Genomic DNA, 71,763 nt, shown 5'->3' with positions numbered 1-71,763 from the left:
CGATGTAATGTTGTGCTTGTCTCTGTAGCTATTAGATGTGTGAGTGGATGTAATCCTGTCGCTTGTGATCAGAATTATCTGTCCTCATTTATATGAGTGAACCGGGAGGTAAGATCCGATACAACCGTTTCTGTTCATTGGCCGTTTTTCTATTTATGACATCTTCAACATTGTCAAGTAGTGGAGTTGGCAAAATTGTGGTCATGTCTGTGGCCGTAGTATTTATGTTTATGGCCGTAGTAGTTTTGTCTATGGTCGTAATATTAATGTATGTGGCCATGGCGGCTGCCTTTCTAGAAAGGTGCAAAACATTTTGGGAGCCGTTATAGCCACACACCCTTTTAGTATTGACACCCCCTCCCCGTCTGTATTGAGTAAAAGCGTCATTTAGAATCCTCTTTCGCCCTTTTGGTCTTTAATACATCACCCCTAAATTACATTAGGGAATCGCTAAAGCCACACACCCTTTATCTACATGATAGTAGTGTAATGGGTGTGACTGCCCCTGGGGACATCAAAAACCGTGTTTTCGTTTGGCGATGTTAAGTGTACTGCTCCTAACTGGTGAGAAGCCAAGGGCGCCCGCACTTGGTTGGCGAGTCATAAAAAAGCGAAAGAAAGAGCAGCAAATCAAGCACCAGGGAGAAGCTTTCTCTTGTAGGGAGGAGAGTTATTAGAGGAGGACTGTAATTTCTTTGTTGAAAAAGCATCTTGCTATCCAACAAAGAAATTACGCAAACAGTTCGAAGTCTTTTTGCAGGCCTTTCGACTAATGAAGCTGAGAAGGCCTGCATAAAGCTTTCGCAATATATATTCTAATTATCAACAAGTTGCTACCATTACGCTACTCTTATGAATACAGAGGTAGATAATTAAGGAGTGTGGTTCCACAAATGAAAGTTAGGGAGGTATACCAAAATTCAAAAGGGGACCTTAAGTCGACTCTAAAGAAATTTTGTTAATTTTGCGATATTGGCGGAATAATGAAAATGTTTTAAGCTGTCCTTTTTAATCTGTGGTTTTACGAAGAGGTGGCAATACCAAAAGGGGTGTGTACGTATCTTAACCAAAAGGGGTGTGTAGCTATACCAGTTTCTTATTTGACATCGAAAATTGTCTTTTAAGTGCGGCTATCCGGATGCATAGCGTGCGACACACGCTTGTATAGCTTACGTATTAACAAAAACCGACGTGGCTCGGATCCCCCCGCCACCTCCATATGCGTCCAACTAGAATTTATTGAAAATTTAAAAAGCGAAATTCGCAGTCTTCAGTATTTGCTTTACATGTTAAACAGCATCTATGTCAGTAAATTTTGTTAAGAGCAACAGTAGATACCATTTTTTATTTTTCGTTTGCACGCTTCCTACGTGCTCTTTAATAGTTTTCGTTCAATTCCTAAAAGGCAACTATCCTTATGGAAAAAACCTTAATTATTGCTGTGGATGGGGCTAAGACATAGGGTGGAATACCGCATTTTCAAGGGCCGACGAAGTCCAACGGTCTTACGGCAGACGTTCCATACACTTTACTCCAGGAATTCAAATTGGAAATCACAAAAAGCTAAATCATCAATAAGCTAAATTTAAAGCACGTGAAAAGCTAGCGTAATGCGTAAATAAAATTTCTTGTCGAAACCAATTTTCGGTTTGCTTAAAACATGAAGCCTCCTTTTTCTATACTTCATTTTTTTGTCTGTTGAGCGATGTGCTCGTAACGATGGTTTTTGTGCAAAATGCTCGCCTTTTTATAAGAATCCGCGTATGTATCATCGATCGTACATGTACAAGTCGACAGTACCACTGTGTACAATCAACAATTTCATCGGTCATATGTATTAAAAGCTCCCCACCTCGAGCGCATGGTTCTATTGTTGACTTGCCAAATTTACAGCCACCACACGAATCTGTGTCGCCTGGTGGACTCGCATATCACTTTTGAAAACGCCTCGTCTTGCGACCATGGCGGACTACAACGCTCTCAAGTCTCCTGTAGCCCATGAAAGCAAGCAGTCTCCTGTTTTTCAGGACAAGCTATCCCCAACCGTCCACGTTGTCCGATTTTTCATTGTTTTCGGCATCGCCGGCTTCATCTTTGGGAACATCGCTACGTGGGCGCCGCTCTATGAGCTTAACCTGGTGAACACCATGATGGAGTGGTGGAACGGGTACCCGAATACCCCTGTCTCAAATGATCACGGCCACACGAGCCACGTCGTGGACACGGGTATTGGTCGCAACATCACCGAAAGCGGCCACACTGAAATGATCCGTCCCACATTTCTTTTCATCTTCTGCATCGTTCCTTTTATCCTCAGCGTGCTCTTGATCGAGTACTTGCGCCACATCAATACAGCGCGGAGATTGACTTCCACGCTTATCTGGCAGTTTGCAATGCTCATGCGGCGTAAACCCAAGTTTCCAATTCTAGGGGTCTCTCGGTTTACAGTCGGGGAGTGGATTGTTGGTGTCGTCTACGTGCTGGGTGGTAATGCCTTGTGTTGGTATTTCCAATGGGATCGTCGCATTGACTCTGCCAATGCTGCTGGAACGCTCACTACATCCAAGTATTGGAATATTATTGGCATTAGCTCGTCATACCTATGCATTTACAATATGGCGTTTCTCTTGTTGCCTGTCACGAGAAACTCGCCGTGGATGGAATTTCTTAACGTCTCGTACGCTAATGGGGTCAAGTTTCATCGCTGGATTGGATTCATGACCGTGATTACGGGCGTCGTGCACATGCTCGGCTACTGGGTCTACTGGGTCCGACTAGGCCAGTGGCAGGTCAATCAGCTCCCATGCACCAATTGCGACTTCACGCTTGATTATTCTGGAGGGGGTTACTACGCCTGGTTTAACGTATTTGGATTCATTTCGACACTTGCACTTGTGCTCATGATTCCAACTTCATTTCCAATTATCCGTCGCAAAGCTTACGAGTGGTTTTACATCACGCACTGGGTGTTGTTTGCCATCGCCGTGTTGTTTGCAATCTTGCATTGGGCTCAAATTATCTGGTGGATTCTCCCGTCTGGCTGTGTGTGGTTCGTTAGCCGCGCGGCTTACAGCTGGAACGCAATGACTCCCGTCGAGGTCAAAGAAGTCACGATTATTGGCGACGGTCAGGAGGAGTTAATTAAAATTGTCGTCAAGCGTGCTGCCCCCGGAACGTCCCCTTCATCGTCATCTCATGACTACAAGGTCGGCAACTATCTTTACTTAAACGTTCCACAGATCTCGAAACTTCAGTGGCATGCGCTGACGATTGCTTCGTCCCCGTTGGCGAGTCCAACGGATCTCACGCTTCTAGTTAAGCCTCTAGGGGGCTGGTCGAAAGACCTTGTGATGTATGCTAAGGAATGTCACCACGGTAATGTTGCCCCACTCATCTATATGGATGGATTCTACGGTGCTTCATTAAATTTGTATCAGGATTACTCCACTCTGTGCTTAGTCGGCGGTGGAATCGGTGTGACGCCCGTACTTGCTGTCTTGGACGACCTTGTTGCCAGATTGTCTACCCATCGTGCACAATGGAGTCAGCGGGTGAACTTTGTCTTCGTATTTCGTGAGCTCAGTCTATTGCAGGCTGTAGCATCCGTGATCGCCAAGCTGCGCGAAATGGATCCAAACGAACATCTTTTTCAGATTCACTTATTTGCCACTGGCTCCTATCCAGAAGAAGAGCTCGCGAAGCAACTGGAAAGCTCACCGACAAAAGAGTTGATGGATTCGGCAATGCAAAAGTCAAGCAGCCGAGCTGCTCGTGCATTCTATGAGCCTTTACGCTCAAGCGATACCTTGCGCTTTTTCATGTACTTAATGCTGTTTGTGGTAGCAATTGGTGTTGTCTTTGGTGTACGTTGGGGAAATGGCGTCATTCAAGGAGACAATCATTGGGAGCTGTGGCCGCTCGATCGCGCGTTTCAGCTCCTGATGTTCTGTTTGACCATTCTTGTTGTATATGCCTTCGTGTGGTTCGAATACATCATGTTCCGCCGCAATTACGCCACGAAAGAGTTGACGCCAGCAGTTATTGAATCTCCGCAAACAAATTACGCTTTGTTTGGAGGTGATGTCCACTCAGTTGGAGATCTTCTTAATTACTTTAATGTCGTAGTTGGTGAGCGCCCAAATATGCAATCGCTCTTGCAACGGACGCTAGAGCTTCACAAAAGTAACGACAGCAAGGCCAGCTTGCTGCCAGGAGTTGGTGTCATAGTTTCGGGACCCCCAGCTCTTAAGATGGCCACAAATGAGGCCGTGTACGCTTTGGGCGGTGGCAACTTTGACGTTCACGAAGAAGAGTTTGAGCTTTAAGGAACCGGGCGCTAAGCAGGAACAATGCTTCTCATGGCTAAATAGACATTAACATGATACTTCATATTGACAAAAATGCTTCAATAACACGCAATATTGACTAGTTACCGCGGGCGATTAATGTGGTACAATTCACATTATGGGTTAAAAACTCCTTTTCTATTTAAAATAGGAAATATCATTCAAATCGGTAACTGAACGACTGCCACTTCACCGGTATCCGTCATTAGTGTGTATCACACTATTCACGAAGCACTAAAAAATCATGGGCATCATGAATAGTGTGCAGCTCATTATTGAGGAATACACACTATTCATAAAATAATATTAATAGTGTGTTACACATTATTGAAATCCACACTTGATTAATGTGTATTAGGCTCAGTGCCGGATACTTCATTTATAATGCGCAAACGCTGAAGAGTTGGAGTCGTTCTGATGGGATACGCTCAATGCGAAGGGGAAACATCTTCTCCATCAAAATGATTTCGATTCTTGTTCACAATCGCCTGCATTTTACAGGTGATAGCTGTGCAATATGCCACTGCCCGATCACATCCAGGGATTGACCACATCTGATCATGGCCTTGCGCGCGTAAGGCAGGCCAGTGGCATCCGTCATTGCGTTTACTCGACGAGCCGTTCTGCTGCCATCTTGAGGAAGAACGTCTTGCCAGGATTTTTGATAGCCTCCGACACATCAGCAAACAACCCTTCTTTGATCGCCTTGAATTGTACTCCTCCCAAAGGGTCGTCCACTCGTCCTTAATCTTGGATATCACAAAGCTGTCGCACGGCTGCACCTTGTCTGTGGCGCATGCTACAAGCTTGCGTATGCTGGCACCAATGCGGTTCAGGCAATTCTGCACCTCGAGGCCGTCATTGTAACCTTCATAGTTGTCTACATAAATATCGCGCTTGTGCTCGGGCGTGATGATGGCGGGGAAATTACGTCGCTGAGCGCGAGGCTCATCAGCCACTCAACCAAACCTTTTTCGTCATGAAGCATTTCTTAGCTGATCTATAGGAGACGCCAGGAACATCATCTGGCACACCACGGCTGGGATAGGAGCAGTCCTTGTTCTAAAAGATTATGAATGGGGAGCAAATTGTAGCGCCTGGGCCACCGGTAAGCCGTACGACCATCGTCATGCCTGTGCCACCTGAGACAACGTCAGCGTACTTGAAATCATTATCACCACGGAACCCCAGCGTTTTCCCAATATCGATATTAATAACAAAATGTGTTTCATTAGCATTTTCCACCAAATTTGCGTCCAAAGAACCTGACTGAAATTCGCCTACACAGAGACAATCAGCTTAAATATGAACAATAATATCACAAATAACTAAGTGCCACAACTCCTAAGTGGTAAGCAATTTCTTTCTCGATATGTTTCATTCGCTGCTCGCTGATCATGAGCTGGCCAATTTGTGCGCGGCCAACGATGTTTTTGGCTTCCATAAATCGTTGAATCCAGCGATAGTCAATTCGAACCATCAACAATTTTCCATTGCTGATGTATTGGGGACAAAACACTAGATGAGACGACTCACGGATAATGTCTTTTGCCAACTGTAGAAGCAGCTTCGGAGAGAACTTCACGCCCGCTTTCCGATAGCGATTGAAATCGTCCACTAATTCAGCATAAAGCCACTCGACCAAGTCAGCTCGCCTGCATCCACGCCCTGGAGCTGCTTTTGACATCAGCTTCTTACGTATCCCCGGTTGCCTATGATTAACAGAGACCATATTTGGAAACTGCACAGATTTTGTTGTGATTGTTCCACCACCGACTCGCCTTCGTACAGTTGGCATTGACGCTACCGCGGAAGTCAGATGGAAACTCGTGCACGGCCCTTGCAAATAGGCCATTCTTGCCGTATGCTACTTCGTCTTCAATCATCCACTTGACCACCCTAATCCTTTTCTGTTGTGTAGTTACTTGTTGGAGCTTGCGCATTCACGTCTGACCATTTAGTTCCCTACTGCATTCCTTGTCTTCTTCGTCTTTCACCTCAATTTCCTTCTCATCGCCTTCCCCAATGTTTCGAGCCTGCCCGCGAGCAAACGCCGCCACGATCAGAGACGCGAAGAAAAGAGACAACGCCGTTTTCTTCGGCAAGGCGAGTAGTTGATCACGTCATCGACATATTAACCGGCATTCAGGCCAAACTGAGAGGTAATGCATGATGGCATCCATGGCAGCCGCAATATTGCCCTTCTTCTTTTCAATCGTGCTCAGATCATTGTTGTCCAAACCCCATTCCCAAAGCTTCGCCTTCAATTCAAATCAGACAATTCTCTTGATCTCGCTTACTCATTGCGCTTCCCACCACCATAATAAAAATCGCAGCTGCATTCCTCGCTATCCGTAGTCCGTACGCTCTGCCCTATAAATAGTGTGTACTACACTATTTAAGAAAACACACTATTCAGGTTTACACACTAATGATGGATAATGGTGTAGATAGAGATCTGGTGGCCGAAATCTATTTTAAATACAATCAGAATAACGTTTATAGTTTAAATTGCATGAGGTGGGGATATTGCTCTTTCGAGCTTTGCGCGGAGCGTCTTGCAATTATGCTCGACGTTGTTCCCCTGTAGGGAATCAGCGATATGCTGAGGCGGTTAAAGCGCATGAAGGTAATTCACTCACTGTTCGTTTAGCCACTGGGAGTCGTGCCACCGTACCAAAAGCTCTATTGAACATATAAATTAAAGTTTTGGGCTTTGATAGTGGATGGAAAGACCAAGGGCGCGGAAATGGAGACCGACGTCGTGTGTGGCGTATGCGCGACGTCCAAGAAAAGCTCGCAAGTCATTCAAGGCAAGCGAGGAAGACGAGGGACTTAGTGAGAGTCGTGCTTTTACGATATCGTGTGCTCCAACGTGCTGAGACCAATCCCTAAAGCTCCAAAGTCCGGCTTTAAGTATAATTGTGTGCTTCATCATGATGGAGAAGCGGTACATGACGGTTGACCCGTTGCGAAAGAAGAGTGAAGTCGTGATCGCTTCACAAGATTTTATCGGGAGATCAAGATAGCGTCTGGTACTAAGACCAAGGTTATTCGAAGTGACAAATGTTATGTCAATTATAATTGACAATTGCTTATTAAAGCAAGCCGCATTTGTCGTGGTGGGTACCGAAATGTGGCAATGGCAGCTTCTACAAGAATAAGTTTATCGAGCATGAGTTCACGGTCCATTCAATCCTGAACAGAACGGCATAGCAAGCGCATGATTCTTCGAGCTCTGGTGGAGATGACGCGCTGCATGCTTAAGGGCAGCGGCCTCGACAAGTTTTGCTGGTGCGAAGCATTAATGACAGCAGCGGACATTCGGAATGTGGTTCCAGGCTCGTTGAACAAGAAGTCAAGTCCGTACAAGATCTTCTTCAAGCGACAGCCCCGCATCAATCATATGCGAGCGTTTGGCTCGCAACGTTACGTGTACGTAACGAAGGAGAAGCAAACGAAGGTTGACGATTCAAGCATGAAGTGTTACTTTCCTGGCTACGCAAGGATCACAAGGCGTGCCCATTACTTACCGCGGATGATGGTTCGATCATGATTTCAAGAAGCGTGGCATTTTCTGAGCACCCTATCTCGAAGGAATAAAAAGAAAGACAAGCGAATAATTGACATTTTTAGAGGCGAAGAGAATTTGGAGACGTCGAGACTTGCGATAATGGTGTGAAGACTCCAGCAAATTATGAAAGGTTCCGAACGCCACCACTAGGAGCTTGTCGGGGACCATTTTGTGGTAGCCAAAACGAGTCCAGTGTTCAAATTCGAGCTTCAAGCACGCCCAAGAGAGACGGCGAAGAAGAGTAAATGGTGCGACCTGCTCGAAAGAAGCGAGGTTTGGTGCAATACGAACAAGACATTTCTCACCTGCACCGCGGTTACTTCAATTTGGACGACTTCGAGGTAAAGGAGACTCGTTCTAGTATTTTGTTGAAGATGACGATGGAGAAAAAGCGTCAACCTGTAAAAAAGTGATAATGAGTAAGGACAAGAATCAGTCGCTGGAAGAGATGATGAGCGAGATGCAGTAACTTAACGAACACAGCATGTGGGCGCTAGTGGACTTTTCACCGGACAAGAAGGCTGTTGAGTGCAATTGGGTATTTCAGAGCAAGCGCGATCCAAGTGGCATAGTTGTAAAGTTTAAGGCGCGATTAGTTGCAAAAGTATGTACGCAGCGACCTGGGATCGACTTCGGCGCGACTTTTGCACCAGTGGCACGCAAATAGTCAATTAATGCGGTGTGGGCAGTCGCAGCAGCTGAAGAAGACTTGGAGGCAGAAAATGTCGACGTTATTATCGCATTCCGTTACGACGAAGTTGATGAAGAGATCTGCATGGACCTACCCGAAGGCTATGAAGATGAATAAAGTCCGACGAAGAAGTGTTTGCTGCAGAAAGTGCTGCACGGGACCAAGAAAGCGGCGCGTCAGTGGAAGAGCAAGCTAAATCAGCACCTGAAGTACTAAAAATTCAAGAGCACTGCAGTAGATCCGTGAGTGACATTCGATGTCAAGCGGCGAATGCAGCATCAGAGTAATTCACGCGGAGACCTAATGCTGTTCGGCAAGACTAAGGAGTACATCCGGGACATTAAGAGTGCGCTAAAGTAAGAGTTTAGCATCAAGAAACTTGGTGATAAAAAGAACTGCCCGGGGATCGAGATTCGTCGCAAGCGTGACGAACTTGTGATCAAGATGAAACAGCAGGCATACATGAAGCGACTCAAAAGAAAGTTCGGAAGTATGAATTACAAGGACGTGCACCCACCAGCAGACAGCAACTCGAAACCAGTGAAGGTGCCGGAACAGGAAGCATTTGTACCGAAGTTCCCGTATCACGAACTGCTGGGCGCATTGATGTACATAGCAACTTGTATACTACCATACATCGCGCATGCGGTTGGGAGGCTGCCAAATTCTGTAAGCGCTACGGGAAGTCACACTAAACGGCGACCAAGCGGACTTTTAAGTACTTGAAGACAACTAAAGATACCAGCATTGCATTTAGCGGCGTCAACAAGTAGAGCTCATTCGATTTGTAGATGCAAACTGGGCAGGCGGCCTAGACACGCGGCGTTTAACGACATAATACGTGTTCTTCCTGTACGGCGGCACGATCCCATGAAACTCCAAGCGCCAGCCGACCGTAGCGACATCAAGCTTAGAAGCAGAGTACATGAGTTTGTACAGCGCAACGCAAGAGGCAGTCTGGCTTTGAAATTTGATTAAGGAGTTTGAGTACAAGATTGGTACGGCGACGACGTTTTTTCAAGACAATTAAGGATGTGTTGCGCTGGCCAAGCATCCTGTCTACCATACGCGCATGAAGCACATCTACATCAAGTTTCATTTCTTGCGTCAGAAAGTGGCAAGTGAGTAATTGGCTGGAGAACAAGCCGACGAAGAAATGATCGCGGACGGGTTGACCAAGAATCTTCCAAAAGACAAGCACACCAAGCTCATCATGGGACTAGGAATGGCTACGTAAGGGCATACACTTCAGGTGCACATCAAGGGAGAGTGTTATAGAATGATGTGTTTATCGAAAGTGTTGCGCTTTATGCATATGAATGCATAGGGAAAGATATATGCTCGTATGGTAGGCAATAATAGGTCGATATTGTGTGCTAAAAATCATATACTGTAGCTCAGTCGGGAAGGCATGGCAGTGCCATCCCACATGACGTGGGAGAAAACTCTAGCCACGACAAAAAGTTAAACCTTCGGGTCTGGTCTTTCGGATTTACCAGCACTAGTCCTGCCATACAGTGACCTTTATCGATTACATGGTTGTCCACATCAAAGAGAAGGGAGCGCGTCGCTCTAGCCAATGATTGGTTAGCTGTATTTTGACTTTATCTCCTACCTACCGTTTTTGCTTTTATTGCTCAGTAAGCAATATAAGCACATTATGTAATAATAGAACTTTTTAATCAAATATTAAATAAAGATAATTCCTTGCACTTCTTTGCTTGTTCCTTTCATAAAACATGGCATTAATTGTTTCTCTTTCTTAGGAAACTGTACTTATGTAACGCTCCGTTACACAAGTTGTACTTAATAAGCTCGTGTAACCTTGGGACAACTTCGTCCCGTTACATCATGCATGTTGCGCTTAGTGATATAATTTACGCCAAATCAAATTAGATAGAATATTTTAAGCCGAAACTCTAAGTGGGTAAGCGCCTATGCTTGCAAATGAAAAACTTGCCAACGAGTTAAACCCTCGGCTTATGCAACAGCACCGCTTGCAAGTCTGCCCGTATTCACTGGGTGTTGAATGTTCATCAGTATGGATTTTGTGGTTGACCTACGGAAAGACTCGCCCGGCAACACGCGTAGAGGTCCAATTCTGTCGTAAATGATGAATGCCATCTGTAGAGAAGTGCAACTACAGCGTATCTGCAGCACGGTTCGACGTGATAATGCACCGGCTAGCATTCTGTGCTTGCACTTGAGATTAAGCCTGTTAATTGAAGTATGATTTGTCGTGTAAAAATTATATGTTGCGAAGCTTAGAATCATCTCGTTAGTCATTGCAAGATTCATGGCGACTGCGTCGTTGTTCTTAAATCGCGGACTTTGCATGGGACATAAACTTGCGCTACTAAACTCTGCTTTTACAAGAGCGTTCTTTATCGCAAGTACCGCATCTCGTGCAATGGATCACTTTTTCCGGCAGCTTAACGTTTCCCTGACTCGAACGCAATACATGCTAAATTTGTCGCTATATTAAGATGCACAGTAATTAAAACATACTATATTGCGTTGATTATTAAAAGCAAATCATGTACTGTCTGTTATTTCTATTATTTTTCTTATGTGTCCTACGACTACGACTCTTATGGAGGTGGTGGCACGAAGCATCGGTTCACTGTCTCGTGAAGCTCGTACGAATCCAAGAGTGGCTAGATGATATTGATATTTGCTGCGCGACGGGCACTGCAAATTTGAATTGGAAGAGCATCATGTCAACGATTTTAAAAAATAATCGATTCTACTTCGATACGACGATGACGGTGTTCTCAAGCCAGCTGGTGGGAGTTCTAAATGTTGAAAATTTACATCGTCGTAAGTGCGAGAAGCTCGGAAACTGATGCCTTTCGTGTGCGTGTAGACGGAAGGATGGACAAGAAAGATGACGATTGTAATGAAGCACACATCGGTTGGAGAACCGTTGTCGTGGTACATTTACTTTATGGGTAAAATACCCTTTCTCTAATTTTAAAAGGTTAGTCGCTTGAATCCCATTTATTATGGGTAACAAATGTGGTCGCCGCCAGATAAAAATCTGGTGGCCAAAATCTATTTTTAATTAGCTAGGGTAATGTTTTAAATTTAAATAATTAAATAAAGTACAGTTCCCTTCCTAAGGCTTGCGTATTGATCTGTAAGAGATACAAGCCTTTCTAAGGTATATCCTCTTGGGCACTAGTTGCCACTTGGTTTTACGAGCCCCTGAATCCCTTGATCTAGGATTCCTTACGCTTTAATAGCTTGTACGACTCGCTGAGTTGTTAAACCCATTAGTTCAATTCAATTAAGTGACTCTATGAGTCTGAAAATCTTCCTCTGACTTTAAGAGCGAGGTAGCTCCGCTACACCTGGTAGCACTCGTAGTCAATCTACGCCTCAGTCTTTAAAAGACTAATTTCTCACGAAAATGAAAGAGGTTTCAGAATAGTCAGAAGCACAACGCGCCGCTTATGACAAGCTCAAAACCTTATTCGGGCTTGAGCACGTGGAATTTATTATCTCTCAGGGACCAGAGGTCCTGCATGCAAGGCTTAAAGCCTTCATGCGGTACGAAGCCTCCCTGATCGGTCAGGTACAGGACCATTTAGCGGCATATATGCCAACCCAATACATCTCTGTTCCTGACTCAGAGACGAGGGATCGCCCTCTAACTGTAAATGTGAAAACATGTGAGGGAAAAGAGGGAGAAAATCTCCTTTTTTGGATTAAGCAGGTGGAAATGTCCATTTATTCCGCCTTGTTCTTAAAAGAACGGCAAAAGGTGGCTATGGCCATTTCCAAACTTGGAGGTAGAGCCATGGAGTGGGCACTATCGTGCAGCACGTCCATAAAGACGCTTTTCCCTCATAGGATTCGCTGAAACAGCAAATGACCAGCATGTTTGCACCGCCTGATCACGCTTTTCGCATGCGAGCACGGCTCCTAGCGACTCGACAGGGTGAAGGAACCCTAGGGGACTTTGTCCAGGAGTTGAGAACTCTCATTGCATCTATGCATCAAAACCCGGTGCAAGAAGCAATTGTAGTGACCATCTTTATGGGGGGTCTCAATGAGGGCGTTGCCCGGACAGAATTGTCCCGATCTCATCCGGCCACGTTCGAAGAGGCAATTGCTATAGCGCTACGCGCTGAGTTTGACTTTAAGTCTGCTCGCGTTAGCACGCCTGTCTGCCGAACAAGCGCTTAGAGCACATGGTTCCATCTAACAGAGCGGAAATTATGGATTAAAGCCTCGTTGAGGAAGGAGAAGAGGCTCTTCAAGCTGTGGAACAGCATAAGACCATCTATAGATGTTATACGTGCGGAAGCACGAAACATTTACGCCCTGTCTGCCCTCTTCGAAATTCGCGTAAAGCTCGAAAGAGCTCCAACTCCGACCTATACCAGAGATCTGGTACGGTGCGGGAAAACGTCGATACCCAGTAGGTGCGGGGGACCTAGGCTCTGTTGAACCTCAAGGAGGTGAGAATAAACAGAATCGAGCCCCAATTAGCTCGGTGCTCAATGGCACAGGGTGAGAGTACAAGCCTGGCTTGCTAGTCGCTCAAGCGACTGTAAAGGGCTTTGATAAGCCATGGTCAATTTTAATTAACTCAGGAGCATCTTGCAATTATGCTCGACGCCTTTCCCTTGAAGGAAGTCAACAATACGTTGAGGCACTTAGAGCGCATGAAGGTGATACAATCACTATTCGCTTAGCGACTGGGACTCGTGTCACTGTTCCCAAAGTTCCATTGAACTTAGGCATAAAGTTTCTGGACTTTGACAGTATGGAACGCTGTCTCGTCCTTGATTTGGATTCGAGATATCATCTCATCCTTGGTATGGCCTGGTTAGAACACCATGAGCCATGGATCGATTGGAGGTCTAAGACCTTAGGCGCCACGCGCAATGTTCCTAGCAAAGTTTTGAAGAGTCATGAACCCACCTTTGCTAGGCAACAAAAGCGCTATTGGCGCGGATCATTGAATGAGTCTGTCAGTGTTATAGACATTGACATGTCTGAGTTAATAAACTCTAATGTTAAAAACATTAGTTCTGAGCCCGGCCTAGCAGAAATAAGTGGAACGGCACGTACACCGTCGAGTGACACTCGTTGTAATAACAATTCACCAAATGCTGAAAGCATTGTTGGCCTAAGGCCGAATCATCAAGGGTGCAATATCCCTGAGATACGCGGAGTGGCAAGTCTAAGTCCACCGAGTATGGTCGGCCGAGGTTGCATCATACTGAGTGTCAGTAGTGACACTGTTGGCGGTTCGACAGGACCTCAAGGGTGCAATATCCCTGAGATACGTGGAGTGGCACGTCTAAGTCCACCGAGTGTGGTCGGCCGAAGTGACACCATAATGAGTGTCAATAGTGACACTATTGGCGGTTCGCCAGGGCATTTTGGGTCAAACCCTCCTAATGCACGTAAAGCGACACGTAAAGGTTCGCTGGATAAGGAAGTTGAGTTACCTAACTCCTGTTGAAGATTGATGTATTCATCGAAAGTGTTGCACTTTATGCATATGCGTGTATACGGGATCGAATGACAAGAATATTACGGAGAAGTTGAGTGTGGAAAATATCGTGTGTTGTGGCTCAGTCGGGTAAGGCATGGCGGTGCGACCCACTGGTCACCGGTTCGATACCCGGTAACGACAAAAGGTAAAACCTTCGGGAACTGGGGTTTGGGGTTCACCAGCACTGTACCGCCAGACAGTGACATCCCCCATTTTATGTTAGTCCACATATCTGGGAAAGGGGGCGCAGCGAACGATAGGAAATAATTAACGGTAGGATAAAGTTAAACTCAAAACATAACCTACTTTCCGGTTTGCAATCTCAACCGTAAGCCCATCTTCAAGCTCATAGCGTTAACGTAAATCAAAAAGTTATGAGCCCAAGCAACGACTCCGGTTTCAAGATTGAGCCTTTTGACGGCTCAAACTACGTGCTATGGAGCTACAAGATGAAGATGTACCTCATGTCCAAGGGGTTGTGGTGAGCTGTCTCCGGTGTAGACGCTCCGAATGCTGTAAAGGAGCAGCAAGCGCACGCTGCAATTGCGCTGAATCTGAGTGACGCGCAGTTGATGCACATTTTCGACGCAACGACGGCGAGAGAGGCGTGGGGAAGGCTGGCGAAGTTTCATCGCACACAAGACATGGCGAATCGACTTTGGCTTAAGGAGAAGTTTGCGTCGTTTAAGTATACAGCTTCAAGCATCAGTGGTCACGTGACAGAGCTTGAAGACCTAGTCATGAAGATGAATAGCGCCAACTGCGGGCCAAGTGAAGAGGACGTATGTGCGGTGATGCTGAGGAGTCTGCCTGCAAGCTACGAGAGCTTAGTGCAGGCGTTTCGCATGTCGGTGTCAAGTTTTAATTTCAGCGACCTCGTGAGCAAGTTGATTGCTGAGGAAGTGCGGCACAAGGACACGGCACGTGTAGAAAAAGCAACGGCTCTTTACACAAGTAAGAGAAACGGCAAGCAGCACCTCAAGAAGCAGCACGAACGGCGTGCTAAGAAACCTCCAGGAGCATGTTTTAACTGTGGCAAGGTTGGCCACTATGCTAGGGATTGCCGTTCAAGTCGTGGACCAAGGGAAACACGAGAAGGAGGACACGAACACTCCAACGTCGCATTTAATGCAAGCGAAGGGTCCGTCAGCCACTGCTGGGTTATGGACAGTGGCGCATCTGCACAAATGTGCAAGGAACGGGAAGCTTTTGTGGAGTATGAGGAAGTGTGTCAGGCGCGCAGTATATCAAGCGCGAAGAGTAATGTGAAGCTCAAGGTCATCGGTCACGGAACGGTGAAACTGCGCGTTTGGACCGGACACGATTGGATCGACGCTCGCCTCGAAAACACTCTCCATGTCGAAGATCTGTCAAAGAATTTATTCTCGCTCACGGCTGCATCAGCGCGAGGAATGACAGTAGAGATCACGCGCAACGAGTGCGTCGTGAGGCGGGACGGGACACCAGTTGCCACTCGAAGGAAGCAGGGCTTCCTGATGTACCTCAACGTTGAGGCTGGTGCGGAGTGTCACGTAGCCGCGTACGAGAGCGAGCTATGGCACAGAAGACTGGGTCACGCATCGTACGGGACAATTAATGATATGATCAAGGACGGAAAGATCAAAGGCGCGGAAATGAAGACCGACGTCGTGTGTGACGTATGCGCAACGTCCAAGCAAGTACGCAAGTCATTCAAGTCAAGCAAAGATGACAAGGGACTCAGGGAGAGTGCGCGTTTTGACAACATCGTGTGCTCCGACGTACTTGGACCAATCACTCCAGCTTCAAGATCCGGCTTTAAGTACATTGTGAGCTTCATCATGATGACGAGCCGATACGTGACGGTTTATCCGTTGCGAAAGAAGAGTGAAGTCATAAGCGCGTTCACAAGATTTTACCGAGAGATCAAGATAGCGTCTGGGACTAAGATCAAGGTCATTCGAAGTGACAACGGTGGTGAGTACCGGAACACGGCAATGAACAACTTCTGCAAGGAGAAGTTCATCAAGCAAGTGTACACAGTTCCATACAATCCTGAACAGAACGGCATGGCAGAGCGCATAAATCGAACTCTGGTAGAGATGACGCGCTGCATGCTTAAGGACAGCGGTCTCGACAAGTCTTACTGGTGCGAAGCTTTAATGACAGCAGCAGACATTCGGAACGTGGTTCCAAACTCGTCGAACAAGAAGTCAAGTCCGTACGAGATGTTGTTCAAGCGAAAGCCACGCATCGATCACATGCGCGTGTTTGGTTCGGAATGCTACGCGCATGTTACAACGGAGAAACGAAAGAAGCTGGACGATTCGGGCGTGCAGTGTTGTTTTCTTGGTTACGCAAAGGATCACAATGCGTACCGACTACTTAACGCGGCTGATGGCTCGATCATGATTTCAAGAAGCGTGACATTTGCTGAACATCCCATTTCGAAGGGAATGAAAAGGGAAGACGATCGAATTATCGACATCATTAATGATGATGAAAATTTGGAGACGTCGACACTTAACGACAATGGTGTGGAGGTTCCAGCAAATGATGAAAGACTTCGGACTCCTCCACTTCGAGCTTGCCGTGATCCGATTCGTGGTAGTCAAAACGATTCCAGTGTTCAAGGTCAGGTTCCCACTCGAGCATCAAGTACGCCCGGAAGAGAAGGCGAAGAAGAGTGGATAATGAGACCAATTCGAAAGAAGCGCGGTGTGGTGCGCTACGAACAGGAGTTTCCCATCTTACGTCGCGGTCACTTTAACTTGGACGATTTTGAAGGAGAAGACTCGTTTTATTGCTTTGTTGCAGATTGTGATGGAGAACAAGCTTCAAGCTACGAAGAAGTACTGAAGAGTACGAACAAGAAGCAGTGGCAGGAAGCGATGAAGAGTGAGATGCAGTCACTCAACGAACACAGCACATGGACGTTAGTGGACATGCCACCGAACAAGAAGGCTGTTGGCTGCAAGTGGGTATTTCGGATCAAGCGCGATCCAAGTGGAAATATTGACAAGTTCAAGGCACGATTAGTTGCAAAAGGATTTACGCAGCGGCCTGGAATCGACTTCGTCGAGACTTTTGCACTAGTGGCACGCAAAGAGTCAATCAATACGGTGTTGGCAATTGCAGCTGCTGAAGACTTGGAGGCAGAAAATGTTGACGTTGTACCGCATTCTTGTATGGAGAGGTTGATGAGGAGATCTACATGGACCAACCCGACGGTTTTGAAGATCAACAAAATCCGATGAAGAAGTGTTTGCTACAGAAAGCGCTGTATGGAACCAAGCAAGCGACGCGGCAGTGGAACAGCAAACTAAATCAGCATCTGGAAACCCAAGGGTTCAAAAGCACTTCAGCAGATCCGTGTGTGTTTATTCGAGTGTCAAGCGGCGAATAGAGCATCATTGTAATCTACGTGGACGACCTAATGCTGTTCGGCATTAAGTGTGCGCTTAAGCAAGAGTTCAGCATCAAAGAGCTTGGGGATCTCAAGTACTGCTTAGGAATCGAGATTCACCGCAAGCGCGATGAACACTTACCAGTTGTACCTAGTTCATCAACTTCACAGATTTCATTAGCAAATCTTACATAGCTAAGTCAGGTTTAAGGCAGTAGTTTGCTAAACTATCAGTTAATCTTGCAATACAGTTATATTTTTATTAACCGATGGACCAGAAGGCATACATCAGGCGACTCTCGGAAAAGTATGGAATCGAGAATTGCAAGGACGTGCACACACCAGCGGACAACAACTCGAAACTGGTGAAGATGCCTGAAGAGGAAGCGTTTGTACCGAGATTTCCGTATCGCGAACTGGTGGGTGCATTAATGTACATAGCGACTTGTACACGACCAGACATCGCGCATGCGGTTGGCGAAGTTGCCAAGTTCTGTGAGCGCTACGGGAAGTCACACTGGGTNCAGAACGGCATGGCAGAGCGCATGAATCGAACTCTGGTAGAGATGACGCGCTGCATGCTTAAGGACAGCGGTCTCGACAAGTCTTACTGGTGCGAAGCTTTAATGACAGCAGCAGACATTCGGAACGTGGTTCCAAACTCGTCGAACAAGAAGTCAAGTCCGTACGAGATGTTGTTCAAGCGAAAGCCACGCATCGATCACATGCGCGTGTTTGGTTCGGAATGCTACGCGCATGTTACAACGGAGAAACGAAAGAAGCTGGACGATTCGGGCGTGCAGTGTTGTTTTCTTGGTTACGCAAAGGATCACAATGCGTACCGACTACTTAACGCGGCTGATGGCTCGATCATGATTTCAAGAAGCGTGACATTTGCTGAACATCCCATTTCGAAGGGAATGAAAAGGGAAGACGATCGAATTATCGACATCATTAATGATGATGAAAATTTGGAGACGTCGACACTTAACGACAATGGTGTGGAGGTTCCAGCAAATGATGAAAGACTTCGGACTCCTCCACTTCGAGCTTGCCGTGATCCGATTCGTGGTAGTCAAAACGATTCCAGTGTTCAAGGTCAGGTTCCCACTCGAGCATCAAGTACGCCCGGAAGAGAAGGCGAAGAAGAGTGGATAATGAGACCAATTCGAAAGAAGCGCGGTGTGGTGCGCTACGAACAGGAGTTTCCCATCTTACGTCGCGGTCACTTTAACTTGGACGATTTTGAAGGAGAAGACTCGTTTTATTGCTTTGTTGCAGATTGTGATGGAGAACAAGCTTCAAGCTACGAAGAAGTACTGAAGAGTACGAACAAGAAGCAGTGGCAGGAAGCGATGAAGAGTGAGATGCAGTCACTCAACGAACACAGCACATGGACGTTAGTGGACATGCCACCGAACAAGAAGGCTGTTGGCTGCAAGTGGGTATTTCGGATCAAGCGCGATCCAAGTGGAAATATTGACAAGTTCAAGGCACGATTAGTTGCAAAAGGATTTACGCAGCGGCCTGGAATCGACTTCGTCGAGACTTTTGCACTAGTGGCACGCAAAGAGTCAATCAATACGGTGTTGGCAATTGCAGCTGCTGAAGACTTGGAGGCAGAAAATGTTGACGTTGTACCGCATTCTTGTATGGAGAGGTTGATGAGGAGATCTACATGGACCAACCCGACGGTTTTGAAGATCAACAAAATCCGATGAAGAAGTGTTTGCTACAGAAAGCGCTGTATGGAACCAAGCAAGCGACGCGGCAGTGGAACAGCAAACTAAATCAGCATCTGGAAACCCAAGGGTTCAAAAGCACTTCAGCAGATCCGTGTGTGTTTATTCGAGTGTCAAGCGGCGAATAGAGCATCATTGTAATCTACGTGGACGACCTAATGCTGTTCGGCATTAAGTGTGCGCTTAAGCAAGAGTTCAGCATCAAAGAGCTTGGGGATCTCAAGTACTGCTTAGGAATCGAGATTCACCGCAAGCGCGATGAACACTTACCAGTTGTACCTAGTTCATCAACTTCACAGATTTCATTAGCAAATCTTACATAGCTAAGTCAGGTTTAAGGCAGTAGTTTGCTAAACTATCAGTTAATCTTGCAATACAGTTATATTTTTATTAACCGATGGACCAGAAGGCATACATCAGGCGACTCTCGGAAAAGTATGGAATCGAGAATTGCAAGGACGTGCACACACCAGCGGACAACAACTCGAAACTGGTGAAGATGCCTGAAGAGGAAGCGTTTGTACCGAGATTTTCGTATCGCGAACTGGTGGGTGCATTAATGTACATAGCGACTTGTACACGACCAGACATCGCGCATGCGGTTGGCGAAGTTGCCAAGTTCTGTGAGCGCTACGGGAAGTCACACTGGGTAGCAGCCAAGCGAAGTCTTAAGTACTTGAAGACGACTAAAGATATTGGCATTGTATTAAGCGGCGTTAACAAGGGAGAGCTTATTGGATTTGCAGACGCAAACTGGGCAGGCGACTTAGACACGCGGCGTTCAACGACAGGATACGTGTTCTTCCTGAACGGCGGCACGATCTCATGGAATTCCAAGCGACAGCCAACCGTTGCGACATCAAGCACGGAAGCAGAGTACATGAGTCTGTATAGCGCAACTCAAGAGGCAGTCTGGCTTCGAAATTTATTAAAGGACTTGGAGTACAAGACGGATACGGCGACGATGATTTTTCAAGACAATCAAGGATGTATTGCGCTTGCAAAAAATCCTGTCTACCATTCGCGCACGAAGCACATCGACATTAAGTTTCATTTCTTGCGAGAGAAGGTGGCAAGTGAGGTGATTGCGCTGGAGTACAAGCCGACGGAAGAAATGATCGCGGACGGATTGAATAAGGCGCTTCCAAGAGACAAGCATACCAAGTTTATCACGGAACTTGGCATGGCAGCATAAGGGCATCACTTCGAGCGCACATCAAGGGAGAGTGTTGAAGATTGATGTATTCATCGAAAGTGTTGCACTTTATGCATATGCGTGTATACGGGATCGAATGACAAGAATAATACGGAGAAGTTGAGTGTGGAAAATATTGTGTGTTGTGGCTCAGTCGGGTAAGGCATGGCGGTGCGACCCACTGGTCACCGGTTCGATACCCGGTAACGACAAAAGGTAAAACCTTCGGGAACTGGTGTTTGGGGTTCACCAGCACTGTACCGCCAGACAGTGACGTCCCCCATTTTGTGGCAGTCCACATATCTGGGAAAGGGGGCGCAGCGAACGATAGGAAATAATTAACGGTAGGATAAAGTTAGTGGTAGGATAAAGTTAAACTCAAAAAATAAACTTCCGGTTTCCAATCTCGACCGTAAGCCCATCTTCAAGCTCATAGCGTTAACGTAAATCACAACTCCTTGTCGGATGTCAAATTAGACACCATGTCTTGTATAGAACCAATACAGGCTGGAAAATCCGGGGACGTGAATGTCCCGGCCTCTAAGAGGCGGTATTGTCTCCACTCCAAGACAGGGTGGACACGAAGCGTGTATACTTTCACAAAGTGATACGAGTGAGCAAGTACATACGCTTGTAAATGGCGTAACCGGTAATATTGAGGGGGAAGTTAGCCTTGCGGGAATCCCTCGTTACATGCTCTTTAGAGCTAGACAAAATGTCTATTGGTGAGTGCGGTCGAGCCTTAAAAGCTGGTGACTTATCTGAAATGGTGGTCATTCGACCTATTGTTGAGTTAAACTCATCGTCCCTTCTCGACGAAGCTGTCCTGGATGACACAAAAGCTACACTTAGTGCACAAAATGGGTCATCGATCCTTAAAGATCCTACGGATCCCTTTTATTCTTTAATTAAGGAATTCCAAGATGTGGTATGTAATAACCCACCATCTGTTTTACCTCCGGATAGAGGTGTTCGTCATGAAATTGACTAGGTGCGGGAACCAAATGCTGTGTCACAAGATAATGGCCTTTACCAAGGAAGCAGTGTGACGTCATTGACGATTTCTTCCGTGCTAAGCACGAGGCTGGAATGGTACGAGAAAGCAAATCTCCTCATTCGGCACCGACATTTTGTGTCAAAAAGCCAAATGGTAAATGGCGCATTGTACATGCTTATAATAAGCTTAATGCTGCCACTATACCAGCACAAACCTTCATTCCTAGAAAGGATGTTCTTCAGAACAATATGGTGGGATGTACAATGTACAGTGCATTTGACTTAGTCGACGGTTACTATCAATTGCTCATGCAAGCTAGCGATATCCCGCTTACAGCGGTTACCACCCCAAGCGGCATGTTATGGGAGTGGCTGGTTATGCTGCAAGGGCTTTCCAACGCCCCAGTAACATTTAATCGTCTAGTGACGCAACTGTTTCGCCCTCATCGAGGTTATGCACAGACTTATTTCGATGACATTTTTGTCCATAGTCGTGCGGAGCAGGGTCGGTCGGATATGGAAAACCATTTAGACCATTTGCGAGCAGTGCTCGAGTGCATGTGCACAATCAAATTGTATGCCAATGCATCTAAATGCATTTTTGGCGCAGACGAAATTCCTTTTTTAGGATGCTTCTTTGGAAAGCGAGGCCTTAGAGCGGATCCCGCCAATGTAAAAGCCATGGTAGATTGGCCGGTTCCTAAAAACCAAAAGGATTTGCGTAAGTGCTTGGGCTCGCCAATTATTTACACAAATTTTGCGAAGGTTTCGCTGATATGGCTAGGCCATTATCTTATCTCCTTAAAAAGGATACAGAATGGTGCTGGACTAGCATCGAAAATAATGTTTTTCGAGCAGATAAGGATAGTCTTATCAATTCTTATCGATTCTCGCACTGCCAAACCCAAATTGGCCTTTCAGTGTCGTCTGTGACGCATCAGATTTTGCCATTGGCAGTGCTCTGTTACAAACAGATATTGAGGGGCATGAACGTGTTATGCGTTCGAGTCTAGACAGCTTAAAGCTGCGGAAAAGAACTACCCAGTTCAGGACAAAGAGTTACTTGGTATGAAGTATGCTCTCGTCAAATTCAGAGTTTATCTGCTCGGCCACAAGCCGTTTGTGATATACAGATCACGCGTCATTACGCACGGCGACTAAGTCGCCCCACCTCTCACAGAGAATGGCCCGATGGCTATCCTATTTTGCGGAATACAACTTCGAGGTGAAGTATAAACCCGGCAAGCAAAACGCTTTGGTCGATGCGTATCACGCAGGCCGGATTACGAGCTTTCTCATTAAACGACTATCTCGTCACCTATTCCTGAATTAATCCGTTCGGCTTACGTCAAGGATGAACAGGGGTGTAGCTCTGCTACGAGCCTTAAAAAACTTGGATTCGGGAATTAAATTACCGACACGTTTGCGTGCAAGGTTACATCGATTTTCTATCGAAAATAACCTGTTGCTTTATTGCACAGACATTGCGGACCCTCCGCGTGTCGTTGTTCCTCATGATGAGGATTTGAAGTAGCAGATCCTCTATTCTGTCCTTGGTGGTCATCTCGGTAGAGAAAAGACCTACGGCTCTATCAGCCAGAGTTATTGGTAGCCCAAACTTTATAAATGGGTCAGCACATATGTTCGCACATGCGAAACATGCCAACGGGTTAAACCCTCGGCACATGCTGCTGCGCCACTGGCGAGTCTTCCCGTCCCCATAGGATGCTGGGAGTCCATTAGTATGAATTTTGGTTTTGGGCTACCAAAAGATTCAGCCGGTAACTCCGGTATAGTGGTCTTTGCTGACCGTTTGAGCAAAATGGCTCACTTAGCGGCCGTGCCGGATTTCATTGATGGAGAGGGTACAGCTAAGCTGTTTATCGATCGCGTGTTTCGACAACATGGTTTATCTGAATTAAAAATAACAGAATTTATAGTTATAACTATAAATTCTGCAGTGGCAATTGTCTCTGATCGGGATCCCCGTTTCACGGGTAAATTCTGAAATCAATTTTTCGACTGCTTGGCACCAGATTGGATATGTCCACTGCGGACCATCCGCAGACCGATGGTCAAACCGAACGTGTCATTCGCGCCATTGAAGACGTTTTACGCAGCGTGTGTGCTCAGACACCAAAGCGCTGGAGCTCAATGCTCCCAGTAGCGGAATTTGCGTTAAATAACGCTGTTCATGCCTCTACCGGCTATACTCCGTTTTATATAAACGGTCTTACCCACCCGCGCGTTCCGTTAACGATACCAATGCGTGGTTCAGGGCTTAATGGGGGGGAATTGGCGGATAGGCTTGCTGATATCAGCCCTGTTACCGTTCGCAAACAAGGAAGCGAGTTTCTCGCGACGCGATTTAGTGTCTTAAGACATGTAAGGGATACGATGGCTGATAGCCAAGACAAACAAAAAGAACAAGCGGATGCCAAAGGCAGAAGCTGTATTCATTCTTTTATGGTCGGAGACCGAGTTTAACTAAATGATAAAAATCTACCTGCATACTAGGGTTCCGCGGTCTTCAAGACCAAATTGTGCCCGCGCTTTATTGGACCATTTACGGTCGTGACCAAGAAGGGCCCAGCTTATACGCTAAACCTATCCAGCAAGCTGCGTACACACCCAGTGTTTAACGTTGGATTGCTTAAGCCATATCGGGACCCTTTCCACGTGGACTTGAAGGCGCTTGCGCCGAGACAGGCGGTCGTGCCGCACATTGCTGCATCCTCACCAGGATGTCCAGCTGGCCCTTAAACGAGGCTGCTGACGCTCCAGCGTCGAAAGACGGTCCCGAACCGCCGCAAAAGAGCCCTCAACCCGAGCAAGGACCTCACGAAAAAGTTGCACCTCGTGCCGTAGAGCATCAAATGCTTCCGCCGAAATTTCGGCCCCCTCCCGCGCTGCTTGATGCGCGGGGGAACCTTCAGTTTCATGTGGAGAAACCTTTCAAGCGACGTCGTCGTGAAGGTCAATACCAGTATCTGGTGAAGTAGCTAGGGTACCCCTCTTCTGAAAACTCTTTGGAGTTCCTAGGTACCTCTTCGGCAAAATTGCCCGTACGCCGTTGACGTTTTTGAGCGCCAAGCTCAGGGTCAACTCGCGTCAAACGACGCTTCCCACCACTTAACGTGAGATAAAGTGGATTTAAAGCCTCAGTGCGGCTTCGATCCTTGGTTGTACGAGCAATCGAAGCACTGAAATATTCATTGGCTAGGCCTTTTTTCGTTTTGGGGCATAAATGCCGAACGTAACTCGCCTTTGGCCTTAAGCTTAGCAAAGTCGAAGCGAAGCTTTCGTTCCAAACAAATATCACCTCTATCCGCAGACTCTCTGATATTCCATAAAATTACGGAGTTTGCGGGCCCGGTGAACCCATTTCGCAAATGAGACTTCGTTTTCAGTCCTTGTTATGTTTGGAAACAAAACGATCGGAATTTCCCTCATGGAGGTCACCGAAGCCCCACGGGCTTGATCACGTAAACGCGTCAGATACTGGCTTCGCGTCATTACCTTCGGCGTAAGGTATTGCTCATGAAGAGCATCGCGGGCAGCGATCTCCTCCGGCGTCTTCGCCGGGTCACCAGAGATCCAGATGGCCAAGCTATGACCCACTATCTCTTTGAGACGCTCGTCTGCACTAACCGGAGTGAATCTATATTCACTATGAGCCTTAGCTTTCGCTATTTCGGCAGCTCGACGACGAGCTCTTTCCTTTTTGAGGATTATCTGCTCTTGCTCTTCATCGACCGGATTCTAAACGATGTTGGACTCAGGGTCCTGTGTCCTGCTCAATGCAGTTAAGACATCAGCGGCACCACGTTCTGGAACGGATTCGGTGCTCGCCGACGTTCGTCCGGAGGAGAAGGCGTGAGCGAACGCCGCTCTTATTTTTTCTCCTCCTCTGATTGAGAGTGACCCTCAAAGTCCTTCATTCCCTCATCGTCGAGGAAGGTGCTCAGAGTCTGTGACTCACGCTTGATTGTCATTAGACAAAGGAATGTAAACAAACCAAACGGTTAGCTGTTTAGGTTCCAACCTCAAAGAGGAAATGAAGCGAATGTTGTCACTCGGTGTCAACAGTCTGATGGGGGGTATTATGGGGCACACATTGGTTAGAGAACTTTCGTTGTGGTACATTGACTTTATGGGTAAAATACCCTTTTATCCTATTTAAAATAGGTGACGACTATAATCCCATTTATTATGAGTTACAAATGTGGTCGCCGCCCGATATAAATCCGGCGGCCAAAATCTGTTTTAAATTAGCTAGGATAAGGTTTTTAGATCAGTATAATTAAATAAAGTGCAGTTCCTCTTTTGATCTTAAAGCGTTAAGTGCCTTTCTAAGACTTGCGCATTGATCTGTAAGAGATAGAAGCCTTTCTAAGGTTTATCCTCTTGGGCACTAGCTGTCACTTGGTTCTACGAACCCCTGAATCCCTTGAACTAGGATTTCTTAAGCTTTAATAGCTTGTACGACTCGCTGAGTTGTTAAACATATTAGTTCAATTCAATTAAGTGACTCTCTGAGTCTGAAAGTCTTTCTCTGACTTTAGGAGCGTGATAGCTCCGCTACACCTGGTAGCACTCGTAGTCAACCTACGCCTGAGTCTTTACAAGACTTATTTTTTACGACAGTGAAAGAGGTTCCAGAATTGTCAGAAGCGCAACGCGCCGCTTATGACAAGCTCAAAATCTTATTCGGGCTTGAGCACGTGGAATTTATTATTTCCCAGGGACCAGAGGTCCTGCATGCAAGGCTTGAAGCTTTCATGCGGTACAAAGCCTCCCTGATCGGTCAGGTACAGGACCCTTTAGCGGCATCTATGCCTACCCGGTACATCTCCGTACCTGACTCAGAGCCGAGGGCTCGCCCTCTAACTGTAAATGTAAAAAAAAATGAGGGAAAAGAGGGAGAAAATCTCCCTTTTTGAATTGAGCAAATGGAAATGTCCATTGATTACGTCTTGTTCTTACCAGAAAGGCAAATGTGGCTATGGCCATGTCCAAACTTGGAGGTAGAGCCATAGAGTGGGCATTAATGTGCAGCACATCCATAAACGACGCTTTCCCCTCATGGGATTCGCTGAAACAGCAAGTGACCAGCATGTTTGCACCGCCTGATCAGGCTTTTTGCATGCGAGCACGACTCCTAGCGACTCGGCAGGGTAAAAGAACCCTGGGGGTCTTTGTCCAGGAGTTGAGAACTCTCATTGCATCTATGCATCAAGACCCGGTGCAAGAGGCAATTGTAGTGACCTTTTTTATGGGGGGTCTCAATGAAGGCATTGCCCGGACGGAATTGTTCCGATCTCATCCGGCTACGTTCGAAGAGGCAGTTGCCATAGCGCTACGCGCCGACTTTGACTTTAAGTCTGCCCGCGTTAGCACGCCTGTTTACCGAACAAGCTCTTCGAGCACATGGGTTCCGTCTAATAGAGCGGAACCTATGTTTATAAGCCTCGTTGAGGAAGGAGAAGAGGCTCTTCAAGCTGTGGAACAGCATAAGACCATCCGTAGATGTTATGTGCGCGAATGCACGAAACATTTACGCCCTGCCTGCCCACTTCGAAATTTGCGTAAAGCCCGAAAGAGCTCCAACTCCGACCTATACCAGAGATCTGGTACGGTGCGGGGAAACGTCGATACCCAGTAGATGCGGGGCGCCCTTCTGGGGAAGACCTAGGCTCGGTTAAACCTCAAGGAGGTGAGAATAAATAGAACCTTGCCCCAATTAGCTTGGTGCTCATTTCGATTGTAAAGGGCTTTGGTAAGCCGTGGTCAATTTTAATTGACTCAGGAGTGTCTTGCAATTATGCTCGACGCCTTTCTATTGAGGGAAATCAACAATACGTGGAGGTACTTAGAGCGCATGGAGATAATACAATAACACTGTTTGCTTAGGGACAGGGACTCGGGTCACTGTTCCCAAAGTTCCATTGAACTTAGGTATAAAGTTTCTGGACTTTGACAGTATGGAACGCTGTCTCGTCCTTGATTTGGATTCGAGATATGATCTCATTTGTTGCCTAGCAAAGGTGGGTCCATGACTCTCCAAAACTTTGCTAGGAATATTGCGCGTGGCGCCTAAGGTCTTAGACTTCCAATTGATCCACGGTCAGGGGAGTGAAGACAGTAAAATGTCTCATCTCGCCCCTGAAAAGAAGCCGTGGCTTTTGCCAGAAAGGCTTATCAATAGCTTGTCTGGAGAAGCTACTCCTCACAATAAATATTACTAATTCGGTTCATGATGTTCTAGCCAGGCCATACCAAGAATGAGTCTGTCACTGTTTTAGACATTGGCATGTCTGAGTTAATAAACTCTAATGTTAAAAACATTAATTTTGAGCCCGACTGAGCAGAAATAAGTAAAACGGCACGTACTTCGTCGAGTAACACTCGCTATACTAACGATTCACTAAATGCTGAAAGCAGCGTGCAATATCCCTGAGATACGTGGAGTGGCACGTCTAAGTCCACCGAGTATGGTCGGCCGAGGTGGCACCATCCTAAGTGTCAATAGTGACACTATTGGCGGTTCGCCAGGGCATTTTGGGTCAAATCCTCCTAATGCACGTGAGGCGACACGTAAACGTTCGCTGGATAAGGAAGTTGAGTTTTTTAACTCTTTATCGGATGTCAAATTAGACACCATGTCTTGTATAGAACCAATACAGGCTGAAAACCCTGGGGACGTGAATGTCCCGGCCTCTAAAAGGCGTATTGTCTTCATCTTCACTCCAAGACAGGATGGACACGAAGCGTGTATACCCTCACAAAGTGATACGAGTGAGCAAGTACATACGCTTGTAAATGGCGTAACCGGTAACATTGAGGGGGAAGTAAGCCTTGCGGCAATCCTCTCGTTACATGCTCTTTTAGAGCTAGACGAAATGTCTATTGATGAGTGCGGTCGAGTCTTAAAAACTGGTGACTTATCTGAAATGATGGTCATTCGACCTATGGTTGAGTTAAACTCATCGTCACTTCTAGACGAAGCTGTCCTGGATGACACAAAAGGTGCACTTTGTGCGCGAAATGGGTCACCGATCCTGGAAGATCCTACGGATCCTTTTTATTCCTTAATTAAGGAATTCCAAGATAAGGTATGTAATAACCCACCATCTGTTTTAGCTCCGGATAGAAGTGTTCATCATGAAATTGACTTAGTAATGGGAACCAAATACTGTGTCACAAGAACAATGGCTTTTACCAAAGGAGCAGTGTGACGTCATTGACGATTTCTTCCGTGCTAAGCACGAGGCTGGAATGGTACGAGAGAGCAAATCTCCTCATTCGACACCGACATTTTGTGTCAAAAAGCCAAATGGTAAATGGCGCATTGTACATGCTTATAATAAGCTTAATGCTGCCACTATACCAGCACAAACCTTCATTCCTAGAAAGGATGTTCTTCAGAACAATATGGTGGGATGTACAATGTACAGTGCATTTGACTTAGTCGACGGTTACTATCAATTGCTCATGCAAGCTAGCGATATCCCGCTTACAGCGGTTACCACCCCAAGCGGCATGTTATGGGAGTGGCTGGTTATGCTGCAAGGGCTTTCCAACGCCCCAGTAACATTTAATCGTCTAGTGACGCAACTGTTTCGCCCTCATCGAGGTTATGCACAGACTTATTTCGATGACATTTTTGTCCATAGTCGTGCGGAGCAGGGTCGGTCGGGTATGGAAAACCATTTAGACCATTTGCGAGCAGTGCTCGAGTGCATGTGCACAATCAAATTGTATGCCAATGCATCTAAATGCATTTTTGGCGCAGACGAAATTCCTTTTTTAGGATGCTTCTTTGGAAAGCGAGGCCTTAGAGCGGATCCCGCCAATGTAAAAGCCATGGTAGATTGGCCGGTTCCTAAAAACCAAAAGGATTTGCGTAAGTGCTTGGGCTCGCCAATTATTTACACAAATTTTGCGAAGGTTTCGCTGATATGGCTAGGCCATTATCTTATCTCCTTAAAAAGGATACAGAATGGTGCTGGACTAGCATCGAAAATAATGTTTTTCGAGCAGATAAGGATAGTCTTATCAATTCTTATCGATTCTCGCACTGCCAAACCCAAATTGGCCTTTCAGTGTCGTCTGTGACGCATCAGATTTTGCCATTGGCAGTGCTCTGTTACAAACAGATATTGAGGGGCATGAACGTGTTATGCGTTCGAGTCTAGACAGCTTAAAGCTGCGGAAAAGAACTACCCAGTTCAGGACAAAGAGTTACTTGGTATGAAGTATGCTCTCGTCAAATTCAGAGTTTATCTGCTCGGCCACAAGCCGTTTGTGATATACAGATCACGCGTCATTACGCACGGCGACTAAGTCGCCCCACCTCTCACAGAGAATGGCCCGATGGCTATCCTATTTTGCGGAATACAACTTCGAGGTGAAGTATAAACCCGGCAAGCAAAACGCTTTGGTCGATGCGTATCACGCAGGCCGGATTACGAGCTTTCTCATTAAACGACTATCTCGTCACCTATTCCTGAATTAATCCGTTCGGCTTACGTCAAGGATGAACAGGGGTGTAGCTCTGCTACGAGCCTTAAAAAACTTGGATTCGGGAATTAAATTACCGACACGTTTGCGTGCAAGGTTACATCGATTTTCTATCGAAAATAACCTGTTGCTTTATTGCACAGACATTGCGGACCCTCCGCGTGTCGTTGTTCCTCATGATGAGGATTTGAAGTAGCAGATCCTCTATTCTGTCCTTGGTGGTCATCTCGGTAGAGAAAAGACCTACGGCTCTATCAGCCAGAGTTATTGGTAGCCCAAACTTTATAAATGGGTCAGCACATATGTTCGCACATGCGAAACATGCCAACGGGTTAAACCCTCGGCACATGCTGCTGCGCCACTGGCGAGTCTTCCCGTCCCCATAGGATGCTGGGAGTCCATTAGTATGAATTTTGGTTTTGGGCTACCAAAAGATTCAGCCGGTAACTCCGGTATAGTGGTCTTTGCTGACCGTTTGAGCAAAATGGCTCACTTAGCGGCCGTGCCGGATTTCATTGATGGAGAGGGTACAGCTAAGCTGTTTATCGATCGCGTGTTTCGACAACATGGTTTATCTGAATTAAAAATAACAGAATTTATAGTTATAACTATAAATTCTGCAGTGGCAATTGTCTCTGATCGGGATCCCCGTTTCACGGGTAAATTCTGAAATCAATTTTTCGACTGCTTGGCACCAGATTGGATATGTCCACTGCGGACCATCCGCAGACCGATGGTCAAACCGAACGTGTCATTCGCGCCATTGAAGACGTTTTACGCAGCGTGTGTGCTCAGACACCAAAGCGCTGGAGCTCAATGCTCCCAGTAGCGGAATTTGCGTTAAATAACGCTGTTCATGCCTCTACCGGCTATACTCCGTTTTATATAAACGGTCTTACCCACCCGCGCGTTCCGTTAACGATACCAATGCGTGGTTCAGGGCTTAATGGGGGGGAATTGGCGGATAGGCTTGCTGATATCAGCCCTGTTACCGTTCGCAAACAAGGAAGCGAGTTTCTCGCGACGCGATTTAGTGTCTTAAGACATGTAAGGGATACGATGGCTGATAGCCAAGACAAACAAAAAGAACAAGCGGATGCCAAAGGCAGAAGCTGTATTCATTCTTTTATGGTCGGAGACCGAGTTTAACTAAATGATAAAAATCTACCTGCATACTAGGGTTCCGCGGTCTTCAAGACCAAATTGTGCCCGCGCTTTATTGGACCATTTACGGTCGTGACCAAGAAGGGCCCAGCTTATACGCTAAACCTATCCAGCAAGCTGCGTACACACCCAGTGTTTAACGTTGGATTGCTTAAGCCATATCGGGACCCTTTCCACGTGGACTTGAAGGCGCTTGCGCCGAGACAGGCGGTCGTGCCGCACATTGCTGCATCCTCACCAGGATGTCCAGCTGGCCCTTAAACGAGGCTGCTGACGCTCCAGCGTCGAAAGACGGTCCCGAACCGCCGCAAAAGAGCCCTCAACCCGAGCAAGGACCTCACGAAAAAGTTGCACCTCGTGCCGTAGAGCATCAAATGCTTCCGCCGAAATTTCGGCCCCCTCCCGCGCTGCTTGATGCGCGGGGGAACCTTCAGTTTCATGTGGAGAAACCTTTCAAGCGACGTCGTCGTGAAGGTCAATACCAGTATCTGGTGAAGTAGCTAGGGTACCCCTCTTCTGAAAACTCTTTGGAGTTCCTAGGTACCTCTTCGGCAAAATTGCCCGTACGCCGTTGACGTTTTTGAGCGCCAAGCTCAGGGTCAACTCGCGTCAAACGACGCTTCCCACCACTTAACGTGAGATAAAGTGGATTTAAAGCCTCAGTGCGGCTTCGATCCTTGGTTGTACGAGCAATCGAAGCACTGAAATATTCATTGGCTAGGCCTTTTTTCGTTTTGGGGCATAAATGCCGAACGTAACTCGCCTTTGGCCTTAAGCTTAGCAAAGTCGAAGCGAAGCTTTCGTTCCAAACAAATATCACCTCTATCCGCAGACTCTCTGATATTCCATAAAATTACGGAGTTTGCGGGCCCGGTGAACCCATTTCGCAAATGAGACTTCGTTTTCAGTCCTTGTTATGTTTGGAAACAAAACGATCGGAATTTCCCTCATGGAGGTCACCGAAGCCCCACGGGCTTGATCACGTAAACGCGTCAGATACTGGCTTCGCGTCATTACCTTCGGCGTAAGGTATTGCTCATGAAGAGCATCGCGGGCAGCGATCTCCTCCGGCGTCTTCGCCGGGTCACCAGAGATCCAGATGGCCAAGCTATGACCCACTATCTCTTTGAGACGCTCGTCTGCACTAACCGGAGTGAATCTATATTCACTATGAGCCTTAGCTTTCGCTATTTCGGCAGCTCGACGACGAGCTCTTTCCTTTTTGAGGATTATCTGCTCTTGCTCTTCATCGACCGGATTCTAAACGATGTTGGACTCAGGGTCCTGTGTCCTGCTCAATGCAGTTAAGACATCAGCGGCACCACGTTCTGGAACGGATTCGGTGCTCGCCGACGTTCGTCCGGAGGAGAAGGCGTGAGCGAACGCCGCTCTTATTTTTTCTCCTCCTCTGATTGAGAGTGACCCTCAAAGTCCTTCATTCCCTCATCGTCGAGGAAGGTGCTCAGAGTCTGTGACTCACGCTTGATTGTCATTAGACAAAGGAATGTAAACAAACCAAACGGTTAGCTGTTTAGGTTCCAACCTCAAAGAGGAAATGAAGCGAATGTTGTCACTCGGTGTCAACAGTCTGATGGGGGGTATTATGGGGCACACATTGGTTAGAGAACTTTCGTTGTGGTACATTGACTTTATGGGTAAAATACCCTTTTATCCTATTTAAAATAGGTGACGACTATAATCCCATTTATTATGAGTTACAAATGTGGTCGCCGCCCGATATAAATCCGGCGGCCAAAATCTGTTTTAAATTAGCTAGGATAAGGTTTTTAGATCAGTATAATTAAATAAAGTGCAGTTCCTCTTTTGATCTTAAAGCGTTAAGTGCCTTTCTAAGACTTGCGCATTGATCTGTAAGAGATAGAAGCCTTTCTAAGGTTTATCCTCTTGGGCACTAGCTGTCACTTGGTTCTACGAACCCCTGAATCCCTTGAACTAGGATTTCTTAAGCTTTAATAGCTTGTACGACTCGCTGAGTTGTTAAACATATTAGTTCAATTCAATTAAGTGACTCTCTGAGTCTGAAAGTCTTTCTCTGACTTTAGGAGCGAGGTAGCTCCGCTGCAACGATAAAGAAAAAAGCAGCGATATCACGTATTCTGGTGCGTCGAAAAAAATAAGAAAAATACAGCGATTCGAGCGATTCGGATGTATCAAATCGGGAATCGATTGTGGATGAAGATTCCTTGTCCGACAAGGTGTCGGATGAAGAGGAGGGGGTGAGTTCAGACAATGCATTGGCTTTGTAAAGAAACACGAGTACTTTAATTTGGTACTTAAATCCTAAATAGTGAAAATGTTAAATATATTATTTAGAATTTTTTCGTTTACCTTATTCGATTCAAGAAAAAACAACATTATCTACTTGATAATACGCTTGTACGAATGCAGCTTCTCTCGGCTTTGCGCAAGGGGCTCCTCAACAATAATTTGATCGCCCAAAATGCGGCCGGCAAATCAGTACAGCTCACCAGATAAATTTGGGTGCTACTGTCACTGGACCAATTGTAACCGACGGTATGGAAAACTATTACTTTAGGAGCCAATGTTTTAAAATAGCTCGTGTTTCAACTTCAGAAAAACGTGCCAACTAAACTAGTGGCATTAACAATACACAAGCAAAAAGCAATAAACGTGAATAAACATTTTCTATTCGTTTGAATCACCGAAGTAGCGAATCACACCATGCGAAACCTGGATAAAGTTTTCATCCTCCAGCGAACGGAGTGCCATCTGAAAGTTAGCGCCCTTTATTTCGCTTTTTCGCTTCTCTTCCAAGCGTCGGCGAGTTTCGTACACTGTCATTGATTGATTCGGCGTCTCGCCCAATATCTCCTTTACACCGGTCATGAGTTCAGCGAGAACCTCGCGCTCTAATACACTGTGACCTGTGTTAATCATGTCCATATCAATAGTGCCCGTCCGCGGATCCATCGCTGCTCGCTGTGTCGCTACATTCATAAGACGCAGCGCTTCCTTGACATCATTAGAAGTCACAGTTTTACACAGTTTGAGCTTCGCAAGAGCTTCAGAAATACGAATAAGTGACTCGAGCTGACGCGGTGTTGCTGTAATATTCTTTTTCGCTGAAGCAGCACTTGCGCCACCCATTCGTCGGAGATCTAAATACGCACGAATGAGACTGACCCGAGCCTCCGCGGACAGTGTTGGGTGAATGTGGCGCTTAGCATACGAAATGTATTCTGTCAGGAGCTTCATACTAATTAGCTGCGGTGTATCCTCACCACGTCGCGTTTGAGCTCGAACGCGTGTGCGAGTTTCTTCATCATAATATAGAGCAACAATGTGCTTAGCAAGCTTTCGGTCGGATTCGGCTTGAGGCTTATCAAGGATGAGATAAATAAGGTCGAATCGTGAAAGTAGCGTGGGCACTATATTCACATTTTCCACCACACTCTTGTTCGGATTATAGCGTGACTCGATGGGATTGGCAGACGCGAGAATGGATGCTCGTGCGTTAAGCGAACAGATAATACCAGCTTTGGCAATACTCACAGTCTGCTGTTCCATAACTTCGTGAAGCACCGAGCGAGCTGAGTCACTCATCTTGTCAAATTCATCGATACAGCAAATTCCGTCATCGGAGAGAACCAGAGCACCTGACTCGAGCACGAGGTCGTTCGTTTCCAAATCGCGAATAAGTGATGCCGTGAGACCAACAGCTGAACTTCCTTTGCCAGACGTGTAAATACTTCGCGGTGATAGCTTGTGCACATACGATAGCAACTGAGATTTAGATGTTCCAGGATCACCGCATAGCAAAATATTCATGTCTGAGCGCATGTTTCTACGTTTAGGCGCGACACCGCTATACTCGTGCTCACTTTCGACCTCATTGACGCTGCCGCTACTTCCGTCTTTTCGTGTGCCTCCGAACAGCATGCACAAGATTCCTTTCTTCACGTCATCAAGCTCCCAAATGGATGGCGCTAAAGAGTGAGCCAGGTTTTCATACACTCGAGGGTGCGCAGCTATGCGGCGAAAAGCTGCCAGCATTCGTACCTGCTGCGCATCAGCGACTGCAACAGCGACTTCGTGCTCTTCGGAAGGGTCTGGCATCTCTACGTCAATGTCTGCTGGTCCAATCACGCTCGTTTCAAACTCCTTTTCCAGTGCAAGAGAATTAATGTTCTCCCCATTCTCGCCCTCCTCACGTCGGGTGAGTTCGTCTACCCGACGAAAATGCACAACATCCACGTACGTCTTGAATACGGACTTTACAACGCGTTGGCGTGAATTTGAGCGCATCGGCACAGCACGATAAATACCTGTCACTTCGACTTTATCACCAGGTCGCACGCCATCGACGAGGTCATCGAAGGCAAATAAAAGCACCGTGTATGGCGTCTCGCCTTCGGGAATGGCATCTGGAGTCTCCTGCATCTTTATCATTTGCTTGTCAGTAAACGCACAGCGGTTGTGAATCATCTCCATGCACATTCGAGACTGGCATCGCGTGCAACTAGTCGGTTCTTCAATACGGCCACGATCTAAAGCGACTTGTGTCGTTGCGTGGCAAATGGCACAGCGAAAGAACGCTTCCTTAAGATCCGGCAAGACACCACTACAGCGGGTAACCATTCCTTTCAAGCACACCAACTGGTCGATATCTGCCGGGTTCAAATGACGCATAGGAGACACTTCGCGCAAGTTGTACGGTCGAACCTGAAGAGCTACATTTGCCAAATTGTCAAGACGTTCAAGCCCTGCTCCTGGACTCGCCAAAAGCGCATGATACTCTTCGGTGACGACCATATCCAGAATACGAATAAGAACCTGTGGAAACAAGATGAGCTGATTATACAGCTTTCGAACACTATGAAATTGCCGTAAGTTTTGCGTGTCGAGATCAAAGACCAGCGATTGAGTCAATGCAAGCGTCCGCAGTGCTTTAATGTAGTACGGTGTATCATTCGCGTCACTATTCCTCGGTCTATACTGGTGTAAGAACCCTCGAAAGAGCTCCATGCTCTCAGAGACACTGATATTGGTACCCCACACCACGGCACCCGAGAAGGCCTGGTGTTCCTCCTGCTGCTGTCTCTGTAAGTGCAATTCGGTTGATGCAGACACCGATGCAGATGCCGACGCACTAGAAGGTGGCGAGTTGGGTGGTGACGGCGGAGGCTGTGGCAACGCCGTCTGCATGGGCGTCGGTATACCAGACCTACTACTGCGGATGCTGGCCATTGAGCTGCTGCTTGGCGAGGATGGAGCACCTTCCATATTCGAACGTTCAGGTCTTTGCTGTGATTGAAAGCCGTCAAGTCTCCACTCACGACGGCCTAAGTCTCCGCGCGGCAATTGACGCTGGGCCATGCGCCGCAGCTCCGCCTCAACGTCGTCGTGTCCGGATTCAGCGTCGTCGGCTGCATCTTCGTATCGGCCAAGATATCTCGGCGCAGGCGTAGCATCAATCGAAGCACTCATCTCAGCGAAGCCGTATCGCCCTGTCATGTCCGTGGCGGACACAGCAGACGCAGATATGGCCGAAACGGATGCCGACATTGGCGACCTAGGACGACCTTCATCGCGTGCAGATGCAGCCGATACCGGAATAGATATCGACGGTGGAGAGTTGATCGTATCGCGTGACAGGTACCGAGGCGCTGGTCGTGCGGGGCTTAATGGCGAAGGCGGCGAGGCCGGAGGTGGTGACTCATTGCCACCGTCCATGTCTTTTACATCTATCTTTTTGCATGTTTGTGCATAATTTGTATCTTTATCAAGTTACAATAATTGCCAGAAGTTTGCTATGGTCCATTTACTTGAGGCACTTTTAACCTTTATGCCTATATTTAAGACTGAATTTTACACGCCAACTATACAGCCTTCATGGCGGGCGTCAGCACGATAGCGTTGGCGGTATTGCTGCTACTGTGCGGCGCAGTAGCTAATCCGCGATTTGATCCCGTCGACGAAGGTGCTGACCCATTTGCTTGAAGCAGCTCGCGCCGTTTTTCTTCGACACGCTTTGCACGGATTTTTGATACAATATCATCCACGTCGCCAGTTTTTAATGTCGCAAAGCCGCTCCTCTTCTTTTTTAATTTAAGCTGCTCGAGACGTTTCTTGGTTTCCTCTTCACGACGAATTTTTCGCTCCTCGGCAATGCGCTTGCGTTCATTATCCCGGTCGGCAGACTGAAGCACTTTGGCAAAAGAGTAAAAGATAGAAAAGAACGCATCGGGTCCGCAGTCTGGACTTAACGGGTCTTCCCCATAATACGAAGCCGTTTCTTCAAAGCGCTTCATCATCGCGTCAAGGTCCTCTGTAATCTGTTCCGATGCTTTTTTCGCACGATCAGCAAATGGCTTAACAACGTCTTGGAAACGATCTGAAATCGCTTCAGCAATGTCAGCATCGTCAGGCTGTGAATATGATTTCTCGGGCAACTTTGCGTGCACTTCAAGTTCATTTAAAATGAGATTTGCAGCCTTTCGAACAGCACTTTCACCAGCTTTAAGCATTTGCGTCGTGACACGACTTGCGCTTTCGATAGAAGGCAAACTATTGTCAAACGCAACAATTGCTGGATTCTTGGCACGCAGCACCTTGGCAACATAATTAAGCAGATTCATCGAGTTGTCGGCTGCTTTGACTTGGTTAAGCTTAAGCAATATATTTAATCGAAACCCTTTGGCATCCCCACGTGCCGTGCCATCATTCAGCGCATTTCCAAGCGACAGCACAACACGGAAAATCTCCTTCAAGAGGTCGCATTTTTGCAGCTCTCGACATGCGTTCGATACTGCCTCCATCAATTTACGCTGTTCGTCAACATATGCGTCAAATTGCCACGTTGCATGTATCGCTTGTAATCGAGAAGTTAATCGAGGCACGCACTCCATTTCACGAAAATATTGCTCAGCATCCCCCAACAGCTTCGTATCCCCAGTATACCCTCGTACGGCATCCAGCTCTTCATCTTCGGGAGCAAACTGCAGTAGTAATGAAACGCGTTCGACGGAAAGCAACTCTTTGTCAACCAATAACACTGCATTCCGAAGCTTATAATAAGGAAGTCGAAAACGTGCCAACATGATTCCAATATTGTTCGCGCGTTTTGCGTCAATTAGCGCAACACGCGTAGGAGCCCGACGCTTAGTAGGAACAATCAATTCCGATTCCTTTGTCTTAGGAGGTTTATTCACAAAAATCTCCGAGAGTTGGTCAAGAAACTTGTCCAAAACTGCATCCCTTGTTGAAGTCTCGAGATTGGACTTTACAGATACATTCGCGGCGCTCAAAGGGCCCTTCATTTGTTTCTCTTTTTCTTTAATAAAACTTTCCCAAATAGTGCCAGATGTTTCCTCAGTCTTGACTGCCTCCCAATATAAGTTTCGAAGCTTTGGCTTCGGAGGTGGCATTTTGACAGAATTTTCAGGTGCCTTAAGATCTGCTGCACCTGTTAAGTCTACTGAAATCATTTCCTCCGGTGTGTCTAACAAATTCGGGTCTAACGCTTCAGCATTCATCCTCAATTCTAGCTGTTGGCGTGGCATGCCCATCTTCAATAACTTAAAATATTTGGCGTAGCTCGTATGTTCCGATGCCTTTATTCTCTCCTTGCCACGTAATTTCACCGCTTTTCCTTCTTTATCAACCAGTTGATCAGGCGTATCGAGAAGATTACCATCTAATCCCTCCGACGCTGCTTTCAACTTGACTTGAGCAAGTGGCATTCCCATTTTTATCAATTTAAACATCTTGGCAAATTTTTCGTGTTCCTTAACCGGAATTGGCTTCGACTCCAAAGCTTCATGCTTCATTTCCTTCCCATTTTCGTCGACCAACTTGTCGGGTGTTTCCAAAAGTATAGCGTCAAGGCCTTCAGACAAAACTTTAAGCTTCACATGCTCCATTGGCATGCCCATCGTTAAAAGTTTAAAAAACTTGGCAAACTTTTTGTGGTCCTTTACTTGTGTACCTCTCACGTGCTTCGCATGAGGCAAATCCAAAACATTTCCATCGCCATCGACTAGTACGTCTGGAGTAGACAGTAAGTTGCCATCCAGACCTTCAGCACATGCTTTTAAATGTACTTGCTCCATAGACATTCCCATTTTCATAAGCTTGAAAAACTTGGTAAACTTTGCATGGTCTTTCACCTTGACTAGAACCTTTTCAGTACGTAACTTGCTCCCATCTTCGTTTAAAAGAGTGTCAGGTTCTAATAAAAGGTCTGTATCCAATCCCTCCGCCATTGCCTTCACCTTTATGTGCTCCAATGGCATACCCATCTTCATCAATTTAAAAAATTTGACATATTTTTCATGCTCTTTCACAGGAATGCCTTGGAAGCTTTGTTTCGAAACTTCATCGACAAAGAGCTTGCCATCTGCATCTACAAGTTGGTCAGGTGTGCTAAGCAATGAGCCATCGAGCCCCTCGGAAGATGCCTTTAACTGAATATGCTCAAGCGACATACCCATCTTAAGCAATTTAAAAAACTTGGCATACTTCTCGTGATCTTTAACTGGAGTACCAGCAAAGCGCGCACTCGTCAAAGGCTGTTTCACCTCATTCCCGTCTTTATCAAGAAGTAGATCCGGCGTCTCTAACATTGAACTGTCAAGTCCATCCGCCGACATCTTCAGCTGAATATGTGGCATGGGCATTCCCATCTTTTTCAGCTTAAAATATTTGGCAAATTTATCATGTTCTTCCGCTCGGATGCCTTTTTTCTCTATGGCTTCACTGCCAGCATTCAAAATGTGAAGCATTTTGTCAGGAGTTTCTAAAACTGACGGATCAAAGGACTGAACTTCACTGCTCATCTTGAGCTGCACATGTGATAAAGGCATTCCCATCTTTAATAATTTAAAATACTTCATCAAGTCTGGGTGGTCACGCGCTGCGACACTTGATGCAGTCTCCTCTTCATCAGTCTCCTCGGCAGCAACATCTGAAAGCGAAAGGTCATCGTGGTCGCGGTCGTTGTTGTCAATTAAAATAATTGGACCCATTCGGAAATGAAACGTTGGGTCTTGGTCAGCACATTTCTGCAGGAATTGAGCGTACCGATCCCTCATCTTTAAAAGTGTTTTGCGATCATCGTATCCAAGCTCAAATTTTCGTACTTCTTCAACTGGAGCTAACAGTGTGATTTGCTTCATCACTTTTTCGGACAATGCCCACATTTCCTTTCCAATCACGCGATCACCAGGAATAAAGAGCAATTGCTGCAAAATTGACAGAAAACATGCTTGTAGCTCGGGGTCATTTGTCACGCTGCCAAACAAAGACCGATAGACACTATCTACCGACGCCAAATCTGTCTGCTCGTAAATTGTGTCTTTACGGTCGTCTTCCATAAATTGCTCGAAAACATCAATCTGTTTCTCCATGTTGTCCAATTGATTCCGAAGTTGCGTTACTGAACTGCTGATAATGCTATTGCCCCCGCTTCCATACCTAATACCGTTTTTAATTTCTAGCGGAAGTGAAGACCGAGCACTTGCTCCATCCGGAGACAGCGCTACTGATTCTCGATCTATAGGCGATGGAGGCGCGCTTTTACTCGCTGAAAGGCGACCATTACGCCCATCGGAACATTTACTTATTGACGATCGCTTTCCACTAAGAGTATTCAGCGTGTCTAGTCTGCTTATAGGTGTTCCAGGATCTTTTCCGCGTCCAATAATAGGAGAATTGGTCGATCGATTAAAGACGGGCGATGGACTATTTCTTGCAATGTGTTTGTGCAGAATTGGAGAAGGAGTTGCTGGAGCATCGTGGACTGGGGACGGAACACCGTAAGAACCAATTTCGGGTATCTTGGCGGCCGCAGAGCTAGCAAGCGGATACTTCGTGCGTTGGACAGCAAGAGATTTAGCACGAATCTCTTCAAAGTACCCAGCCATTTTAAGTGCCATAAAGTCGGAACGAATTGCCAATCGATCTTCCAACCGGATGGCCTTATTCACAATAATATTCACAAAACTCAACACGTCTTCCTTAAACACAAGCGAATATCTGGTCGATTTTAGCGCATCTCGCAGACAACTAAAGCGAATACTTTCGCCTTTGGTTTCTTTATAATGATCAAACGCCTCAATGACAGCAGTGTGTCCTGCAGCACTGTTGTAGCAGACAATTCCAAGCAGCTGTAAAGTATACTTTTTTACATCTCCATTTTCTGTGTGAAAACACAACGCCACCCGTTTGACAAGCCCTGGGGTATTTGTTATGGCTTCCACACCTGCTGTAAAGTGAGTCAACGACCGTAAAATTCGCAAAATTACTTCACACACACGCGTTGCTTTTTCATACTTCGATATTTCAATTGGAAACGGGGATGGATCTGGAAGCTTCATCGTCAGGTAATCCAAGCCAAAATGAGCCAAAAACGCCTCTAACCAGTCCGTTGATGCAATTGAAATCTTGGCTCGAAGGGCCTCAAGATCCTTCAAGCCTTTGTTGTCCCACTTTAACGTGACTAGATTTTCCGCAAATTTTTCTGCTTCGGTTGCGTTAGACTTTGTATTACCTTCGTTTTCATTCTGCTGTGCATACCAAACAACGTGCCACTTGGTTTCTAGTGACTCAATCCGTATAAGTTCATCCATAACATCTTCAGGGACGCCACGCTTTGCCATTAACTCACGATACATTTCATCAACGGTATCCCACTTCGGCGGTCGGGGAGGTTTTTCTTTCTCCTTAGATACAGCTCCACCTGTAGGAATCCGAGTCGCAAAGAAATCACGAAAATATTGTAATTTTTCATTAAAATTGCCGTCTTGAACAGGATTCGACATGGAAATGGAAGAGCGAAAAAAGCTATTACGTCGAGGTTTAGATGAGGAGGAGGAGGTGTTTGTCTCGTGCTTCTCAGGCTCGCGTCGAAACTCCATTGCTAAAGGCCACGCTGTCGAATCTTGTTGAAGCTGCATTGCATGCTTAACAATCTGTTCAAAAGGCATGTCGTCTAGTGGAGTTTGGTGGAGAATCTGCAAGATATCCCCGATTTTAACCCGGCCTGTTGATTCTACGTATCCAGGTTGCCCCCCTTGCAACGGACGAAAGCCTTTGACAACTGCACCACGCTGTGGCTTATCCCGCTCAATATGTCGCGCTCTCAAATCCAATCCTAATGGACCTGGCGTCGGTACCTCGACACGAAAGACAAGGGCGCGGTCGTTGGCATTGGGATCACTACCCAAGAACGGACTGGTGCTGGTGATGGACATAGAAGACGGTGTGTGTAACATTGAGTGAGAATTCATAATGTTTGGCGAATCGCGTGCCCCATTTCCGCCGCCAAGCGATCCGCGGCGCTTCCGCCACATCTAAGCGATACGTCTCGCCAAAGTGTGTTCTCTTTTCTTTTGTCCACTTGATCAAAGGCGTCAGAATTCTTAGCGTGTAGTCTGTAACCTTCTTCGGTCAATACCCACGTGCCTTTTAGACAAAATTAGCTTGAGGCGACCGAGTCAAACGCTGTCGCAGCGGGGCGTACTTGGCTTCCTTAATTGAGCTTCTGCGGGGGGAGCAGACGAGGGTCCACCCTTAAATGGTACAGTGTACCACCTCGTACTATATCGACATATTTGCGTTCCTCAAGCTTAGGTATTTATTCTAGACGAGAAAAAAACAAAGCCGCCTAATAGTACCAAAAAATGATTTCTGAGTGAAAAAAACGTTTTTTACGGATAAGAAAGCACCACGAATTGTTTGCGTGCTCTATTATTGCGAGCATTACCGGTACAGTAGCGGTAACCCGACTAAAATCAATGTGAACAACCCACAGCAGCTGTTCTCGTATAAAACTGCCCGCTGCTTCTTTCTCCCTTCTCCTCCAGTCTCAAAGTTGCGGCTAAGAAGTTCAGTTGCCACTGATTCGTGTACAATAGGCCAGAGTAATGTGCATTCTGTGCTCGGGCGATCCCGTTGAGGACGATGTCCGCAAGAACAACCCGGGCTCTTTTCAAGTTGGCATGATGCACGCCCCTGGCGCCGATCCCTTGTGTAGGTCCAAACGAAGAAATGAGCTGAAGGAGGTTAAACTGACGTGTGAATGCTTTGCTATTAGGCTGCATGAGCGCATGCCTGTGTCCATGCTGTGCGCAGATCGTTATTCGGCGTAAGGCATTAAACTATGACATGTCCAACTATACGTGCTGTCAGGGCTATATGGACGGACTTGTGCCTTGTGCGCGCTCCGGTCAATGTGGCGAGTCTAGCTGCCCCAACTTCTGTCTATGTCTCGAGGTACGCGTTGCTTTTTGTGGCTTCTTTTGATTAAAAAGTTGAACTGACTGTGGTGTTATTAAACGTTAACTTCTTACGCAGTCCTTTTGCTGCAACGGCTGCGCCGTGTCGGCCACGCGTATGTTGGTTATGGATCGCTACCGTCTGCAGCCGGATAAGTGGGATAACCGTATTATTGTAAGTGCAGCAGTCGTCGTTTTCACTTGAAAACACAGCTATATAATTGACAACGTGCTTTTCTTTCATTGTCCTTAGCGATGCAATAATTGCATCCAGCTGGTCAGTTGTGTCTGCAGTCTATTGTCCATCTGTATCTCGGAGTTGGGCGACCTGGCGGACCTTATGTATTGCATCGCGCAGTGCACGTACGCTACTACGCAGGGATGCATGACCGCTCAGGTGAACGTCGAGCTCCGGGAGCGCGAGAAGGGGTTCGAGGTGCAAGACGAGACTATGGACCGCGTTTAAGAGAGAACCACTTACTGCGAACGCTTTAGTACCAATTCGTTGTCGACGGGAATAGACTTCATCAAGTTTATTATTTGGATCCCTCTGCACAAATTGTGCCTATAAGCTTGATATATATGCACTTCTTACAATATTACATTTTGTGCATCTAATTGCTTCAAGTCGGCCTTTGATATATCAGGTTTAATTTTTAAGTTATACAGAAAGCTGCACCACATCTCAGCGTGTCTTGTTGAAAGCTACCCCGTATGTGCACTTTATAGCCGTAGCATATCAATTGTATTTTATTGTCCTCTTTTTTAGATAGACGGCTTGTAAAGGTTTGCTTGCGAAACAGGGTAATCTGAAGCCAAGCAAGCTTCTAATATCCGTCCAGCTCTTCTTCTCTCGTTTCGGTCTCTTCTGCACACTTAACCATGTACTGAAGTTCTACGGCATAACGCTCCGTAGATTCGAGGTCTTGGTCCCGGTCGTACACTTTCCCTAATTTGTTAATAATGGCGTCAATGTGCTTCGAAATTTCTTTTCGAATCTTCTCCAGCGCGTCTACATCTGCCGCCTCTGCAATACGCTCCCTGTAAACATTACAATTCGCATTGTCATATCAGCAACGCGCAGCACGAAATTATTTATACTACTAACCTTATCTCCATTGTCTGCATAAGTAATTCAGAATCTACAGCCGTGCTTGCAGTCTCTCCAAGTGCATCAACTCCATGCAGCGTGAGCTTTACAATCATACGTGATTAGTTAGTGTGGTCATTAACGATTAACGGCAAGTCTACTTACCAAGTAGTTTATGCGCGTGTTCGGCTCTTTTAAAATTTTATACGCATCATTAATGACAGCAGAATTGACCGCAGACAGCTTTTTCTCAACCTAGATTTCATAAATAATACGGCTTATACTTCTCCTATTGTAGGCTACTGGCCAGGACAGGGTAGTACCTCTGATTTAGATCCATACAAGTCCGGATGCAGTCGTTTCTGCAAGTTCCAGTATGTCTGTTCAATGCTGCGCGGCTCTAGATCAAAGCTTTTGGGCCTTGAGGAATGGAATTTATCAAAACAAGCGATTTGTCACCGTCACTCACTCACAATTCTATCAAGTCTATGCTCACACTTTAAATATTTCAAAGTAGTCGCAGTGGCAACCTGTGTCGATTGGCTGAATCGCTTTGCATGCGGTGCAGAAAAATGAACAGCAGTCGGTCGCGTGGTGGCAGTTCCAACAGTCCTCTGCGGTAGGAAACATCATCTATAAAGAACATAAAGTGCCAGGAACATTACCAAACATACGTTCTTTAGATGCTTCGAGGCTAGACTCCATCGCCATTGAGCCATTGTTCATATTCCTTATGGTAGATGCGATAGTGCGCTTCTGGTGCAGCGTGCTTAGCAAACTTCGACGAAGCATATTTTAGGCGTCTTCAAATTTGTCCTTAAAAACCAGTTGTAAAAACATCTTTATAAGCTGAAGTGGTTACTATCGAGGTTCAAAACCAGTTATCGTGTGCAAAATTACGACGGCATATCCGTCTAGAGAGGTACGCTATACTTAATATTACATTCATCTATGTAAGGATAAACTCGAAAGTTTTTATACGGGTTAACTGACTAGATTACGCGAAAACGCAACTTCTTGGCCTTAAGTACATGACTCCTTGTTTGTGTGTGTAACACCGGCACAGTAGGAGGCAGGGGAATTAGACGACCTTAAGTAAGCCGTGTAGGGAGACCTAATTATGGTGGGAGGAGTTTGAGATAAATGGAAATGATATTGAATTAGAGAATCTTGTTTCATGGCTAATTCAGTTCTGCAACTACAAGAAATTATGGTACGTTGTTACATCGTCCCGGACTTGGCTTCTCGTTGCTGTAACGGGTTACCTTTCGCTAGTACTGCTTCAGTACTTGTAACGAGTTATTTGGAACAACACGATTGCCACGTAGGGATGCACATCTACAGAGATCGCATCTACTCATTGGTATAAAAGTCTAAAATATCTATTTTATTAAATATAAATCAGCCTCAAAACTACTTCCTAGATAACAAGTGCGCACGTGAAGACGAAGACCGCTTCCGTGACGACACTTGTTTCAAGGTATAAGTTAGTTGTGTGAGGTCGCTTTCAGTGCCCACAGACAACCTCACCGCACGTGGTCAAGCCGCTTCCTCGTTGTGCTAGAAGGTGCACGGTTATAGTGCGAGTCAACTTTAGAAGCGCCGGCCTACACTTGGTAGCACTTGAAATCCTTATCACGACCCGCATCTCAGCGTGTCAGTGAGATGAGCCTCAATATCGATTGGGCTCCTTTCCCCCACATTTCCGAGCATCATCGGGAGGTGGCTGAGCAGTTGGCGCAGGCACTTGGTGAGCAAGCCCTGTCCAGGCTCTTGGGCAGTCCTCCTGATCAACATGTTGCTCCGTAGGAGCAGTTTGAGGCTTTGTGTTCAGGCAGCGAATGACCGCGTCTGAGGCCCATAGTCATGCTGAGGCGGAGTCCTCTAAAGACTCAGGATGAGCTTAAGCGTGAGCAGGCTCGGAACGAGGCTCTCAATAGGACTGTTCGGACGCACTCCGCCCGGCCGTATCAGCCAAGCTTAATTCGGATGAACCCGCCCAAGTTCGATGGAACTGCAGCGCACACGATTGTCAACTCGCTGTTAGCCGTGGAGCAATGCGGTGTGGCGCAGCTCATCGAGAACGACACCCGGATAATGTCGTTCGCCATGTCGCATCTGCGCGGTAAGGCCTCAGAGCGGGCTTACTCGTCGCTTATGGCAAACGGAAAGGCATTCCCAACATAGCAATCTTTAAGGGAAAGATTTGCTCATGTAACAGCCGCCGAGCAACGAGGTCTTGCTTCAGGCGCGCTTCTTCGGAGCGCGACAGGCGAAGCGATCTATGCAAGAAAATGTGCAGGAGATGCGCTCGCTGTCTAAATCCATTACCGTGGGTCCGATGGGCCGTAACACCCACGTTTATGAACGGATTGCGGTACGGCCCATCCCAACAGGCCCTTGTTAGTAAAAAAGACCTCAACGATGGAAGAGACAATCTAAATTACCTTAGTTGAGGAGCAATCCTTTAACCGTGTCTCGGCGACTGCTTGGTACAAGCCGTCGGCCGAAAGGTTGGATGCCACTGCGAGATTTCTTACTGACGCGGACTCTGAGGCTACCCCTAAGTTCAGTTATCGAATAAATGGGTAGCTTGGTCCCTGTGGTTCCGAAATTCGGACCTCAACCCTACTGATCTATAGCGCTCGAGTACGAGGCTATGACCATGTGATGACCCTTATCGAGGATTCGGGTGCATCATAGAATCTTGTAAAATTCGCGGCTCTTAGAAAGAGACCGGCGATGTATGAGAGGATGACAAGCGAGAAGAGGCGACCGTTCGTTTAGCGAACGGCTCGTAAAATGCGAGGGAGTTCAGTTGTACTCGCATTCGGGTTTAGTGACTTCTCGTGTAGACAGAAGTTCACGGGGCTAGGTATAGAGAGTCCGCGCGACCTCACCCTAGGCAAGCATGGTTGGCAAGACACCAACAATGGATAGACTGGCGTATACGCACAGTTGCTAGCTCTACGCAGGACACCGGGAAGGAAGTCGCACCAGTTTCACAAGCGAACTTAGTGAACGGGTTGCTCGTCATCCACAATGGACAAAAGCGTCTTAAGAACAGGCAATCAGAAACGATGCCAATCCCGCGGAAAGATGTTCATGGGAAAGTCAACTATCTTTTCCGCGTAGGATTTAAAAGATGACTTCTATCAGGTACTCATGAGAGAGTCCGATGTAGCCAAAATGGCAGTAAGCACCTTAAGGTGTATGATTGGGAGAGGTATGTGATGCCCCAAGATTTGAAAAACGCACCGATGACATTCAACCGAGTGGTGGCTCACTTTATGCGTCAGACCGTTTCTACGCGCCCCATTACTTTGACGATGTATTCGTGCATAGTAGGGCGAGGACGGCCTGAGCAAAATAGAGTCGCAGAAGCGTCATTCAGACGCTGTGTTGTTTACTTGGAAGGACGCCTAATCGTACATCAATATGCAAAAGTGCGTCATAGGAGTCCCCGAGATACCTGTGCTGGGTTGCGTCGTAGGTACATATGGTGTACGAGCAGACCCAGACAAGGCAAAATCAGTAAAGGAATGGCCAATCCCACGGCATGTGAAGGATTTGCGCCAATTCCTAGGGCTCGCTAATTTCTTGCATAAATATAGCAAGAATTATGCTAAGCAATCTAAATCATTATCCGACCTCCTTAAAAGGACGCAGAATGGATTTGATAAAAAGACCAAAATGATGCATTCACATCAGTGAAGCAATCTCTTGTAGAGGCATGGCATTGCCAGACGCGGATAAGCCCTTTAGCGTCGTCTGCGATGCAAGTAATTTTGCAATCGGCAGCGCGCTCATGCAGAAGGATGACGACGGCGTTGACCGTGTCATTTATAATCAGTCCGCGGCTTTTAAAAGCCGCGGAACTGAATTATCCCGTGCATGACAAAGAGCTACCTGCAATAAAGTATGCTCTTGTCAAATTTCGTGTGCACCTACTAGGCACCGAACCATTTGTGGTTTATACGGATCACGCATCACTGCGGACCGCAATAAACTCACCGCACCTCTCGCCTAGAATGGCAAGATGGCTCACATTCTTCTCTGAATTTAATTTCAAAGTTGAATATAAGCCGGGTAAGTCGAATGTCTTGGCTGACGCTTTATCGCGCAGACCAGACTTCGAGGTTAGACACCAGGAAAGTGTGTCTAGTGCGAAAGCACANAAGATGACTTCTATCAGGTACTCATGAGAGAGTCCGATGTAGCCAAAATGGCAGTAAGCACCTTAAGGTGTATGATTGGGAGAGGTATGTGATGCCCCAAGATTTGAAAAACGCACCGATGACATTCAACCGAGTGGTGGCTCACTTTATGCGTCAGACCGTTTCTACGCGCCCCATTACTTTGACGATGTATTCGTGCATAGTAGGGCGAGGACGGCCTGAGCAAAATAGAGTCGCAGAAGCGTCATTCAGACGCTGTGTTGTTTACTTGGAAGGACGCCTAATCGTACATCAATATGCAAAAGTGCGTCATAGGAGTCCCCGAGATACCTGTGCTGGGTTGCGTCGTAGGTACATATGGTGTACGAGCAGACCCAGACAAGGCAAAATCAGTGAAGGAATGGCCAATCCCACGGCATGTGAAGGATTTGCGCCAATTCCTAGGGCTCGCTAATTTCTTGCATAAATATAGCAAGAATTATGCTAAGCAATCTAAATCATTATCCGACCTCCTTAAAAGGACGCAGAATGGATTTGATAAAAAGACCAAAATGATGCATTCACATCAGTGAAGCAATCTCTTGTAGAGGCATGGCATTGCCAGACGCGGATAAGCCCTTTAGCGTCGTCTGCGGTGCAAGTAATTTTGCAATCGGCAGCGCGCTCATGCAGAAGGATGACGACGGCGTTGACCGTGTCATTTATAATCAGTCCGCGGCTTTTAAAAGCCGCGGAACTGAATTATCCCGTGCATGACAAAGAGCTACCTGCAATAAAGTATGCTCTTGTCAAGTTTCGTGTGCACCTACTAGGCACCGAACCATTTGTGGTTTATACGGATCACGCATCACTGCGGACCGCAATAACCTCACCGCACCTCTCGCCTAGAATGGCAAGATGGCTCACATACTTCTTTGAATTTAATTTCAAAGTTGAATATAAGCCGGTTAAGTCGACTGTCTCGGCTGACGCTTTATCGCGCAGACCAGACGACTTCGAGGTGAGACACCAGGAAAGTGTGTCTAGTGCCCAAGCACAATTTCAGCCGTCAACGTTGGCAGCCATGAAGGCATACCACGTGACGAGCTCATTGGCTTCTGAGATGAAAGAGAGCTACAGTCAGGACGACCATTGTCACCCTGCTGTTGGATCACTTTGGTGGGCGAAAGGTTTCCCTTCCGTCGCACCTGAATGCTAAGCTAAATCACTTTAGCTACAGCGGTGGCCTGTTATGGCATCAGCTGCCACCTTGTGATTCCTTGAGAAGCTATGTGTCTCATGACACAGATCTCAAGCTGTTGATCCTTCACGAGCTCCATGATACACCATCTAATGGGCATCTGGGCCGTGAAGTGTCAGAGGAATTTTGGTGGCGTCACCTATTTAGATGGGTCAACTGTATTCGCTCTTGCGAACAGTGTCAGCGCATTAATCCTGCACCGTCCAGCAGTGCGCCACTGAAGCCGCTACCGATTTCAACGGATTGTTGGAAGTCAGTAAGTCTGGACTTCATGTTTGGCATGCCGCCCGATCATAAGGGTCGGACAAGGCTCGTCGTCTTTGTAGACAGACTGAGCAAGATGGTCCATTTAGCACCATGTAAAACATCGATCACAGGCAAGGAGGCAGCTCTCTTGTTACTGTTATCATGTAAACCGACTACACAGGGGATCTACGTTTACGTCTGGCTATTAACTACATGTGTTTGAACAGCTAGGTAGCAAGCTCTACATGTCGACCGCCGATCATCTCCAGACCGATGGCCAAATAGAATGGGCCAATCAGGTCGTGGCGGATGGCTTACGCACGAAAGCATCTCCCAAAGAATGGAGCAAACAATTTCCTTTTGTGGAGTTAGCTTTGAATCACAGTGCCCACGCCAGTACGGGTGAGACACCGTTTATATTAACGGACTGCGCCATCCTCGGACGCCAGTCTCGTTTGTGCGCAGCCCGAGTTTTAGTGGGGGAAAGCCCGTGCGAAAGAGGGACATAGTTTTGTCAATATGACGATGATTCGCGAGGGTATCATCTCATCGAGAGAAACTTGCCCTAGTGACCCTACCAGTTTAGCAGTGGTCAGTATGGAGTCACGGCAAGGAATGCCTGTGCTTCTTATCAAAAATGATGTTTCGTTACTTTTAACTAAGTCCTCTGACCGACCTCTCGCGGTGTCATAGGCGAATTTGATACTTAAGCGTGTCCGAGGCTCAACGCTTTGTGGATTAGCGATTAGCCATCACACGCAAAGTCCGTGACGCGATAGCAAGCGCACAAGACAAGCCAAAAGTATGCGGACCGAAATGGTCGCGAGAAATAATGAACGCTTTAGCCAATCAGCTATGCCACTTTGGTGGCATGTCAAGCGCCGTGTGATGTCACCAGAGTAGGTGCACACACTGGTCGCTGAAGGAGCGACGTAAACAGCTCGCTGTCCCTCTTTCCTCCCGTTGACGATTTACAAAATGCAAAATTGGTTCTTAAAGAGGGGAATATTGTAACGGGCGAAAGTGCGTAATGTTACACACCCATTAAGCAGACTTAACGAGAATCCAGTTATTTCATATAGTAGTATGACCTGCCACTACGTTGAGGATCACATAGTGACCCACCCTTGTGTATGTGATGAACACATTGAAGGATGACGTCTAGCGTCATCCGCGAGCAGAGGTATTCGAAACAATACGCTCGCCACGTAAAGATGCATGTTTTCAGAGATGGCATCGATACTACGTTAAGAAGGTTTATAATTTAATTATATTAAATATAAATCAGCCTTTAAAAGCGCATGTGAAGACAAATAACCGCTTCCGTGACAACACTTGTTCTAAGGCACAAGTATGTTGTGAGGTCGCTTTAAGAGCCCGCCAACTACCTCACTGCACGTAGTTATTCCGCTTCCTCGCTGTGCTAGAAGGTGTGTGTTTGTAGTGCGAGGCACTTTAGAAGCGCCCGCCTACAGTTACAGTAATAAGGTGCCTCAGAACACGACGTGCAGAGGAAGGTTACAAGTTTGCTAAGCATTTTAGCTACTAGAGGTGTATAATGGTAAGCGTTACATAAATATTTTTTTACATGTGAGGAAAATAATAAAGTAGTATAAACTTATTATCATTTAATAATTTTACTTTATATTTCCACTTTTAGAGTTATGGTTATATTGAAGTAACAGGACAACAGTTCTGTTTATCGGTTAAATTAAGTATAAATTAACCCCTTCAATCGTTAGTAGACACGATTGATCGGTGCGCAAGGAGGCGCAATGCGTAGTTTAATAATAATACATTTATGTCAGTACATAAAATATCGTTATATGGAAACTTATATACTCGTTCAGTTTTGCTTGTTCCTATACTTAAGTCTTTGAACTTTCAGTAGCTAAGGCTTCTAAGCTACGTTACAAATCGAGGCACCTCACCTTCACTGTTATCAGTGCACAGATGAGGTCCTTTAAGTGCTTTCTATGCTGAAGGATATAGGTCGCATATAGGGAGGGGAGAAAGCTTGTCTCGAGGTAACCAAATGCAATTGCACTGGCAAATAACGCTTGTTACCGTCGTATTTTTATTCACGAGAATGTAGCACGCGAAACGCTCAAGATTGACTAAGTTGATACAAAGCATCAACTAGCCGACGTGTTGGTCAAGGAACTGGGGACGAAGACGATCACTTCTTGTGTGACGCACGTGGGATTAAAAGAAACTCTAAGCAGTAGCGGTGAATGTGAGTGTTGCAGTTACAGCTATAGTCCATATGGAACTTTGACGGGGCACCCTTTGCCAATACTGATTACGGTACTAGTCAACCTACACTGATTGCAGTGAAAGTGGGGCGCCTCGACTACTTCACATACACGACGTGCAGAGGAAGGTTCTAAGTAGCTAATAAGTCTTAGCTACTGAAAGAAAATTCTAAGGCTTTATAATCGCGAAAAAGTAAAACTGTATTAATATTAAGTTCCTACGTAACGATCATCTATCTTCTACTGGCTTTATTATACTAATAAAAAGCTCTGTATGGCGCCTCCTTGCGCACCGCACAATTGTGTCGTATGACGATTGGAGGGGTTGATCGAAACTTAAATCAACAAATTTATAGAATTTATGTCTTAATGAGTCAATATTACCAAATTTGGTAATATTGGAACAATTAAGTCAAAATTAATAGAGATAATAATCTTGTACATCTTTATGTATTTCCTCTCAAAGGATACAATATTATTATTATTCTCTTTATAGGAATTAATATTATGTAATGGGACACTCCGTTACACTCCCCTTTACCAACAGTCACAATAGCGACTGATGTGGAGTGACGGATAAATACTAAAATGTCTTTCCGTGTAAATTTTGCATAATTGGTTTCTTACTCAAAACTCCAATTTTGTTGCATTGCTAATTTTGGTCAAAACTAATTTGTTTGCGCATGTGTCGAACCCCGTGCGCGTAGCTCGCAAGGTCGCAAAGCAGGCAGCTGCATAGACCAGTGCAGCTGCTGGTAATGGAAATGTTTCAGTAGACACTAGTCCGTCTACAGTGGGAAATGCGTCACCTCCTACTCCAATCGGAGGTGACTGGTATATGTCACCTGCGACTCCCGTTGTAGGTGACTGGGCCGTGTTGGCGTCATCGCCCGACTCGGTGGCAACTGTTAAGGCCTCCGGATCAACCAGAACCACGTTCTTTAAGCCTACGGGCTCTTACGTTACGACCAAAAAGTTGATGACTCCATGGACGTCGATGACTCTGGTGATGTTAGTATGCATCACCAGGGACAAGTGATTTTAAGGATCACTCCGAAAGTACACGTTAGCGTAAACGTTAACATGAGCCAATGCTTGGAAAGCATTTGTACAGAATGTGCAAAGCATAGGCCGCGAGGCCTGGCTTGACAAACTGGACGCTTTCGTGAACGGTTCGAAAAACGGATCGGAGTCGGTGCACGCTACAAGCTGCACCGTTTGTCTGGAGAGGCAGGGTCACCTTGCCTCTCGTCTAAGGACTCATGCTCATGCTGTTTTAAGGGGGCTGATCATACCCCTAGGAGGCATGCTCCCTTAAGGACCCTCATTGGAAAAAGCTCATCTCGTGTGACATGCGCGAAGGGATTGAGAGTCTCCAATCCTTCTACGAGCGCGGGAAGCGCTCGTTCTCTGACGGACCCTCTGTCAAGGAGATGGGTCGTCGTACTGTCGAACGAGACCCGGAGCGTTCATCATCAGTTGGGAACGAGGTTCCCAACTATCATGCGAGAGTGGATACCCTCGCCTTCGAACGATAAAAGTCGTTCGAACCCCTTTCACCTCACGGTGGTTCAAGAAGCGCTCACTAGAAAATGCTTCTCACCACTTGAATCCAGGAATGTGGAGAGGGAGAAAAAAACGGGTCTGCCCCATTCGCCGAACCCAAGTCAACATCGTGACTTGGATAATGTCCTCCATTATTTATATACAAGAGGACATTGATCACGAGCGATCCCGTCGTCGCGACTTAGTGATGACGGTCGACCGCGTTCCCATGATCAGTTGATAAAATGTGCGCAAGTTGCGGTTGATCAACTTGCGAACGAAAGGACACATCAGTCCTTCAAAACGAGCTGGTGACAGCTCGTCAGAAGATCTTCCTCGGAGGAAATAGTGGATCGTCTGGTTCATGAGAATCCAATTTTGACCCGAGATATTCAGGATTTGACTCGGGACCATCAGGCTTGGCGGATGCCCTAGACCGTGCTGGTTGAATTCGGAACCGGAAGAAGCCTCGTACTGATGGTACGGCTGGAGACGCCCGACATAAAACGTAGGATTCGTACGCATCCTAGGAGGCAGCTCAATCATGAACGCATTCCCTTGGCGATTTAGAACACGAAACGGGCCGATATGCCAGGGCAGTAATTTGTTACTGCCCACATCGTCACTATATTTACCGTATATAGTAGGACTACATCATTATCATTAATGACATAATGTTTGCTCCTCAATTTTTGTCAGAGTTCCGCTTCTGTCGGTCCATTGCATCAGCGACGGCACCAAGTACAAAACGGACCACTTCTTTTCTAGCCAGCAGGTGTTCATTTGCTGGCTCGATTTTGTTTATGTCTTCAGTGCGACCCGTGCGCACTGCGGAGATGTCATTCTCCTCATTAGTAAGAGCATTATTATTCTCAATAATATTATTGTTTTCGATGCTGAGTCTTTCACCATCATTACCAAAGTCAGTAATAGCGTTATCGCTATTACTGAGCTTGTTTTACTTAAATGTTGATTGAATCGACAGTGGAATATTCGCATTGACCGGAAGGTCAATGCGAGATGAGCAAGAGGTAGATTGTTCTTTGCTCAGCGATCGTCCTCCCCCTTTTATAAGAGTTACTCTTAATCAAGGTGGGTATACTTGGCTAGCGTAAGCTGTTCACGAAAAACGCTGTTTGCTTTGTAGAAGCATCCACTAAATTGTTGATGGCAAATTCTACTATCGGTATGAATTCGATTCAACTCGTAAAGAGTGGACGTATTGGCAAAATATCTCGTTGAGAATACGGTTGAACGCTCCGTCTGACGACCTAATTCAGAATGATCAGAAGTTGATATTTTTAAATATGTTCCAAGTGATATGAACACTGTTTGCTAAATTCCGCCGTGAATATAGGGTTTCGATCCGAGACCAGTTCAGAGGGTAACGCACGGAGTTGAAATATCGTGTCAATAAAGACACGAGCACACCTTTTGGCTGTAATTGACTCCGGGACGGCAGCAAGATGTACCATCACGCTAAAACGGCAAAAAACAAGAATACTATTATTCTTGTGGGTGTCTTCGGGGATTCTGAAGGCGAAGTCCATAAATACGGACTGCCAACACTCTGCCGGGACAGGCAGAGGTTGTAACGGAGCACGGGATGAAGCGCTGGGCTTTACCTGTTGACAAACTTCGCAAGCACGTATGAAGTTGCGGAAAAACTCATACTGGCGTGGCCGTAGAAGTCGCGACTTATCGTGAGACAAGTCTCTCACGTCCACGATGACCACTTACTGGTGCATCGTGGTACTCATAAATGATGCGTAATGGCAAATCATTTTGGGTAGGGATGACGACGCGAGGTGTGTCTCCAGCAATGGCTATATAATACAATAAACCATTATGTGCTGTATCTCGATCTGTTGAGGATCGATACAATTTCGACAATCCTTTAAGGATTGTTGGGATGGTTCTCTAAGGTAATTCATTAACCCTTTAAGAGGCTTATCTTTTTGATAAGATCTTCTAACGTCGTCGAGTAATGCTGACGATGGAACACTTTTTGTTGCAACAGTGGCGTTATGCTCACTTTTGTTTTGCTCAGCCAGCTCAAAATCGGGCCAGCGCGAAAGGGTATCAGCGACAAAGTTAGTTCGTCCTGGTTTATACTTCACGGCGAAGTTATATTCCGCGAAAAAAAGACAACCGTCTCGCCATTCTTTGCGAGAGGTGTGGACTGGTTACGGCCCTATGTAAGGACGCAGGGTCCATCTATACCATGAACGGTTTATCTCCCAAGAGATAGACCCTAAACTTAGCTACTGCATATTACATGGCAAGGAGTTTCGTGTTATGCACTGGGTAGTTGCGTTCAGCTGGTTGAAGCTGACGCGATTGATAACAGACGACGCGGTCTGCGCCGTCTGTGTCATATTGCATTAACGCACAGCCGATTGCAAAATTGCTTGCGTCACAGACCACATGGAAAAAAGTCGGTCTTGGTCAGCAATCGCCAGGATTGGCGATAACATCAAGCTTTTATTAATACTCTTGAAGGTTCACTGACAATCAGCGTGTCATGAACACTTTACATTTTACTTCAACAAAGAAAAAAGATGTACCGTCATTTCGGCAAAATGGCGTGAGTACTTGTGCAGGTACGCCGCAAAATCGAGTAACTTCTAAAACCCTTTGCATCCACGGCCACAAGCCAATCGGTGATCGCCTTGATTTTTCTGATCCGGGCTTACACCGTGCTTACCCACGATGCACCCAAGAAGTGGTATTCGCTTGCAGCGAATATACAGTTCTTTAAATTTGCATACAAGTTACGCGCATAATTGTAAGAACCTTTCGGTCGTAGGTAGGTACGATATACTTCAACGTCCGACTTTCCGTTCATGGCTCTGCTATGAACGAAGTCGACATCAAATAGCTCGGTTCGAAATCCCGTACCGATCTCAACAGATTGGTTACACATCGTAAAATGTCGCAGGGGGAATACTAAGCCCCTGTGGCATGACTAGCCACTCCCATAGCATTCCGCTTGGGGTTCTTATTGCTGTGAACGGGATATCCTGTTCACGTATGAGGATCTGATAGAATCTATCAATCAGATCAATTGACGAAAAGATAGTTCTCTTTGACATACCATCAATGATAACGTCTTTTCGTGGTACGTTTGAGTCGGTACCGTTGAGCGTTCAATTTATTAAACGCATGCACAATCGGTCACCCTCCTGTTGCTTTACGCCCACAGAAGACCGGATAAATATGTGGGGAGGTACATGGCTCGCTAATACTTGTTCACGAGGCAATGATCACTCCTTCATGATACAGTATTTCGAACCTGGTATCAGGTCGATTTAGTGTCGAGTGCCTTTATCCTTAGGTCAGTCGCACGGTGAATGCATCCTATAATTCGATCTAATCCTTATATACAGTATTTGTCTTCAAAGCCTCCCAGGATTGGGACGCATAACGTTTCATCAGAGTCTTTTCATCTAGGATACTTTTTCCATCGATGAGCTGCTAATAACTCGTTTATTCCTAGGAAATACTATTGCCGACCGGATATCGGCCACATACCTGTCATCTGTGACAAGTACGCAGATCTGCTTGACTTCGCCACTACGTAGATCACAAAAGAACCGTTTCAGCTCTAGCGTTGGGATTTGTTTGAGTTATCTCCGCAATTAATTTCGGAAGCGCTAATAGATTAAGTGCATAAGCGCCTACACTTGATCTGTTGTTTACTAAGACATTAAATGTCTCAGTTTCTTCTTTGGAGCCTATTTCCTAAGGTACCTGGGAACCTTTGACCACAGATTCTTGGGTATTTATTCCCTCAAGTTTTATTTGAGAAATATCCTCCCAAACTGCCTCTAGCTGTGGTTGCGCAACCACAGCAAGATCCTCTACGATCGACTGTCCAGTCGATCTAGGGCTTTCACAAAAGTCTCTTATAGACAGGCGTCTCCAATTGTTTTGGATGTTGCTTTTCAAGTCCATTCAACTTATTCGTGTTGTCGAACTTCGACGCTGCCTGTCCTTGTGAATAGCGGCCGGCATCTAACTCCATAGTGTGACGGGTTGTAATACTGAGCTATTGTGCAGTCCAGCAAACGACAGAACCACAAGTGAGGCCATCGCACTCACTCGCAGGACATCCACACGCTTGTGGACGCTCCAAGGCGTACATCATATGACCATCTGATGGAATAGAGGCAGGCATCGTTACGGCTTGATGCTGCCAATTTATACATGGCTCGTACTTTCTGAGCCATGGTAATCCAAGGATGTCATCAAATTTGTCATCCAAGTATCGTACGATAAAATCATCATCGTACTGCTTACTTTAAACGTATATTCGATACCAACTACACGTTTCTTAACCGTTACAGATTCGCCTGTTGCTAGGCGCACTGTCATCCTCCTTAGAGGGATATCGCGCTCAATGAATTTGAGCCTGCGATCATCTAGTGCTGGCGTCGAATGAAAGTGCACGACGTCCTAAGGACTCAAGTGGCAACTTATTTCCCACTGTAATTTTTAAGGTGATGAGGTTACCTCATCCCCTGGGGCAATCACACACACTGTTTGTGTGATGAACAACTTTCGTCAAAAGGCCTGCATATTCTTTTGAAGTTGCTTGATCAGTAGGGCGCTCCGCATCTACTGACCTCGACCTTTTTTCTTGACGATTTGCCTCGCCGTTGCGATTTCGTAACAGCGTCGGATCCGCGTCTTTCGCTGCTCCTAGCGGGAGGTCGATTGTTTCGCTCATTGTTTCTAGGCCCTGGGCGTGGACACTACACTCATAGGCGTCGTGGCCGGTTTTCTTACAATTGTTGCATTTCTGTATCGTTTGTAACTTGAAGAGCGAGGTTTCTCGCTCTCTATATACGAGAGATCCATGGTTCTGGACCTCCGTTTTCTTGTCGTCTCGGAGGACGATAAGCATAAGCTTGAATGTCACGCTTGTCCAGCTTCAAATCCAGGAGCTCGGCTCAAGCCCTAAATTCGGCACGTGGCGGCTCAAACGTTTGTCTAAGCCGGGTCTTAAATACCTCATACGACCCAAAGACTAATGAATCATGAAGCTTGAGCCCCAAGGCTCAAGATTTGGCACGCCCAGCTAAGTTGGACATGTCAAATTTTACTTTCCTCGCATCATCACTGATACGACGAGCTTCTGTGACGTCGTCTAACTCGACGAACCATCTCGAAAGGGAGTCGCGTATGACTGCCTTAACCTTAGAGATGTCGATCTTTAAGCTTTCGGGTCGACGCGGAAGCGTCGGCTCATTAGCAGCATTTAAATGCTGCTGTCTCAACAGTTCCAATTGTTAAGCACCCTGTTCTCTGAACACCTTCGTGTGTTGAGATCCTTGCTGGTGAAGCAAGGTCACTTTTCTTGCCCCGTCGAGTTCATGCTGTATGAACTCGGCTATGACCGCATGTTGTTCATCTGTGTTCAGAGTGAACAGCATGGCGCCTTGGGCTAGCCCGCCTACCATTGAATTCATGCGCTCGATTGCTTTCCATTCAAGTGAACTTATTATATTAATATCTAGCTAAGTATGTCGCCTCCTTGCGCACCGCACAATCGTGTGTTAAAACGATAATCGGGGTTGATTAAGACATAAATCAACAATCAATAAAGCTAATGTGTTATTGCATCAATAATACCAAATTTGGTATTTTTGGAACTATTTAAGTATACATAAATATTTTGCACTTCTTTATTCATTTTCTCTCATAGAAAATAATATTTATTATTCCTCTTATAAGAAATAATACTTATGTAACGTGACACCCCGTTACACAAGCTTGGCATTTTTCGTTTTTTATGCCGGAAAACTTCTACTTGATGCTCTATTTCATTCAATGTCAAGGCTTCTAGCACAACCGACTTGGATTTATTTAAAGGTCTCACTCAGTACACACAAGCGGTGCGGGATGGTGCAGTGAAAAATTCATAACTATTGTATCTATTTCGGCTACTGGTGGTGACAATTGTTGTTGGCATCAGTTTGAGCAAATGAAGCTTGCGTATTAGTTTGCCCCATCTTTGCATTATATAAGACGCGTCGTGTCTGGTTGGGCTTGGCTTGTACATGTCAATGCAAATTACTGTCCAGGCCGTTGGGTGCGGGGTACAGAACTTTCTCGCTGCCATGCTCGTAGACCAGGCCAGGTGCAAACGCCACGAGCTGCATGTCGTATGGTACGATTTTGCCAATGCATTCGGCAGCGTGCCACACGACATGCTATGGGAAGCGCTCGAGTGACAAGGTGTCCCACCAAAATTCGTCGCTTGCTGCCGTGGCCTCTACGCCGGCGCTTCGTTTACAATTGGGAACGCGGCGGACGGGACCATGGCGCCGATTGCGCTGCGGGTCGTTCACAACTCTTACGGGTGAGGTCTTTATTATTGGCCCAGCACTGCATGGCGAAATTCATCACATTCTATTAGACGACGGACCATAGTGGTTCGACACGCGCTCGCGATAAAACACTGCTTGTTCTGCACAGGTGACTTCGAGGAGAGCGACATGAGATATTGACTCACGTTGCCGTCGGGCGAAGAGAAGCAGCTCCGTTTACGGCTCGGCTGTCAATGAAGGTGGTGGTGAGTAAACATGAATGTAGCGCACAAATAGTAAACGGAGAGGTATATATAGCAGTGACTTAAAATAATTGCCAACACTTACGCTGCCTAACCCAAGTCAAGCTGTCACCATCACGACTACTAGACGTCACATATTGTTATAGGCTGACTACAATCCCTAATTTTATTTAAATAATAAGGCGACAACCGCGACTCCAAGTAAACTTCCACTTAACTTCTGAAATTGACAAACTATATCTCTATCGTTTTAAGTGTTCTCTACCTTCTGCGTTTTTACAAAGCGATAAGGAACGCCGGCAAGATGACCAGCAACACGCTAACGTAAATATGGCTGTTACCACGTGGTGCAGCTATAGTAATACCAACGCGGACTAATGTTGCTGCTGCTGTGACAACTGCTGCTGGTGGTATTTGACAACAGCGTCCACGTCAGCTCGCAGCCTCTCCAAATTTGCTACATAATTAAACAAATAGCCAAACAAGACCGTTAGAAAGTCACATCACACTGTATGCCAGAGGCAGGAATACTAGCAGCTGGAAACATGCAGGTGCAAGCAAGGAGTTTAGCTGATCGTCTATCGTTCAGTTGGTCATGCAACATTCCAACAAAGGCGGAAAGCCAATACAAAGCTACCAATGCAGACACCTGCTTCCAAAGAGAGAAATTTTACGCACCGGGTGCTGTGAAGCGGAAGCGAGTTTGAAACAGCGTGTGACACAGGCAGCTACAGGACTCACACCCCCCGCAGTGGGCGCAACGAAGCGACGGCACGCATCGGCACTTGAAATAGCTACGAACCGACTGGTATCGGCGCGTGGCCGGCAAAATACCTGTATGGCCTTCGGAGCTGAGCATTTTGTCGTAATACGAGGTGATAGCGCGCGGCTTAAAGTGATGTCGCTCCGGCTGCGAGTGACAGCGAAGGCAGATGCGAAATATTTGATATGCCATATTTGGTCTACACCGGCGAGAGTATACTGTACAACCTAGACATTGCTTGTAGAGATTCGTAATCTCTCGTTCACAGATTCCGCATATATAATTCGTTGCAGTGTCTGCCGGAGGATCACGCAGATCGGCATCTACCGTGCTCCACATGCCTTCATCATCAAAGACCTTGCGAAACTCTTCACTATCGTCCGTGCTTGACGTACCCAGTTCATAAGCCTCTTCGACGATAGCATCAAGGCAGGGTAAAATTGATTCTAAAAACAAGATCATCTGAGCTTGGCGCTGAGCAACAACGCTGCGATCAATTGGCGCCGGCGCAGCTGTGAATGACAGTAGTTGTGTAGTGCGCGGGCGTCCCGATGCTATTGCTGAGCGCAAGAATTGACCTGTGCGCACAATTGCTACGCCACACTAAATGTGTTTTATTATGAATGTTATTTATTTTTATACAAACACAAACATAAGGGCGCACCTTCGCAGCTTCAACGATCGCTCGACGCAAGTCAAAAACCCAGCCGTCAGAACACAAACTTGCATTTTTCATGGCAAACTAAATGATAGAAAAATACGCAAGACATAATGTATGCAATAACCAGATCGATCAGGAGTAGACGCACCCAGCATTCCGTGGAGATGCCAAGCTGAGATACGCCTTGGTATACCCACTCCCATGAGAGAAATACGCATGGGGCATTAGTCGATCGACTAGTGCCATCTTTTTCGACGACACGCCAGAAATGTTGACGGCCCTACAATATTCACATAATAAGCAATATGATGAGACTCCTAAGAGCAATTGCTAAAAAGGATTTGAGACTTACCTTGTTAACATGAACAAATTCTCCATCTTGCAAAAGTACGGTCGAAAACGCAAACCCTGCTGATCTGCAATGTGGATCCACAACAAATTAGATAAACAATTCTACCGCAGTTCTGATAAAAATAATATGTTACCTCAGGGCGTGAAGATGGGCATCCATTAACATAGTTTTCCTTGAGGCGTCGTAACCTGCTCGCTGTAATATTAGGCTGAAATCAGCTTTAAATTGTGGCTCGAAACGCTCAAAAATGATCAGCTCCAGAGATCCTACAAGAACCTTCCCGTCACATGATACACCGTCATCACCTAACATATTTTTCGCCTACATATTTCCTCATTCAAACCTGATAGGCAGTATCAGTAGTGCCGTTGCCTGGATCAGTTAAAGAGCCGCGCGCTCCAGGAAAATTGAAATGTAGACACGGACTCGCAAATTTTTCATGCCAGCTACTCTGGGGAAGATATTGCAACAAGCAGTGAATTCCACCGGCAAAGACATCCCACTGAAATCCCTTGATAAGATCGTTATATAGCTGCCAAAACGCATCAAAATTAGCCTAAGTGCAATTTCGCTATGGAGGATATCACAATGTATTACCTGCGCGCAATACTTGGCAAGGACTAGATTATTAAGCGCAATAATGTTTTCAGACGCTACAATAGTAAATGTCTTTTTGGTCGCATGGTCCTCGAGCACAACTATGTCCTTCCCGGGCACGTTTGATAAATACTTTTCCAAATAGGAATTGAATGAGGCCATAGACAATTGCAACTTCCCTACATAGACCAGCTCTGGTATTTCCTTTTCAGCATGGCGCTTGATCTGGAAGTGATCGAATGCAAAATGTGTGTCGCTGCCACAACACTCGAGGATAAATGGCCAAGCCCAGATGTACTGATTAAGCTCATTGCTCATGCCTTTTACAACCAAGCTAACATCTGGTGACTCAAAACACCGGAAAAAAAAATCAATCTCGCTTTGGTATAGCTTGGTAGTTTTATCAGTAAAAACGGGAGAAAGATCGATTCGAAAGACGTGATTTGCATCGTCAGGTTGGCAACGAAATCGCTCATAAATTTCGGCTGGAAATGCTGAAGGGTTACGCCACGGAATATTTGGTGAAGTACGACGAGGTTGTAGTTGTGACAAAGTTTGAGGAACAGGTCCAGAAGGCCCGTAATCACTTGCGGACGCACCGTTAGAGGATTGAGCTGATGTGTTTCTTGCATTTGACGTTAAATCATATGAAGCCGGAGTTGACCTCATGGAGGCCACACGATACGTAGATTCATAGTAAGGAGGTCGGTCGTCCCGAACTCGTTGCTGAGATGAATACGTACCTGACGCGATTCTTTGAGTAGCCCCCGCATGCGTTAACGTTAAATAATTCGATGAGCGGTTATCGAGAAATGGCTGCATGATCTGAAGAGAACGCGGCTCTTCCTGCAAGCCCGCCATTGAATACGGAGGCGATGAAAATCCATGACGTATTCGAGATCCATTAATACTTGACTCGTCAGATGCTGAGTACTCAATACGAGCTTGACTCAATGAAGAAGATGATACTAATGGTGTCATGCGAAATTGAGGGTCCTGTGCCGTTCGCAGTGGTCGACGCATAGTTGGAGATGCACTCCGTGTCGAGAATTGCAGATTCCTATCGTTAACTTCTACGCGCAGGGTGTTATTATTATGACTTTCATGTGCTGGCTTCAAATTCTCATCAGCTGGCAGTGTCGTACTTTGTGGTGTAGAAGGGTCATCAGTGGGAATATCCGAGTTGCTTTCTCTCTCGTCTTTATAAAGTGATGACAAGCGTAAGTGGCGGTGCGTAGATTCGATAGCAGTGTCTTTCTGTAATGCACGCTTCACTCCTGCTACGCGACTCTTGCCTCGACCTCTTCCTCGGCCACGTCCTCTTCCTTTGCCACGCCCGCGACCTCGTCCACCAAAGTTCGCCGCGTCTTGCAGTGAGAGTTGTCGACGAACATGTATTTTGCCGGTATTATTGTGCAATACAATCTGAATCTGCTTCGCGAGTCGAGAGTAGTCTCCATGTTTATAAACGGGAATGTTTGTCTGCTGTTGCTTGTCAAACATAGCGTAACATTCGTGACGGCAAAATACATTGCTATCTTCATGAGGAAGAGGCATATTAGCACAGTGTGCATGGAAGTGGTTATCACAAAACTTGCAGCGCAAGAGGCGGATGGATGTGCTAGTTCCCGATTCACAGAATATGCAGTTTAGCTCAACTGCAAGAGGCAAATCGGATGGCTGACCCATAGTTTTAATACCTTCTTTAGTTTCACAAAAAGACGTATTCGTTTCTTTAATCGGTGCTGCTTGGCGCAAGGAAACTGAAGGCGTCTCACCCTCGGACGGCGGCGCGTCTTGTGAGCGGGTGGCCATCTTGTGGAATCAATCAGATCGATCGGTGGCTGATAACCTTCCAAAGTTGGGCGGTACGTGGCCTTTCAATAGGCCACGGATTCACAAGCTGATCCTATGCTAGCAAGGACAATGGAGGAGTCGAACAGAGAGCTCGTTGACGCGCGTCGGGCGGTGACTTTCTTATTTGGTTTTGAAAGAAGCGCTGTGTTGATTTACTAAATACGAATATGGAATTACAGTGCAAACTCAGCGCAAAAACAGGCGAATTCCACAGCTCAAAATTGTCAAGGGGCTCCTTTTTTGAAAGCGTGTTGCATTATGAGCTTCGTCTTTGTCGCCCTTGTGACTTTCTATAATCACGTGTCTAAAATAGACTGGTCGCAAGACTTGACAATATCTTATTTTCAATGCTTTGAAAATTGACTTTACATTTCATTTGTGTATGCGCTCTTTTCTTTTTTATCTGCGGTGTATAGGAATGCCGACGAATTGCTTATAAAGCACTTAGATCGTCTCACTTAGCTTATTTCTATATTTAATTTAGTCTTTTCAAGAATTTTAATAGTATGATATGTTTCAAGCTAATAACTTGTGTGAAATGAGTCCCTTGAAATGATTAGAGTATGTTGTTCTATGTTGCAAGACCCACCAAATCAAATTAGCGAAGCCATTTGCTGAATGGTTCAACAAGACGATACATATCAAATCAAAGTGTCGTATGCCTATAACGTACTAACGATAAATAATATCACGTCCTGGCACCGCCATTCAATTCGCTTTTACATTAGTTTTCTACTAAAGTGTCATGCGGTCAACCAAATGATATTTCACAAGTCACTACAGTGAATGACTATCTGCAATCAGCGACGAAGATGAAAGGTATTTAAATTTCCAATCATTAAACCTTCCCGCGCATATTAGCATCCTTACATGCAATAGAGGCAAATTCGTTCGCATAAGAAAGATAAACTTTAACGATTGGCTATGTTACTTATGACTGCCCGGATGGTGTGTTGTATTGAGCATTTGTGTAATGATCAATAAACGCATAGTGAAAAGGCCGTTAAAAACTTATATCGATAAATTAGAGTAGCATCACAACAATTCCAAAGCGTTGTTTATACGATCAAGTAACGAATGCTCTGCTTGTTAATACTTCACACTTTGCCAAGGTCTAATTAATTCAATGTAGCCTTGCACATTTTAAGGCACTTAAAATTGTGTTGTGTCGCTGCAGATCTCACTACCTTAATGATAACAGCCTTCGACACGTTATGTTATGGTCTATCTTTGGCCGATTTAACATCACAATCCTTTTCCAAAAGCTTAATAGGGTGCTAGGATGAATTTTCAGTTTGAAGCAACTATTTAAAGTTGCGATTTCTCTAGTTAAATATTTTTTATAAAATTATTTTGTAATTTATATTTGAGAATCAGCGCGAGTAATTGATTTGTCATATACCAAGTAAATTATACAGACTCAAAGCGATAAACATAACGAATGGCGAACATCTTTAGCATTTTTTAACAGCGCCCATATTATTGTGAATAATGAATATATAGTTAATACGGTCAAACCTCTGTTGAATGATTTTTCCAGTATACAATAAAAATATTAAATATCAGATACGTGCTGTACTTCTCATAGTTGATAATTTGTCGAACAAAAGTGGCGCGCATGCTGATTGGCTAAAAGTGTGATGTGCCACAGAATCAAACAAGCGTTAAACTGCTCTCCCTCCAGTACACAACAAAAATAACATTCCAATACCCCAAACCACCCCAAAAATATGCCCCCAAAGCAAGTTAGCTCTCAAAAAACCTCACGAACAAATAAAAGTTTAAAATCTGCCAAAAGCATGATGCGTTGCCAAGCTTGACTTAAGCTGCTCTCTGCGGTTGGGAAAATGAAGAATTTAATCTACCAAAGCCTACAATAAGTTCCATTTGAAAGAGCAACGCGAGTATATAGCTATGAGTTTAACCAGCCTCGAGGCATCTCCGTTTACACAAATGGCTGCGGATACAGTATATGACCTTTGTAGCACTCGCATTGCCAAAAAACACCCCGAACATCGAAGAAGCGCTGCCAGCCATAAAAGAAAAGCAACAAAAATACGAGCTACGCGACACTTATAATATGGATAAGACTGGTCTATACTATCAAATGGCTTTGGACAAAACAATTGCGCGCACGTAAATTGAAGGGTCAAAGAAAGACGAAACAAGATTTACTCTTGCCTTCACTGCAAATGCAGATGGCTCACATCGGCTTAAAGTGTTCAGCATCGGTTACGCGTTAAAACAGCGAGCAATTATATAAAATCTGGTGAGGAGCTTGGCATCTTTTATCGATGAAAAAAATAATGCTTGCATAACAAGCAAACTCTTTCAAGAGCNAAGGGGCTCCTTTTTTGAAAGCGTGTTGCATTATGAGCTTCGTCTTTGTCGCCCTTGTGACTTTCTATAATCACGTGTCTAAAATAGACTGGTCGCAAGACTTGACAATATCTTATTTTCAATGCTTTGAAAATTGACTTTACATTTCATTTGTGTATGCGCTCTTTTCTTTTTTATCTGCGGTGGATAGGAATGCCGACGAATTGTTTATAAAGCATTTAGATCGTCTCACTTAGCTTATTTCTATATTTAGTTTAGTCTTTTCAAGAATTTTAATAGTATGATAGGTTTCAAGCTAATAACTTGTGTGAAATGAGTCCCTTGAAATGATTAGAGTATGTTGTTCTATGTTGCAAGACCCACCAAATCAAATTAGCGAAGCCATTGGCTGAATGGTTCAACAAGACGATACATATCAAATCAAAGTGTCGTATGCCTATAACGTACTAACGATAAATAATATCACGTCGTGGCACCGCCATTCAATTCGCTTTTACATTAGTATTCTACTAAAGTGTCATGCGGTCAACCGAATGATATATCACAAGTCACTACAGTGAATGACTATCTGCAATCAGCGACGAAGATGAAAGGTATTTAGATTCCCAACCATTAAACCTTCCCGCGCATATTAGCATCTTTACATGCGATAGAGGCAAATTCGTTCGCATAAGAAAGATAAATTTTAACGATTGGCTATGTTACTTATGACTGCCCGGATGGTGTGTTGTATTGAACATTTGTGTAATGAACAATAAACGCATAGTGAAAAAGCCGTTGAAAACTTATATCGATAAATAAGAGTAAGCATCACAACAATTCTAAAGCGTTGTTTATCGATCAAGTAACGAATGCTCTGCTTGTTAACACTTCACACTTTGCCAAGGTCTAATTAATTCAATGTAGCCTTGCACATTTTAAGGCACTTAAAATTGTGTTGTGTCGCTGCAGATCTCACTACCTTAATGATAACAGCCTTCGACACGTTATGTTATGGTCTATCTTTGGCCGATTTAACATCACAATCCTTTTTCAAGAGCTTAATAGGGTGCTAGGATGAATTTTCAGTTTGAAGCAACTATTTAAAGTTGCGATTTCTAACTTGGATCTAGTTTATAGGGTTGAGAATCAGCGCGAGTAATTGATTTGTCATTAACCAAGTAAATCATACAGACTCAAAGCGATAAACATAACGAATGGCGAACATCTTCAGCATTTTTTAACAGCGCCCATATTATTGTGAATAATGAATATATAATTAATACGGTCAAACCTCTGTTGAATGATTTTTTCCAGTATACAATAAAATATCAAATATCAGATACGTGATGTACTTCTCATAACTGATAATTTATCGAACAAAAGTGGCGCGCATGCTGATTGGCTAAAAGTGTGATGTGCCACAGAATCAAACAAGCGTCAAACTGCTCTCCCTCCAGTACACAACAAAAATAACATCCCAATACCCCAAACCACCCCAAAAAGATGCCCCCCCCCCAAAGCAAGTTAGCTCTCAAAAAACCTCACGAACAAATAAAAGTTTAAAATCTGCCAAAAGCATGATGCGTTGCCAAGCTTGACTTAAGCTGCTCTCTGCGTTGGGCAAATGAAGAATTTAATTTACCAAAGCCTACAATAAGTTCCATTTGAAAGAGCAACGCGAGTATATAGCTATGAGTTTAACCAGCCTCGAGGCAAAGGTAGATGTTATTTCGGAAATCTCCGTTTACACAAATGGCTGCTGACACAGTATATGACCTTTGTAGCACTCGCATTGCCAAACACCCCGAACTAGATCAAGTGATTGCAGAGAGGGTTCTCCAATGCGAAGCTCGCCGTGTCTGCAGCACAACAGATATTATCAAGTTAAAAGCTGCAAGGTTCGCGGAGCACCTGAATATTGAAAAAGCGCCATCGTTCTCAAATAGATGGGTTCAGATGCTTAAGTCTCGCCACGGCTTCAAGGCTTTCAAGTCGCACGGCAAAAGCGGATGTGCTGACATGGAGACGATCGAAGAAGCGCTGTCAGCCATAAAAGAAAAGCAACAAAAATACGAGCTACGCGACACTTATAATATGGATAAGACTCGTCTATACTATCAAATGGCTTTGGACAAAACAATTGCGCGCACGTAAATTGAAGGGTCAAAAAAAAGACGAAACAAGATTTACTCTTGCCTTCACTGCAAATGCAGATGGCTCACATCGGCTGAAAGTGTTCAGCATCGGTTACGCGTAAAAACAGCGACCAATTATATAAAATCTGGTGAGGAGCTCAGCATCTTTTATCGATGAAAAAATAATGCTTGCATAACAAGCAAACTCTTTCAAGAGCGGCTAAAGCGCTTTGACGATGAATTAAAAGCAAAGAATCGACAAGTCGCACTTCTGTACGATAATGCGCCTTCGCACATCCTTGCAGAATTAGGAATCTGTAATGTTGAGAGGATCCCGATCCCGCCAAATGCTACTTCAAAGATTCAGCCTATGGATGCTGAATTGATTGCAGTTTTTAAGCGTCGCTATCGTCGCTATTTGCTGCAGGACGCGCTCGATCGGAACGAACAAGGCGCTACCTTAAATTTACAAAGTTGATAAGCTTTATGGCAATGCGTTGGAGCAAAGCCGCATGGGAAGAGCTGCCAGAATCGGTCATAGCTAATTAATTTAAACACACGGGTCCCTTCGACAGTCGAATTGGAGCGCATGCTGAAGCGGGCCTCGACACAAAGGAAGAAGCGATCAAAAACGAACTTCAACATGCGATCGATGCCCTTCGTATTCGCCATCTTATGTCAGTCGAAAACCTTCTTAATCCAATCAAGGAGCGCAGGCAGCGCACGTCGAGCTGATGGACAAGAGCAGACATAATTGGTGTTAAGAACGCAGACGGAACAATTCCCGAGATTTTTGGCGATGACGACGAGTCAGAAGAAGACAGTTTGCTAATTTCAGTGCAGCTGAATGCTGTGAGCATTGTAGGAAAACTGCTCAACGTCGATAATAAGCAGCGCAGAAGTCCTGCGTAATCTTCAACACAAAATTCGCGCACAAAAACACGCCAGACAACCCTACAACAGAAATAGACCTTTTCTAAAATGATATCATGCTAAAATTCTATCAAGTATCAGATGTCAGGTGTAACGGGCTAAAGTTGCCCTAATGTTACACAGTTCCCTATAAGTACACTTGGTGTACTTATAGGGATAATCAATTACTAAATTAAAGTAATTAGACCCAGCACTCGGGTCTGATGCACATTTGTGACCAACCCTTGTGTATGTGATGCACACGGGTGCATTCCCATTAGGAGGGATGATGCCTAGCGTCATCCGTTACGCGAGGTATCTAGAAAGATACGCTCGCAATACATATTAAGTGTTATCTATAGAGATGCCATTTTTTTATTGGTAAAAATATGTATTTATATTTAATACGATTAAATATAAATCAGTCTGAAAACTACTTCCTACATGGTAAGTGCGCACGAGGAGCCGGATTATCGCTCCCGTGACGACACTTAACCAGAGTACTTAGTGTGTTGGGTAAGATCGCTTACACGCCCACCAAAATTACCTCACTGCACGCAAAGCAGGTTAAACCGCTTCCTTGCTGTGCTAGGGTGTGTGTTTAAGTAGAGCGTGGCCGCATTACGACGTGATCGCCTACACTTGGTAGCACTTGAAATCCTTCCAACGATCCGCATCTCTGCGTGTGTACGTGAGGATGAGCCTCAATATAAATTGGGCTCATTTCCCCCACCTCTCCGAACATCATCGGGAGGTGGCAGGGCTTATGGCGCAAGGACTTGGTGAGCAAGCCCTGGCCAGGCTCCTGGGTAGTCCTCCTGAGCAACATTTTGCTCAGTTGGAGCAGTTTGAGGAATTCGTGCTCGGACAGCGGAGGGCCGCGTCCGAGGCACAATGCCATGCTGCGGCGGAGTCCGGCCCTCAGACTCAGGATGAGCTGAGGCATGAGCAGGCTCGGAGCGAGGCTCTCACCAGGACTGTTGAGACGCTCTCTGCCCGGCCGCATCTGCCGAGGCTCATTCGGATGGATCCGCCAATGTTTGATGGAACTGCAGCGCACACGATTGTCCACTGGCTTTTAGCCGTGAAGCAATGCGGTGTCGCGCAGCTCATCGACGACGACAGCCGGATGGTTTCGTACGTCATGTCGCATCTGCGCGGTAAGGCCTCAGAGTGGGCTGACGGCGCTTATGGCGGACGTTAAGGCGTTCCCTACATGGGCAATCTTTAAGACGAAGATTCGCGCCATGTACCAGCTGCGAACAACGAAGTGTTGCTTCAGACACACTTCGTCGGGGCGTGACAGACGAATCGATCTCTGCAAGAGTATGTGCAGGCGATGCGCTCGCTGTCGGCATTCATTTCCGTAGGTCCGATTCCGGAGCACATTAAGGTACTCACGTTTATGAACGGACTACGGCACGGTTGATCGCGACAGGCCCTTTTTAGAAAGGTGCCGACGACTATGGAAGGGGCAATCCAAATTGCCTTAGTTGAGGAGCAATCCTTCAACAGTGCCTCGGCAAAAGCTTGGTATAAGCCGTCGGTCGAGAGGTCAGATACCACTCCCATGGAGTTGGGCAATGCAGACGTTGTCTATTACAAATGCGGCAAGCGCGGCCATATGATGGCTCGCTGCTATGCCAAG

General features: G+C 45.9%; 6 protein-coding genes across 6 annotated transcripts; 2 read left to right on the top strand and 4 right to left on the bottom strand.

Annotated features, from left to right (window-relative positions):
• Positions 1 to 1,961: 1,961 nt before the first annotated feature.
• CCR75_002334 (uncharacterized protein) lies at positions 1,962 to 4,325 on the top strand (the record flags this gene model as incomplete). Its single annotated transcript, XM_067960431.1, has 1 exon — positions 1,962 to 4,325. One exon carries the CDS (start codon positions 1,962 to 1,964, stop codon positions 4,323 to 4,325), a length of 2,364 nt encoding a protein of 787 aa, XP_067822682.1.
• A 29,470-nt stretch (positions 4,326 to 33,795) lies between these two features.
• CCR75_002333 (uncharacterized protein) lies at positions 33,796 to 36,843 on the bottom strand (the record flags this gene model as incomplete). The annotated part of the gene is made up of 1 exon (XM_067960430.1): positions 33,796 to 36,843. One exon carries the CDS (start codon positions 36,841 to 36,843, stop codon positions 33,796 to 33,798), a length of 3,048 nt encoding a protein of 1,015 aa, XP_067822675.1.
• Positions 36,844 to 36,989: 146 nt separating this feature from the next.
• On the bottom strand, positions 36,990 to 42,461 carry CCR75_002332 (uncharacterized protein; the record flags this gene model as incomplete). The annotated part of the gene is made up of 1 exon (XM_067960429.1): positions 36,990 to 42,461. The coding sequence occupies one exon, from the start codon at positions 42,459 to 42,461 to the stop codon at positions 36,990 to 36,992; it is 5,472 nt and encodes a 1,823-aa protein (XP_067822676.1).
• Positions 42,462 to 43,034: 573 nt separating this feature from the next.
• On the top strand, positions 43,035 to 43,851 carry CCR75_002331 (uncharacterized protein; the record flags this gene model as incomplete). Its single annotated transcript, XM_067960428.1, has 4 exons — positions 43,035 to 43,140; positions 43,205 to 43,383; positions 43,465 to 43,560; positions 43,639 to 43,851. The coding sequence occupies 4 exons, from the start codon at positions 43,035 to 43,037 to the stop codon at positions 43,849 to 43,851; spliced, it is 594 nt and encodes a 197-aa protein (XP_067822677.1).
• Positions 43,852 to 44,212: 361 nt separating this feature from the next.
• Positions 44,213 to 45,252, bottom strand: CCR75_002330 (uncharacterized protein; the record flags this gene model as incomplete). Its single annotated transcript, XM_067960427.1, has 6 exons — positions 45,150 to 45,252; positions 44,974 to 45,089; positions 44,799 to 44,895; positions 44,641 to 44,730; positions 44,494 to 44,579; positions 44,213 to 44,426 (listed from the first exon to the last, which is right to left on the bottom strand). Exons 1-6 carry the CDS (start codon positions 45,192 to 45,194, stop codon positions 44,213 to 44,215), a joined length of 648 nt encoding a protein of 215 aa, XP_067822678.1. The 5' UTR covers positions 45,195 to 45,252.
• Positions 45,253 to 60,857: 15,605 nt separating this feature from the next.
• Positions 60,858 to 64,816, bottom strand: CCR75_002329 (uncharacterized protein). Its single transcript, XM_067960426.1, has 8 exons — positions 62,890 to 64,816; positions 62,636 to 62,824; positions 62,426 to 62,613; positions 62,293 to 62,356; positions 62,089 to 62,220; positions 61,944 to 62,021; positions 61,195 to 61,882; positions 60,858 to 60,973 (listed from the first exon to the last, which is right to left on the bottom strand). The coding sequence occupies exons 1-8, from the start codon at positions 64,702 to 64,704 to the stop codon at positions 60,891 to 60,893; spliced, it is 3,237 nt and encodes a 1,078-aa protein (XP_067823157.1). The 5' UTR covers positions 64,705 to 64,816; the 3' UTR covers positions 60,858 to 60,890.
• Positions 64,817 to 71,763: the final 6,947 nt, after the last annotated feature.

The sequence above is a fragment of the Bremia lactucae genome, linkage group LG1, assembly GCF_004359215.1.
Source record: "Bremia lactucae strain SF5 linkage group LG1, whole genome shotgun sequence".
NCBI lineage: Eukaryota > Oomycota > Peronosporomycetes > Peronosporales > Peronosporaceae > Bremia > Bremia lactucae.
This window is presented reverse-complemented; position numbering and strand designations above follow the sequence as displayed.

Excerpts from the sequence above, each read along its gene's own strand:
- CCR75_002329 (XM_067960426.1), bottom strand. The coding sequence starts at position 64,704 with ATGGCCACCCGCTCACAAGACGCGCCGCCGTCCGAGGGTGAGACGCCT. Across the intron at positions 62,825-62,889 it reads TTGCCAAGTATTGCGCGCAG|CTATATAACGATCTTATCAA; the intron begins GTAATACATTGT and ends GCGTTTTGGCAG. Across the intron at positions 62,022-62,088 it reads GCATCTCCACGGAATGCTGG|TTTGCCATGAAAAATGCAAG; the intron begins GTGCGTCTACTC and ends TCTATCATTTAG.